The sequence below is a fragment of the Macaca nemestrina genome, chromosome 8, assembly GCF_043159975.1.
Source record: "Macaca nemestrina isolate mMacNem1 chromosome 8, mMacNem.hap1, whole genome shotgun sequence".
Lineage (NCBI taxonomy): Eukaryota > Metazoa > Chordata > Mammalia > Primates > Cercopithecidae > Macaca > Macaca nemestrina.
In genome coordinates, this window is record NC_092132.1 from 49517868 (window position 1) to 49589956 (window position 72089).

Genomic DNA, 72089 nt, shown 5'->3' on the forward strand with positions numbered 1-72089 from the left:
AAGTGCTAGGATTACAGGTGTGAGCCACTGCACCCAGCTGCCTACAATTATTTCTCCTATCTTAAAAAAAGATAACATTTTACAATTTAATTTTATTTTAATTTTTGACTTTTGAGTTCAGTGGTACATGTGCAAGTTTGCTTTGTAGGTAAACTTGTATCAAGGGGGTTTGTTGTACAGATTATTTCATTACTTGGGTATTAAGCCTTGTACCCTTTAGTTATTTTTCATGATCCTCTCCCTCCTCAGGGGCCCCTTCATCTACCAATAGGCCCCAGTGTCTGTTGTTCGTTCCCTCAGTGTCCATGTGTTCTCTTCATTTAGATCCCACTTACAAGTTAGAACAGGTTGTATTTAGTTTTCCATTCCTGTGTTACTTTGCTAAGGATAATGGCCTCCATCTCCATCCATGTTCCTGCAAAGGACATGATATTGTCCTTTTTTAATGGCTGCATAGTATTCCATGGTGTACATGTACCACATTTTCTTTATCTAGTGTAGTTTTGATAGACATTTAGATTGATTCCACGTGCTATGCATGCATATGTCTTTATGATAGAACAATTTATGTTCCTTTTGGGTATACATCTAGTAACAGGATTGTGGGGTTGAATATTATTTCTGTTTTTAGGTATTTGAGGAATTGCAACACTGCTTTCCACAATGGCTGAACTAACTTACTCCCACCAACAGTGTAAAATCATTCACTTTTCTCCACAACCTCACCAGCATCTGTTATTTTTTGACTTTTTAAAATAGCCATTCTGATTGGTGTGAGATGGTATCTCATTATGGTTTTGATTTGCATTTCTCTAATGATCAATGATGAGCTTCTTTTTATATGCTTGTTGGCCAAACGTGTATCTTCTTTTGAAAAGTGTTCATGGCCTTTATCTACTTTTAATAGGGTTGTTTTTTTCTTGTAAATTTGTTTAATTTTGTTTAAATTCCCTATAGATATTAGACCTTTGCCAGATGCATAACTTACAAAAATTTTCTCCATTCTGTAGGTTTACTGTCTGTTTCTCTGTTGATAGTTTCTACTGCTAAGTAGAAGTTCTTTAGTTTAATTGAACCCATTTGTCAATTTTTTCTTTTGTTGCAGTTGTTTTTGGTGTCTTCATCATGAAATCTTTGCCCATTCCTATGTCCAGAATGGTATCACCTAGGTTGTCTTCCAGGGTTTTTATAGTTTTCAGTTTTACTTTTAAGTTTTTAATCTATCTTGAGTTAATTTTTGTGTATGGTGTAAGGAAGGGGTCCATCTTCTGCATATAGCTACTCAGTTATCCTAGCACTATTTATTTGAATAGAGAGTCCTTTCCCCATTGCTTGTTTTGTCAGCTTTGTCAAAGATCAGATGGTTATAGGTGTGCAGCCTTATTTCCAGGCTCTCTATTCTGTTACATTGGTCTTTGTGTCTGTTTTTGTACCAGTACCTTGCTGTTTGGGTTACCATGGCTCTGTAGTATAGTTTGAAGTTGGGCAGCATGATGCCTCCATCTTTGTTCTTTTTGCTGAGGATTAACATGGCTATTCAGGTGCTTTTGGTTCCATATGAATTTTTAAATAGTTTTTTTCTAGTTCTCTGAAGAATGTCATTGGTAGTTTAATAAGAATAGCATTGAATCTGTAAATTGCTTTGGATAGTATGACCATTTTAACATTGATTCTTCCTATCCATGAGCATGGGATGTTTTTCCATTTGTTTGTGTCATCTTTGATTCCTTCTAGAAGTGTTTTGTAGTTCTCCTTGTAGAGATCTTTCACATCCCTGTTTAGCTGTATTCCTAGGTATTTTATTCTTTTTATGGCAATCTCATTTGTGGATGGAATTGCATTGCTGATGTGGCTCTTGGTGTGACTGTTGTTGGTGTATAGGAATGCTGGTAATTGTTGTACATTGATTTTGTATCCTGAGAATTTGCAGAAATTATCAACAGAAGGAGCTTTTGGGCTGAGACTATGGGATTTTCTAAACATAGGACCATGTTGTCTGCAAACAGGGATAGTTTGACTTCCTTCCTTCCTATTTGGAAGCCTTTATTTCTTTCTCTTGCCTGATTGCTTTGGCCAGGACTTCCAGTACTATCGTTGAATAGGAGTGGTGAGACAGGGCATCCTTGTCTTGTGCTGGCTTTCAAGGGGAATACTTCCAGCTTTTACCCATTCAGTATGATGTTGGCTGTGGGTTTTTCATAGATAATTCATTATTTTGATGTATGTTCCTTCAATACCTAGTTTATGGAGAATTTGTGACATGAAGAGGTGTTGAATTTTATCAAAAGTTTTATGCATCTATTGAGATAATGATGGGGTTTTTTTGTTTTGTTTTGTTTTGTTTTGTTTTGGTCTTTAGTTGTTTATGTGATGGGTCACATTTATTGATTTGTGTATGTTGAACCAACCTTGCATCCCAGAGATAAAGCCTACTTGATTGTGGTGGATAAGCTTTTTGATGTGCTGCTGGATTTGGTTTGCCAGTATTTTGCTAAGGATTGTTGCATCAATGTTCATCAAGGATATTGACCTGAACTTTTCTTTTTTTGTTGTGTCTCTGCCAGGTTTTCGTATCAGGATGATGCTAGCCTCATAGAATGAGTTAGGGAGGAGTCCCTCCTCCTCATTTTTTTGAAATATTTTCAGTAGGAATGCTACCAAATTTTCTTTGTACGTCTGGTAGAATTCAGCTGTGAATCCATCTGATCATAGGCTTTTTTTGGTTGGTAGGCTATTCATTACTGATCAATTTTGTAGCTTGTTATTGGTCTGTAGAGGAATTCAATTTCTTCCTGGTTCAGTCATAGAAGGGTATATTTGTCCATAAATTTACCCATTTCCTCTAGATTTTGTAGTTTATGTGCATAGAGGTGTTCATAGTATTCTCTGATGGTTATTTGTATTTCTGTGGGGTCAGTAGTAATATCCCCTTTGTTGTTTCTAATTATGTTTACTTGAATGTTCTCTCTTTTTTCTTCTTTATTAGTCTAGCTAGTGGCCTATCTATTTTATTAATTTTTTTAAAAAACAACTCCTGGATTCATTGATCTTTTGATGGTTTATTGTGTCTCAGTCTCCTTCAGTTCAGCTGTAATTTTGGTTATTTCTTGTCTTCTGCTAGCTTTGGGGTTGGTTTTCTCTTGGCTGTCTAGTTCTTTCAGTTGTGATGGTAGGTTGTTAAATTGAGACCTTTCTAACTTTTTGATGTGGGAATTTAGTGCGATAAATTTTCCTTTTAACACTGCTTTAGCTGTGTCCCAGAGATTCTGGTATGTAGTATCTCTGTTCTCATTAGTTTCAAAGAGCTTCTTTATTTCTGCTTTGAATTCATTATTTACCTAAAAGTTATTCAGTAGTACATACTCGATTTCCATAAAATTATGGTTTTGAGTGAATTTCATAGTCTTGATTTCTAATTTGATTGCACTGTGGTCTGAAAGAGTGGTTGTTATGATTTCAGTTCTTTTGCATTGGCTGAGGAGTGTTTTATGTCTGATTATGTGATTGATTTTAGAGTATGTGCTATGTGGCAATGAGAAGAATGTATATTCTGTCTTTGGTTGGAGAGTTCTGTAGATGTCTGTCAGATTCATTTGATCCAGTGCTCTGTTTAGGTCCTGAATATATGCATTAATTTTCTGCCTTGCTGATCTAATACTGTCAGTAGGTTATTAAAGTCTCCCACTATTATTGTGTAGGAGTCTAAGTTTCTTTGAAGTTCTTTAAGAACTTGCTTTATGAATCTGGATGCTCTTGTGTTGGGTACATATATATTTAGGATAGTTACATCTTCTTCTTGAGTTGAACCCTTTACCATTATGTAATGCCCTTCTTTGTCTTTTTTTATCTTTGCTTGTGTAAAGCCTGTTTTGTCTGAAATTAGGATTGTAACCCCTGCTTTTGTCTGTTTTCCATTTGCTTGGTAGATTGTTCTCCATCCCTTTATATTTTGAACCCATGTGTGTCATTGCGTGTGAGATGGGTCTCTTGAAGATGACATACCAATGGGTCTTGGTTCTTTATTCAGCTTTCCACTCTGCACATTTTAATTGGGGACATTTAGCCTATTTACATTTAAGGTTGCTATTGACATTTGTGGATCTGATCCTGTCACTATGATGTTAGCTGGTTATTATACAGACTTGTTTATGTTGTTGCTTTATAGTGACACTGGTCTGTGTACTTAAGTGTGTTTTCTTAGTGCCCAGTAATAGTCTTTCCTTTCTAAATTTAATGGTTTCTTTGGGAGCTCTTCTAAGGCAGGTCTGGCGGTAAAAAATTACCTCAATATTTGCTTGTCTGAAAAGGATCTTATTTCCCCTTCACTTATGAAGCTTTGGCTGGATATGAAATTCTAGGTTAAAATTTCTTTTCTTCAATCATGTTGAAAATTGGCCCCCAATCTCTTCTGGCTTGTAGAATTTCTGCTGAGAGGTCTGCTGTTAGTCTGATGGGCTTCCCTTTGTAGGTGAGTTAACCTTTCTCTCTAGCAGCCTTTAACATTTTTTTTCTTTCGTTTCAACCTTGAAGAATCTGATGATTATGTGTCTTGGAAATGATCTTCTTGTGAAATTTCTTACTGGGGTTCTCTGCATTTCCTGAATTTGAATGTTTGCCTTTCTAGCTAGGTTGGGTAAATTCTCATGGATGTTATCCTGATATGTTTTCCAAGTTGTTTACATTATCCCCATCTCTAAGGCGCACCAATGAGCAGTAGATTTGGTATCTTTACATTATCCCATATTTCTCAGAAGTTTCATTCATTCCTTTTCATTCTTTTTTTCTCTAGTTTTGTCTGACTGTCTTATTTCAGAAGGCCTAATTTCAGTCCTCAAGCTGTGGATAGTCTTTCTTCTGCTTGGTCTATTCTGCTATTAATACTTGTACTTACATTATAAAATTCTCGTAGTGTGCTTTTCAACTCTATCAGGTTGGTTATATTCTTTTCCATACTTGCTATTTTGTCTATCAGCTCGTGTCTCATTTTATTGTGATTCTTATCTTCCTTGGAATGGGTTTCAATGTACCCTGCGTCTCAATGATATTTATTCCTGTCCATATTCTGAATTCTATTTCTGTCATTTCAGCCATCTCAGCCTGGTTCAGAACCCTTGCTGGCCATGGCAGTGGTATGGCCATTTGGAGGAAAGAAGGCAGTCTGGATTTTTGAGTTGTCAGAATTCTTGTGCTGGTTCTTTCTCATCTTATGGGCTTGTGCTCCTTCAATTTTGAAGTTGCTGACCTTTGGATTTTTTTCTTTTATCCTACTCGATAAAAGAAATTATAGTATGAAGAATACTGATAGTCCTTGGTGGGTTCAATTATAGTATAAGGTGCTTTTGGCCAACTGGCTTCATTTCTGGACTATTTTAGGGGACTGACACTCAGCTCCCAACTCCTAGACTGTGTACTGTAATTCTGGGGGACTTGTCTTGGGCTGCAACTTTGTTCTCTGGCTCCTCAAGGTTTAGAATCCATTGTGCCAGGGGTACTGAAGTGCTCCTGGACCACTGGTCACTACACTCCAATGGGTGGTGTCAGCTACAATGTTTCATAGTATGGTGACAATGGGATCCATCCTTCTTTGCACATGGCAGCAGCGGTGGCAGTGGCAGTGCAGCAGGGTGCACACTTATTGGTTGCAGCAGGGTGTAGCAGGTGCTGGGGTGCCTGCCTCTGTGCAGGTGTTCACCACAGTGGTGGAGGCAGCATGGCTCAGGGAAGGAGGGGGCCCCTGCTGGCAACTGTGGTCACACTGGTGATGGGGTTGGCATGGGGGCAGGAAACTCGCAAGTACAGGTCTGTATGTGTAGTCTGTGCACCACAGTCAGGGGTGGTTACTCAGGGAAGGGGAGGGTCTACTGTTCTCTGTGCCTAGTTTGACTCCTGTGGCAGTATTGGCACAAGGGCAGGGGGCTGGCAGGCTCTGTGTGTGCCAAAGCTCTAACTGCAATGGCAGTTGGCAATGGTTAGAAGGGATGAACTGTACTCCTGCCTCAGCGCAGAGTGCACACACATGTGCCGGTGGGGCAAGGAAAGCACTAAACTTAGGAGCAACCAACCAGCTTCGTTAATGTTCTTTGGTTCTCCACATATGGTCAAAGGTATTATATACAGAGTCACTAAACTCCTTGCCTCTCATGAGCAATGAATCAGGAGTGTCAAATGCATTTATTTTGCATAAATCTCTAAACATTTCATACCAAGGACTATCAGTATTCTTCATACTATTAGTAGAGTCCTTAGCATTTTTGTGTCTGTATCAAGCAGCCAACTCCAGAATCCCAAAAACCAACTAAAGAACCCTATCCTTAATATTCTGTTTCTCTAGAACCACCACCCCTCGTACCAAAATCTGTATTAGTCAGGGTTCTCTAGAGGGACAGAACTAATAGGATATATATACACACACATACACACATATAATATATATATATATAAATATATATACACAAATATAAATATATATAATATATAACATATGTATATGTATATATGTAATATATATGACATATATATGTGATATATATATAATATGAGTTTATTAAGTGTTAACTCACATGATCACAAAGTCCCACAATAGGTCATCAGCAAGCTGAGGAGCAAAGAGAGCCAGTGGCAGTCCCCAAAATGAAGAACGTGGAGTCTGATATTCAAGGGCAGGAAGCATCTGGCACAGGAGAAAGATGTAGGTTGGGAGGCTAGGCCAATCTAGTCTTGTCACATTTTTCTGCCTGCTTTATATTCTAGCCATGCTGGCAGCTGATTAGATGGTGCCCACCCAAATTAGGGGTGGGTCTGCCTTTCCTAGCCCACTGACTTAAATGTTAACCTCCTTTGGCAGTGTCCTCACAGACACACTCAGGATCAATACTTTGCATCCTTCAATCCAGTCAAGTTGACACTCAGTATTAAGCATCACATCACAAGAGCAGGTTTTGCTTTCCTTGCCCCACTGGAAAATTTATTTCACAAAGCATTGGTCAAGGGGATATCTTCTGGACCCTCCCAGATGAAATGAAAGAAAATGATGAACTCAGGGATTCTAACTTCTGACTTCAGAAGCAGATACTGAGTCTCATAGCTTCTAAGATTGTCCTGGATCAGGGCCTTATCTCTTGTAGAAAAAGAGCTGAAATTGTGGAAAAACAAACAGAAACTCTTATCATGCAAGTGGCTGACCTGCAACAACACAAAATATGCACAGCCTTGCCAGGTGTCTACTGTTAAAGTGAGGGAATTGATTGGAAAAGAATGGGACCTTGCAACTTGGAATGGGGATGCGTGGGAGGACCCTGATGAAGCTGGGGACACTGAGCTTGTAAACTCTGATGAATCTTTCTTGCCAGAAGAAACAACTTCACCATCCCCAGTAGTGGCAACATCCCCTCCCCAACCCATGCTGCCATCAGCCTTTCCACCTTTGTCTGAGGAGATAAGCCCTGCCTTGCCTGAGGCAACAGTGATGGCCTCCCCTGAGGCAGTTGCCAGGCAAGATAATGTTGATTCTCCTCAGGAGCCACCCCCAACACCCCTGTTTGCTTCTAGACCTATAACTAAAATCCTGGTAGGCCCCTAGAGGTGAGGTTAAGAGTGTGACCCATGAGGAGATGTACTATACTTAAAAAGAACTGCTTGAGTTTTCTAATTTATATAAACAGAAATCTGGAGAATAGGCATGGGAATCGATATTAAGGGTGTGGGATAATGGTGGAAGGAACATAAAGTTGAATCAGGCTGAATTTATTGTTTTGGGCCCACTAGGTAGGGATTCTGCATTTAATACTGCAGAGTTAAAAAAAGGTTCTAATAGTTTATTTGCTTGGTTAGCTGATATATGGATTAAAAGATGGCCCACTGTGAGTGAGCCAGAAATGCCTGATCTCCCTTGGGAAGGGAGGGAGGAATCCAAAGATTTAGGGAGATTTGGATGGCGGAGTGGATTAGTCACTTTAGACCTACTCATCCCATCTGGGAGGGTCCAGAAGATATCCCCTTGACCAATCCTTTGTGAAATAAATTTGCGAGGGCAGCACCTGCATTTCTGAAGAGTCCTGTAATTGCTCTTCTCTGTATGTCAGATCTAACAGTGGGAACCACAGTCACTCAACTACAAAATTCAAATACAATGGGAATAATGAGATCCCAACGTGGCAGGGGCCAAGTGGTGGCACTCAACAGTCAAAGGCCAGGTGGGCATAGCTACTGCAATGGACAGCAGAGGCAAAGATGCAATCAGAAAAGTTTGACTTGTGTAGAGCTCTGGCATTGGCTAATTAATCATGGTGTTCCTAGAAGTGAAACTAATGGGAAGCCTAGTACATTCCTACTTAATTTATATAAGCAGAAAACTTCTAAGTCAAATGAGCAAAAGACTAATTTGAATTATAAAAACAGAGAACACAGCCCCTCAATCAATTTCCAGAATTGAGCCAGTTTAGAGACCCAAAACCCTTTCAATGAAGGGGAGGCTGGGTCCCCTTGAGGAAGGACCCAACTACACTACCAACAATTTATGTTGTTAATCATTTTCCCATCCCTCCCCAAGGAGACCTCTGGCCTTTAACCAGGGTAACTGTGCATTGGGGAAAGGGAAATGATCAAACATTTTGGGGAGTACTGGACACTGGCTCTGAGCTAATGTTGATTCCAGGGGACCCAAAACATCACTGTGGTCCTCCAGTTGAAGTAGGAGCTTATGGAGGTCAGGTAATTAACAGAGTCTTAGCTCAAGTCTGACTTAAAGTGGGTCCAGTGGGTCCCTGGACTCATCCTGTGGCCATTTCCCCAGTGCCAGAACTGGCATAGACATAGTTAGCAGGTGGCAGAAAACCCACATTGGATCCCTGACTGGTAGGGTAAGGGTTATTAGGATGAGAAAGGCCATGTGGAAGCCATTAAAGCTGCCTCTACCTAGAAAAATAGTAAATCAAAAACAATATGGCATTCCTGGAGGGATATGGAGATTAGTGCCACCATCGAGGACTTGAAAGACTCATGGGTGGTGATTCCCACCACGTCCCCATTCAACTCTCCCATTTGGCCTGTGCAAAAGACAGATGGATCTTGGAGAATGACAGTGGATTGTCATAAGCTTAACCAAGTGGTGACTCCAATTGCAGCTGCTATACCAGATGTGGTTTCATTGCGTGAGCAAATTAACACGTCTCCTGGTACCTGGTATGCAGCCATTGACTTGGCAAATGCCTTTTTCTCCATTCCTGTCCATAAGGTCCACCAGAAGCAATTTGCCTTCAGCTGGCAAGGCCAGCAATATACCTTTACTGTCCTACCTCGGGGGTATATCAACTCTTCAGCTTTGTGTCATAATCTTATTCGGAGAGACTTTGATAACTTTTCGCTTCCACAAGATATCACACTGGTCATTTATACTGATGACATTATGCTGATTGAATCCAGTGGGCAAAAAGTAGCAAGCACACTGGACTTAATTTGTGAGACATTTGCATGCCAGAGGATGGGAAATAAATCTGACTAAAATTCCGGGACCTGCTACCTTAGTAAAATTTCTAGGGTCCAGTGGTGTGGGGGCTGTTGAGATATTCATTCTAAGGTGAAGGATAAGTTGCTGCATTTGGCCCCTCCTAAAAGCAAGAAAGAGGCACAATGCCTAGTGGGCTTATTTGGATTTTGGAGGCAACATACTCCTCATTTTGGTGTGTTACTCCAGCCCATTTGTTGAGTGTTCCCCACACAGCTGTCTCCATCTCAGGTGATGGCAAATCCATATTGCCACTTGCTTGGGCCTAAAAATCTTGAAACCTTAACTCTTCTATTCCTCTCTTATTTCATATCCAACCCATCAGGAAATCATGCTGTGGGTACTTCAAAGTATACCCATAATCCAACTGTTTCTCATCATCTCCATTGCTACCACTCTGGTCTACAGCAACCCTCCTTTCCTACCTAGACTATTGCAGTAGTCTTCTAACAAGTCTTTCTGGCTCTCACCTTTCCCCTTTATAGTCTTTCTCCAACACATCAGCTAGAGCAATCCCTTTAAAATGTAAGTCGGGTAATGTCACTCCTCTACTCAAAACATCGTTTTACTCAGATAAAAGGCAAAGTTCTTTCAATGAACAAAAAGCTCATCCTGATCTGCTGACTCTGGACCTATTTGATTTCCTCTTCCTCCTCCTTTCTCTTCACTCACTGCCCTCCAGGCACTCTGGCCTTTCCCCTTTCCTCAAATGCTCTAGGCATGTTCCTGCCTTAGGTCCTTTGTTCAAGTATCCTGTAGCTCAGGAACTCTTCTCCAGATATTCCTTGGCTTGCTTTAAGTCTTTGTTTAAATGTCACCTTTTCCATAAGGCCTTCTCTGACAACAAATGTTTATACTGCTACCTGTACGCACCCTCCACATCCCTTTCACTATTTTCTTTTTTTTTTTTTTTTTGTATTTCCTTTTGATTCATTCATTTATATTATTCATTGCTTTTTTCTCCTCTCCCTAGTAGAATAAAATCATCACACAGGCAGGGTGTTGTTTATTTTGTTCCCTAATATATCTCCAGCGTGTAGAATAGTGCCTGCATAGAGTATATGCTTAATAAATTTTCCTTCCTTGTTTTCTCTTTCTTTTTTTCTTTCTCTTTCTAAGTAAACACTTTAAAAACTTTAAAACAAACACCTCAATTAAAAGTGGGCAATGAATAGACACCTCACCAAAGAAGATACATAGATAGAAAATAAGCATACAAAAGATACTCAAAATCATTTATCATCAGGGAAATGCAAACTAAAAGAACAATTAGAAAGTGTTACATACCTATTAGAATGGCAAAAATCCCCAAACTGACAATATTGATTTCTGGCAAAATGTAAAGCAATGGAAATGTTCCTCTTTTGCCTGTGGGGATACAAAACTTTTGCAGTTTCTTACAAAGCTAAACATGATCTGAACCATCAGTTGTGTTCCTAGGTATTTATTCAACTGATTTAAAAACTTATCTTCACATAAAAGCATGAATAAAATGTTTATAGCAGATTTTTTTTTTTTTGAGACAGGGTCTTGCTCTGTTGCCCAGGCTGGAGTGCAGTGGCACCATCTTGGCTCACTGCAAGCTCCGCCTCCCGAATTCATGCCATTCTCCTGCCTCAGCCTCCCCAGTAGCTGGGACTACAAGCGCCCGCCACCATGCCCAGCTGATTTTTTGTAACTTTTAGTAGAGATGGGGTTTCACCGTGTTAGCCAGGATGGTCTCCATCTCCTGACCTCGTGATCTCCCTGCCTCGGCCTCCCAAAGTGCTGGGATTATAGGCGTAAGCCACTGCGCCCGGCCAATAGCAGCTTTATTTATAATTATTAAAAACTGGGAGAAAACAAGATAATCCTTCAATAAGTGACCGGATAAACAAATTATGGTACATACATATAAAGGAATTTTATTCCAACGAAAAGTGATAAAAAGAAATGGGCTACTGAACCATGCAAAGCCATGGATGAATTTTAAGTGCACATTGCTAAATAAAAGAAGCCAGTCTGAAAAGAGTACATACATACTGTATAGTTCCAATTATATGGGATTCTGGAAAGGGCAAAATAAAGGAGATGGTAAAGAGATCAGTGTTGGCCACAAGTTCAGGGGTAATAGAGATGACTGAGTAGATGAAGCATGGGATTTTTTAGGATGGTAGAACTCTTTTGTATGATAATGCAATAATGGATACTTGATAATATCTGTTTGTCAAAACCCATAAAACTTTAGCACAAAGAGTGAACCTTAATGTATGCAAATTTAAAAAAATATTTAGGAGGCCAGGGAATCTCAGGATGGAACTCAGAATGTAACAAAATAATCTAACTGTATTTCAGCGTATGAAACAATTTCACTGCAGGAGAAGGCAGAAGAAGGAATGGCCTAAGTAACTTTGGAGATGAGTGTAGCTTGTAAGACTAAGGCAGAAGGAACTACATATAAGCACTGAAGTCTAGTTAATGAAGTTGTTTCCCATGGGAGTAAAGGTTAATAATTCTGTACCTGGTTTCCAGCATCAGGAATCCATTTACTTAATTGTTTGATTCCAGTATGCATGTAACTATACAATTAAGTAAACGGCTGGTAGATGGTGGGAACCTAATTTCTCACTGTGGAAGTAGGAAGTTACAGATAAGCAAGGGAGGAAGAGGCTATGATGGCCCATGTAGTAATGAATTAGAGTTGGAGGCATTTGCGTAAACTCACAGTTAGTTTAGTATAGATACAGAAAATTGCATATAGAAATATTTATAGAGATGTATTATATTAAAGATTTACTTTAGATACAGGTGTTTTCTTGCTCTATTGGCTGGAAGGTACTAGAAGCAACAACACCACAGCAACAAGGAGCATATCTAGCACCCAGGTCTTGATTTCTAGTGCTATCCTCCAATAAAACGACCCAGAGCTCCTTAGAGAAATAATGGGTACTAATATTGGGAAAAGAAATAAAGACGAAATATAGATGAGCCTGGAGCATCTTATAGTGCCAGAAAGAAAGTGTTCAAACATGTACACACGCACACACACACACACACCAATAATGGCAATACGTTGACACACCAATAATGGCAATACGTTGAAGGGTCAAAGGGACACTCGAGCTGACTGAAAGACCTCCCAAATGACCCAACTGAAAAGATTTGAGCAAAAAATAAAGTAGTATTGGAAAGTGTAAAATATATATCCATATCCCATAAATAAATGGGGGAGGATGGATACATCTCCTATGCAGAAGAATTTCAAATAATTTATGTAGATATTCTGCCCTTAAAGAGGTGGAGCACAACTCCCCATTGTGTGGAAACCAGGGAAAAGGGACTTTACATTGGAGAAACCTGACAAACACTCCCTTAGCCAGGTGGTCAAGTTTAACATCAGCAATAATAAGTTCTGTGGACAGTATGTACTCTTTAAAAAAACAAACAAACAAACTTTGAGATGAGGTCTCACTGTGTAGCCCAGGCTGGAGTGCAGCTGTGTGATCACGGTTCACTGCAACCTTGACCTCCCAGGCTCAAGTAATCCTCCCATCTCAGCCTCCTGAATAGCTGAGACTACAGGTATTCACCACCATGCCTGGCTGTATAATATAATTATATATATAATGTATAATTATTTTTTTTTCAAAGACAAGGTCTTGCTATGTTGCTCAGGCTGGTCTCGATCTCCTGGGCTCAAGCGATCCTCCCTCCTCAACCTCCCAAATTGCTGGGATTGCAGGTATGAGCCACTGCACCCAGACTGATATTATGTACTCTTGATGTGACATGGTGACGGTAACGCTTTACTTTTGTGGTAGTTCTAAAAACTCATAACGCCTGTCTACTTATGAGAAGAAACATCAGAAAAATAACAAATAAGGGATCTTCTACAAAATACCTGACCAGGACTCCTAAAAACTGTCAAGGTCGTGAAAAACAAGGAAAGTCTCAGAAACGATCACATCCAAGAGGAGCCTAAGACACAAGATGGCTAATGTAATGCAATATCCTGCATGCTATCCTGAAACAGAAAGAAAACTAAAATTCAGAAAATATGAATGAACTATGGGTTTTAGTTAATAATAATGTATTGATATCAGTTCATTAATTTTAAGAAGTGCACCATAGTAATACATGTAATGTAAGATGTTACTAATAGGGGAAGTAGGTGTGGGGTATATGGAACTCTCTGCATTATCTTCCGAGTTTTCCTGTAGATTTAAAACTATTTTAAAGTTACAAGTGTATTTTTTTAAAAGCTCTTAAAGAATCTCAAATTTACAGAAAACTTGCTAGTACAACGAACTCTTTATTTCCCATACCATTTTGAATGATGCCCCCAGATACCCCACCACCCTCAGAAACTCAAGTGTGTGCTTTCTACGAACAAGAACATTCTCCTACATCCTCACAATACAACAATCAATATCAGGAAATTAACATTGATGTATCACTACCATCTAATCCACAGACTCCAATTATCTCAATAATGTCCTTTTATCACATAGGAACCTATCCATAATCACACATTGCATTTAATTGTCAAGTTTAAAAAAATCTCACTTATTTTGGAATATTTTCTCAATATTCCTGATTTTCATGATCTTCATTTCTTTTTTGAAAATTACAAACCTGTTATGTAGAATGCCCCTCACCTCGAGTTTGTATAATATTTTAAATATTGCTTATTTGTTTATTTATTTATTTTGAGACGGAGTTTCACTCTTGTTGTCTAGGCTGCAGTGCAATGGTGCGATCTCGGCTCACTGCAACCTCTGCCTCCCAGGGTCAAGCTATTCTCCTGCCTCAGCCTCCCAAGTAGCTGGGATTACAGGCGTCTGCCACCACGTCCAGCTAATTTTTGTATTTTTAGTAGAGACGGGGTTTCACCATGATGGCCAGGCTGGTCTCAAACTCCTGATCTCAGGTGATCTGCCCGCCTTGGCCTCCCAAAGTGCTGAGATTACAGGCATGAGCCACAACTCTGACCTATTTGTTTTTATTTTTTGTGGAGATGGGGTCTTGCTATGTGGTCCAGGCTAGTCACAAACTCTTGGCCTTAAGTGATCCTCCCTCCTCAACCTCCCAAAGTGCTGGGATTACAGGAGTGTGCCACTGCACTGGCCTATATAATGTTTTCTTGAGGTTGAATTCAAGTTGTGCATCTTTGTCAGTAATATCACAGAAGTGATGGTCTTATTCTTATTGCATGATATCAGGTGCGGATGTGTCCCATTAATGATGAAGTTGACTTTAATCACTCAGTTTAGGTAGTGTCTACCAGTTTCCTCCACAGTAAAGTTACTCTTGGTCCTTTTGAAGCTAAAAATCATTTTGCGGGCTATACTTTGAAACAATGTATACATCCTCTTTCTCATCCATTTTTCAACTTCTTCATTTATTTCTTTATATCAGTTTTGACTCTTGGTTTCCTCTTGTATTCAACAGGTTATATAATCTGTGACTATCTTTTTTTTTTTTTGATGTTTGCATTGGTTTAGATCTAAGCTGTTCTGTGGACTTTTGGTGTCTCATCATCATTCTTACTTTTCAGACACAAAAAAATGTTTGAGACTCCTCTAGCTTTTCCTTATCCCAGCCCTGGAACCAGCAGTTGCTCTGGAGAGGGGCTCTTTTCAGTGGCGAATGGTGTCCAGAAACAGGTTTGATGTCAGGATGTGCTCATTGTCCTTGCTCCCATTGAGAATACACACATACGCGTGTGCATACACACACACACACACACCAAAGACCAGAAATTCTCACTGAGCCATTCTAATCCAAAATGCACAAGATTCAGTCTACTTTTCTACTTCTCCATGTTTGTAACTTCTCCATTCACAGTGACAACACCAGCATCTATTATTCTTAATATATTTGCTGATCAGTCCTCCTTCTCATGTAACCAATCTCTCATCCCACTGCCTGCCCAGCACGATGCCTGCTTTCCCCTCTCAGACTCTGACACCCCACTCCAGGCTGTGTCTCCCTGACTGATGCTCCCCTCACCCCTGTGGGCTCCCACACAGTGCGCCAGGCCACTGTGGAAGGTGGAGATGCCTTCCTCACTGCTGCAGGGCTGGCACCTGTGCAGAATGTCTTCCTTTGCTGATGTTCTCCTCACCCCACATGAGCTCTAACATACCCCACTGGAGGTGCTTCCCACCTCCACCCTCTGTGTGGTCACCTTCTCCCTGGTCAGACTCTGACAGCTGCTGAGGGGCTTGGTACTTCCTCCGCCCTGGTGAAGATGCCCTCAAAATGGATTTAGTACTGAATTGTTCTGAAAAGGAAGAGAAGAGAAAGAAGAAGGAGAAAAGGAAACAATAAGTATTTCTGAATAAATAAATGCCAAAAAATCCCATGCTGCTGAACTATTGCTCCCTATAGGATGCCTAACCATGTTGCACAGGGAGTGTTACATTGTTCACAACAGGAGGGATCAATTTCTAACTGAAATCGAAGCTGGAAGTCACACCCATCTTCAAAAAGGTTTTAGCATACACTTCTATAGATTTAGCGCACACTCCATATATTGGTGGCTAACCCATGTGTTTGAGTCTAAATCTCTCCAGCTTCTGAGCTTTCTCTCTATGCCAGTGGTAGGGCAATGGGAGGAGATTAAACATGAAAACTACCAAGACCCCACTGTTGGGATGGGGAAAGTTTAAAGATACTGCACAGGAAGCATCACTTGTGTTACCCGGGAGGGATCCATTTTCAGCTCATATTTTAAGCAGGAAATGCCTTTTCCTGCCAAAAGAATTTCTAAATTTCTCTTCTGTTGCCCTAGTATATGTGGCACCAATGAGATGAGAGAGAAAACAGGGTCATTCATGGTCATTAAGGGGCTGGGTCACTGCACAGCCTTTCTGGTTCGTAAGTTAAGTGTACGGCAAGCAGTGTGCTGGACTCAAAAAAGGCCACAAAAACTTCTATGGAGATCTACCAGTGAGTGTGGAGAGGCTCATCTGAGCAATGAGTAATCAAGATTTATCTGGGCATGGTGGCTCATGCCTGTCATCCCAGCACTTTGGGAGGCCAAGGTAGGTGGATCACCTGAGGTCAGGAGTTTAAGACTAGCCTGGCCAACATGGTGAAACCCCATCTCTACTTAAAAAATACAAAAATCAGCCGGCCGTGGTGGTGGGCACCTGTAATCCCAGCTACTCAGGAGGCTGAGGCAGGAGAATTGCTTGAACCCAGGAGGCGGAGGTTGCAGTGGGCCGAGATGGTGCCATTGCACTCTAGCCTGGGCAACAAGAGCAAAACTCCATCTCAAAAAAAAGAAAAAAAAAAAAAGAAAATCAAAATTAGAAACAAAAATTAGTAATTTTATTAAGTAATCAAAAATGTAGTAAAAATGTAGCCAATCCTGGTCAGATGGAATAATCCAGACCACACTAGAGCTATTTCTTTAGCCACACTAAATGAGGGCTATCACCCATTTGTGGCTCAGTGTGCTGGATTGTGTCTTGGGAACTCAGCACTATTTTTTCTCTTTCCATGCTCTCTCTTCCAGTAGTCTGAAGCCTGGGAACTACGTTTTCAAAATTTCTGCCAGCAAATTCTACATTAGGTTTCTTTGATGGGAGGCACTTCATTAAAATGTAGGTTTTTAAAGTTATTCAGGTATGGTGAGGCCAGCAGACCAGGATACAATTGCCATTGAAAAGCTAGTTCTGTTTACAGATCCCAAGAGAGGGGATATGTCGTACCATTGGGGGACAGCACATGGGAGAAGCGCCAGAGTTGCTCAGGAGGCGGGGTGGGTGGTGAGGGTGAAATGTGAACAAGAACCTTTATCGTGGTTTCCACTGGAAAGAACAGGTGGGGTAGGGTATACAGGTTTAGGATTGGCTAGTTTGAATAATTTCAGTGGGCTCTGAGATGTCAAGGTTGTCCTTAGTTGTCTGGTATCTGGCACCGGAGTGATTAGGGCAGATGGATAGTGACCCAGAGTAGGAGACTGCCATAAAGGAGGTGTTTGGGGTATGGAGTCCAGATGGTCTAGCTTGTTTTTAAAAGGTATGCTCAGAGGATATTTGTTTGCTATCTCTAGGAATTAGCTAACCCTGGGAGAGGCAGTGCCTCTTGGGTCAACAAGGTCCCAAGATGTTAAAGCATCAGAAAATAAAGACATGGGTAATGTAGGCACTCACATGAGATTTGGAAGGCTGAGCAGAAGCAGAAGTTGTATTATTGTTTTTCCAGCACCAGTAGGCAGGCATGAGATTTTGCATCAACCCCAGAGACATTTCCTGCTAAACACCCAGCTCAGAGCTATGAGTAATGCCAGCAGTTTCTTGTTGTTCCTGTAATTTCTTGACTTCCTTAAAGCTAGCAGTGGTCTTCTCTGATCTCCCTTGTGCCAATTCTATCCATAGTTTTGTAAGTACCCAGTTCCCTGAATTAAAATCTTCTTGCTTGAAACATCTAGAATTATTTCTGATTTTCTGACCAAACCCTTACTGATACACTCAGGAAATTGTGGGGATTACTGTGTACCTTTTATAGTTCATTGTGCGTAAGTATGCTTGTGCTAATTTGGCTTCTCCCAGGGCAAAATTTTTGTACAACTTTTTTTTGCAGTTCGACTTTAACAGCTCTTGTGAGCTGCATGCTACAGTCTTATCTCTTGTATTCCCCAAGCAGTGTGTCTTCCTTCCTGTCGCTGTGTGGTAACTCTGTGTCATAATAATTTGTACACATACTTGTCTCTTCTGAAAGACCCAAGAGTTCCTTTAAGATAGAGACCTTGTATTTATCACTGTTATAGTGTCAGGATTTTGCATAGTTCTTGGCACACCGCAAAGGAATGGACATATACTTCCCAGGAAGTGGGCATGCCCAGCCTTGGCTATAAGCAAGATGTGCACAAAAATAATCATAAAATGGCCACTGTTTATTGGTTGTACTATATGCTAGGTGCTTTTTAATTGTTATCCCATTTCATCCTCATAAAAACCTTGTAAGGTAACAGTGTTTGAAGTTGAGGCTTAGAGAGATTTGGTCTTGCTTAAAGTCACACCGCTAAGAAATGCTATATAGCCAAGAAGTAAACCCAGCTCTATCTGCAAAGCCTCATTCTATCCACTATGCTGTTAGCTCTCCCTGAGAACAAGGAGGGTACCTAGTTCTAGGAAATAGGCAGTAAAATATAAAGGTCAGAGAAATTTGAATGCCAGGATAAGGCTGAAAGTCTGTAATACATATTCATCCAAAAGCAGAATGAGGGAGTAGTGACTAGCAGAGCCACTGACCTACAGTATGAGGAAGCAAACTTGGAGACCAGGAACTGAGGGGTAGTGAGTGTGGGAAGGATGGAGAAGAAACAATTGAGGGGAATCAGACTAGCTAGAGCAAGGCTTGATAGCTGAAACAGTTTGCTGCTACAGCTCTGATTGCCTTTTTTAAACCTCTTACCCGATAAGTGATCCTGGAGCTGCATGGGTATTGAAGGCCAGGCAAGCAGAGTGTAGGCAGCGAGTGGCTCTGCTCACAGGCAGGTAACATTCCTGAAAGAGATGCAGTCCCGTCCTCCCCCCACCTCCTCTCAGCATTAAAGAAATGAAACAAAACACTGAGGTTTACTTAAAACCAGTTGAAATACCAGCACTTTGAAGAGGGGTTTGGGGCAGAGCAAACTCAACGTTAACTGCTCTTGGAATGAGAACAAGAAAGAAAATGAAGAACTTGGTTTTCAAAGATTTAGCCAAGAAGATTTAGAAAGTTGCACAGAGGAACAAATTCCCAGTTGAGTGGGGTTGTGTTTTCTCCACTTATCTGAGATCAGAGCCAACTGTCCTAGTGGTTCTGAAGGGCTCTGAATGTTTCTTTCCACTTTGGTGGAGCTGTTTTGGCCTATTTAGAACTGGATGCATCTCTGTGCATCACATTATATGGTTAGTGGTTGCCCACCTGCTTGCCTAAGAACTCTTTGAAGGAAAATGGATTATTCATCTTTACATTTTCACTACTTAGCACAGTTCCTAACTTGGGTTAGTTGAAGGAATAAATCATTAAAAAAATAAATAAATGCAAATAAACAAATAGATACATGCAAATGAATTAATTTACCCTGAGATATATCTTATTTTCTGTTGTGTCTAAAAAGACATAAACAAAATATTTGTCTTTAATTTATATAATATAATGGTAAGTTTGTACAGGCTTTGGAAAATATTCTTGGCAAGCAAGGTTTGTGGACTGATAACTTCAAAAACTTGATCTGCAAGACTATTTCCTGTTTGGTGGTCTAGCTATTAAGATCTTGAGATTGTCACAGGCAGGTGAGCTGATAGAACTAACGTGAAGTTTTCCCATCCAGTATTAAAGTGCACATGAAATCCAATCTTAGAAAGATGACGAGCACTGAGCCTTGGAAAAAAGAAAAATTGTGCTTGCAGTGACCTTATTATTTTCCTTTATAACTACGCGTATTATTTCTTCCCTTTACTTTTTCTGCCAATTTCTCACAGAGCAGTATGCACACATTATCAAGTTGTACAATAATGTGTATTGGTTTTCCAGGGCAGGGTATCAAAGGCCCTCATGAGGAAAGAAAAGGTTTTTGTAGAATGACACTAGATACTCTAAATGTTCTCATGTTCTTTGCCTTCTTAAACTGGACCTCTATTTTGATCTGATTTTACATTTGAATATTTTGAATATAAGACATCTAGGACAGAAGAACAGTGTCCTCATTCTGCTAACATTTTGACATATTTTAAGAAGAAGAAGAAGCAAAACAAGATAGCCTTAAGGGACAAAATTAAATCTTCCAGGAAAATCAGTAATGGGTTTCTTATTTTTAATTCTATTACAAATATAAAATTGGATATGTCAGTAAATGATCCTGCCTTTATTCTGCTCATCCTCTGCAGTATTCCAGATCAAAACTCTGACAATGGCCCATCTTACTGTATTTAAAGTTATCCAAGTAATTTGCAGTTGAATCATCTCCACCTGTCCTTTGGGAACTTAGAAGAAAACAAACATTAGACTTAATTTTCTTAGGACTTATTTTTAAGGTGACTAGGCTAAAATGTTAAATTTAAAGCATTTGTGATTATTCACATTGACCAGTAAATTCCTTCCCTGAAGTTCAGTCTCACAAACTGTTTTTGAAGAATGTATACTAAGGCTTCAATTTCCAACAGCAGCCAAGAATGAGATTGTTTTATTGATATTATTAATCTCTTGCTCTATGGGGCTAGCAATACTCTCCTTGTTACCTCCCTTCCACTACCCTCCCAGAATAGTCTAATCAGAAGAGAATAGTCCCAGAAATGTGGTCCTAATAGATTGCTGGCATTCTGTAGGACACTTGTTCTCAAAGGAAACATTCCAGATGTGAATTGAGAACACTAAAAAGAATGTGAATGTCTCCTTAATTAATAAATGTTGTTGGATGCTAAAATCAAAGAGTTTGAAATTGAGGCCAGCATGTTTCTGTTTTCCAGTTAAATCTTTTCCCACTCACCTGTATTTGTTTTAGATATGCTTCAGCTTCCAGAGAAATTTAAGGACATGAGCCCTCAAAATGAGATGACTTCAGAATACCAAGTCTTAGCACCTTTTTAAGCAAGCAGGCTAACGAATGCCAACTTTTAAAAGTATTCTATGCATCTGCCAATACTTTTACCAGTCCACATTTTTCAAAAGTCTATCTGCCTAGCTATGTCAGTGCTCTAACACACCCTCCTCCCCACCAGCCAAAGTGGTCCAACAAATAAATGAAATGAAACCTTTCATATATACAGAAAAACTGTTTATTTTGAATGATTCTCAACTTTTTTTCTATCTCTTATTCATAAGGAGCGTTTGCTAAAATAGGAATGCACAAGAAAACATCTTTAGAGTTTTCTATCACAAATATAATACTAACTAAAGAGACTCCTTAAACTGGGAAAGTGGCATAAGTATCATCTCTGGTCTTTGCTCTCCAAGATCTTAGAGTCTGGCACCTACAAACAGTGAAGATGTACTACAGGCTGCATGTGGTAAGAGGCAGTGAATGGAGGGGAAAATGTGAGCTACTGGTGCTGTTGTGGAGATCCTGGTGTCAGTGGGGCAGGACTCAATAGGGAGAGAGGTTCACAGAGAAAATGAAATCTAAGTTGGGCCTCCAATGACAGTGTAGGTGGCTCCCGTTGCTGCCACAACAAAAATATCTTCAACCGAGTGGCTTAAAACTGGGAAGCTAGAAATCCAATATCCACATGTTGGTAGGGCCATGCTCTCTCTGAAGGTTCTAGGGAAGAATCCATCCTTGCTTCTCTCTAGCTTCTTGTGGTTGGTGGCAATCCCTGATAGTCCCATTTACGGCAACAAAACTCTAATCTCAGCTCCCATTGTAACATGATAGTCTTCCCTCTGTGTGTGTCTATCTGTGTCTGTCCTCCTACAAGGACACAAGTTGTTGGATTAGGAACGATCCCAAGCCAGTATGGCCTCATTTTAACTTGATTACATTTAAAAAGACCCTATTTCCAAATAAATTCACGTGCATGAGTACCAGGGGTTGGTACTTGAACATATCTTTTTGGGGGACAAAATTTAACCTGAGACAGGCAGTATCTTAGATCAGGTTTACTAGAAACAAGAGCCCAAAACAGGGAATCTTGAGAAGATAAATACTGGACAAAATGTTCTCAGGAGACAGAGAGTGAGGTGAGCAGGCTAAGAGAGGGTCAAGAAGCCAGCCAAGGAAGTGAGTTCAACTGGAGTCCAGTTTCAGCCTGGTCTCATGAGGAGCTCTGGATCACAAACAGCACTACAGAGTCGCCCCACCTTGAGTAAAAGGGGCCAGGCTATATCCCTATGTCCATTCACTCCCTGTCACTGGCTGTGGTTCCCCAGCCCCTGAGGAAGGCGGATGCATTACTTCATGGTAAGGCAATTTTCTGGAGAAAGAGGTCCCATGAACAGGCAGCAGCCAACACACACAGTAGCTGGGGATGGGGACATCAGCCTGGTGAATAGGATTTGGTGGGACTCCAACTGCATTCACCGCATTTACTGTATTTCACCCCGGTCCTGTTCAGATCTGCTTGCCTTTCACACTAAGTTCCCTTCATTGTGGCACAATTTCTTTCAGCTTTTGCTGGTCACATTTTACAGAAAAGCTTAGGATTCATGGTTAGTGGCTGCTACAGTTGATCCTGAGGCTGTAGCTGACTCTCATGAGTCCCTTCTACATTTTCCTTATCTCTAGGCTAAACTTCTGCTAGTCTGAGTGGTTTGCATGGGGTGGGGTAGGTGTGAGTATCTCTCTATCATTCCCTTATTAGGCCTCATTTGCTCTACTTGACAATTTCTAGTGAAAGCCTGAGTGACCCAGCTGACCATGAGTGCCCAACATATTTCTTCCCACCTCCATTAGGTCACTGCAGTCCTACCTCCTCATGATGAGCAGGTTTAATTATTCAAGCTGGTGTCATCATTCCTTTCTGCTCCTGCTGGTCTACTGGCAGAAGTAGCCCAAAGGGCTCAGGCATCAGCCTTGGCTCTAAGTTCAGTGGAACTCTTACTATGTTGCCCGATTGAATCTTTCTCTCCAGGACTTGGGACTTCTAGACCCGCACAGCGTAAAGTTGTGGTTATGGGAAGCACAAATTCCTCATGTAGGTCCCTGGGAGTGATGGTCAGTGGGGCCACCCCTACTTCCATGTCTTGGTTCTCAGGCCTATGTATTCTTCCTTCTGAGGACAGGGCACCATATGATGGTAATTGGTTTAAGATATATAGCACATCCTAGAGAAGGACACCCCATCATTGAAGGGTCCTCTCTAAGCAGAAGCCTTAGCTGCCCTTCAAGAGGCCATTCCAATGCTGATAGCTTCTAGATGGTGCCATATGTGGTGGGGTCAGTAGGACCCACTGTCGTATACCCACTGTCATCCCTCCTTTGTTTTAAGTAGGTGCCTTACTCTGAGGCAGTATTATGCGGGATCTCATGCCAAATATATCAGAGCCCTCAAGGAATGGTGCTGGCTAAGGCAGTGTGGCGGGAAAGGCAACCCCACATCTAGAACACATGTCCCTCTCTGTTGAGATAAAACATTTCTTCCCCTTTGAAGATGCAAGGATTCTGATACAATCAACTTGTCACCAAGTGACCGTTGAATCTCCTCAGGTGATGTTACCATATCAAGGGGCAGCATTAGTTTCTGTTCTTGGCATGTTGGACAGTCAGCAGTGGCAGTAATTGGATAATCCAGCCTTGGTGAGAGGAATATCTTCCAAGACCAGCATGCTGGAGAACCATCTTGGGAAGGTTGCTCCAGGCAAGGACCACTGAAAACTTTGAACAGCAGTTAAAAAGAACTGATGAAATTGATATTTCAGAAAGACTTATCTAGATAATTATTATATATGTTTTAGTTACTTACCCAAATAATCAGTTTCCTTTCTTTATTACTAAGCAAATTCCAGTTTGTTCAGAGCCACCCTGTTGCCTTTCTCCAGGGCTTGGATTATAATAGTGCAACTCAGCCATGACAATCCTGACTTACATTCCTAGCCTCCCCTAAGATCTGGCCAAAGAGAAATAATAAGAAATCTAGTGGGGAAGCTCCTGGAAATGTTTTTGTTTTAATAGAGGTTTATGGATGCAGCTGGTCACACCCCTATTCATACTGCCAACCTGAGCATGGATGTGATGACTGTAAGGGTTGTAGCTGCTTTTCTATTACATAGGAAAGTTCAAGAAATCAAAACATAGATGTCAGTTCTATCATTCATTGTCTGTTAAGTCAAAGCTGGCAATTGCCTGACTCCAAACTTCTTCTATAAGAAAAATAAACCTGTATCCATTCAAGTCACTATGAGCAATTTGAAGCCAAATTTATTCTTAAATATGTTTGGTTTAAAGGAAGAGTTAAATGAGGTCAATAAAGGCACAATTTAAAGGGCTATTGGGATCAAGATTATGGTGCTGAAAAGCTATTGATGGATGCAAGAGAAAATCCAAAGGAAATATTCAGAGAATTGGTTCATGTTGACATACAGTTATAACTGATAATGAACTTACTTTTTATCACCACTGTGCCATAATAAAAGTGACAGTAATTCTTCAATATCACATAATGGTTTTCCCATATTCAAATTTCTACAATTGTTTAAAGGTTTTTTTTCTCTAATTAGTTTTGCTGAATCAGGATTCAAAGTCCACACATAATATACAATTCTTATTCTAGAACAATTTCTTTCTCACCTTTTTTTCTACTTAATTTTTTGGAGAAGCCAGGCTACTTGTTGTGTTGACATTCCAATATCCTGGGATTGGCTCCTTACTTCCTGGTTGTTTAATTTGATTCCTCTATTTCCTGTATTTCCTCTAAATCAATAGTTAGATGTAAAGGCCTTATTGGATTCAGTTTTAACTTTTTAGGCAATAATATTGCACAGGTAGTGCTGCATATTTCTTACTGCAGGCCATTATGATGTATATTATTTTTAGCAATGCTGACTCAGCCTGATCCTTCCATTATCAAGTTCCACCTAATGGTTTTAACATCCAATGGGAATCTGCCTAGAGCCATTATTTCATTAGTAGTGGTACAAGTGCAGTTCTCTAATTCCATTATTCTTTATTGGCTGGAATTTCTTTTAAAGAACGTTACCTTGACATTCTATTTGGCAACTCTAAGATACAGCTCGTACAGGAAAGGCAAAATAAATGCTTAATTCTTTTCCTTTATAAGGTTTCAGAGCAAATAGTTGATACTCTAGCAATCGGAATAATGACCAATTATGTATTTTTTGTTCTCTGTGTAAAGTAGCATTGCAAGCTCATGGAATTTTGTATTAACCCAAGCTGTGCATTAATCAGGGATGTTATCTCCATGACATGAAATGAGCATAGGCTGAATCCACAGGACTTGCAGTCAGAGAGAAAAAGGTTTTCATTTATTGAATAAATTTTATATTCCATGAGCTTGTAATGTAAAATTCATTGCAGTCATCATTCATTGTTAATTATTTTGTTAGTGAAAATTCCTTCACATTGTCCTTTTGACAGGACCAGCTAGTCTTTGATAGTTTTCTTGCTTTCTGGCACAAAACAATGCCACAAACTAGGAGTTATTTATTTCTTTAAGGATATCTTTGTTGTTCCTCTTTGTTGGAAATGCTATTACAGGCCATTTAATTGACTGCTAAGGATGCTCATTGCTACTGGGTCATCACTGCTTTAGAGTCTTTTCAGGGGACAGCACTAAAAATATGCATTTTTTAAAGATACAAAATTGTGCAGTCATTTTAATATTTCCAACTCAAACTTAATAGCTCCTATACTCTTAATCTAAACATACAGCACATCTTTAGAACAGGATTGGAACACCTACCATGTATTGGGAAGAGTCAGATGACCTACTGGAAAAAATAGTGACCTGTCATAAAGCCTGACTTTCTGCCCTGATGTAGCAAACTTCCAGGTAAGACATTCAGTTATGCTCTGTGGACCTGGATTTCTCCCTATGCAAAATAAGAGTGTCAAACATGATGATCCTTATATTCCCTCTCAGCTCTAACATTTTCTGTATCTATGAACACAAACTCCATAAATAGAATATGCATTTTTATCTGCTTAACAAGCATTTGTTGAAGGAGTGAATGAATGGACAACATGCTTAGAAACAACACTCTTACTAAATATTTATTTTTGGTGTTTCTTGACTAACAAACATTTGTTAAATGATTTTGTTGAATTATTATTGAATGCACTGCATTATTTTAGGTACTCTGAGTGAGTGAAACAAAAATAAAGTTAGATCCCTGTCTCATGAAAATTTGGGCCTATGTTAGGAAATAAGACATGTCCATGGGCAGTCCATCATAAAAGCCCGCTGAACCCAGGCTGTGCTTCATTGGGGATGTTATCTCCATGTTGTGAGAGGAGCATAGGCTGAGCGCACAGAATTTGCAGAGTGAAAAAGGTTTCCAATTTGTAATAGCTATTGGTTTTGGGATGCTCAGTAGGTGCTACATATCATGCTTAATACTTTAAAGTAATATCTGATTTAACTTCATTTGCTAGTGTGAGACTTCAGTGTACTAGATTAGAGGTGGCTATAAGTTCTTCAATGCTCCTCCCAATAAGAGGTAATGTCTACATCCATCCTCTTGAATATGGGCTGGACGTTGACTGCTTTGACCAATAGAAGTGACTCTTTTCCAGTTCATGCCTAGACTTTAATTCAGCTAGCAGCTTCCACTTGGTCTCTTGAAGCTCTGAGTTGCCCTGTAAAAAGTTTAACTAGCTTGACAGGGAGATCACATAGGAAGGGCCTGCGGTTCCATGGAGATGGATAGGGGCCCAGCTGATCTCAGCCTGCGGACATCTCTACAAAGGTGCCAGGTATGTAAATATAGTCACATTGGACCCTCCAGCCCAGCCACAAGCTGTGACCCTAGTCAATGCCAGGTGGAGCAGAAAAACTGAGTAGCTGAGTCCAGCCCAAACTCCTGACACAGAAAACCATCAACTAGAGTAAAATCATTGTTATTTAAAGCAACTAAAATTTTGAGTATGCAGCAGCAAGTAACCTGAACACTTGCGTAAATAATCTCTCTGAAGCTCAGTTTCCTCATCTGTGTGATGAAGATACCATCAACATCATTTTTACTTAAAATTTATTGGAAATTTACTATGTGCCAGGCATTCTTCTAAATACTTCCCATTTGCTATAAAATTCGTATGTTGAAATGCTAACCCCCAAAGTAATAGTACTAGGAGGTGGGGCCTTTGGAAGGTGATTAGACATGAGGTAGAGCCCTCATGAATGGAATTAGTGCCATTAGAAAAGAGGTCTGAGGGAGCTTGTCAGCCTCTTCCACCGTGTGATCATGCAGCCAGAGAAGGCACTGTCTATGAGGAACAATCCTTCATTAGATACTGAGTCTGCTGGCACCTTGACAGTGTTTTTCTAATCTTCTCAAACTGTAAGAAATAAATTTCTGTTGTTTATAAGACACCCAGTTATATTTGTTATAGCAGCCAAATGGATTAAGATATTTAATCCTCATATAATTCCTATGAAATAAGTACTATGGATATTTCCAATTTCCAGACAACATAATTGAGTCACTGAAAATTTGAATGACTGAAACAAAGTCACACAGGCTAGAAAGTGCTAAGCTAAGACTCAGGCAGTCTGGTTGTGAGATAAGAGGTTGATAAAACATGTAATATAGTGCTAGCTACCCAGCAGGGGCTCAGTTCATGGTGGTGGTCGTTGGTGATGATGGGGGCGTTAGTAGAGTAGTTGCAACTATTGTTATCATTGTCATCACACAGGAAAACCTTTTCAGGGAATCTGAGTACTGAACAAAGATCTTGATGGAAGAAAATATTGTGTATGGGATGATAGGAAAAATATCTTTGACTAGAAAGTAGGAGCAAAATGTAGTAGAGGACCATACAAGCATGGTGGGAGATGCTGCTGGGTGAGGGTGAGGGTGGGGATTAGAGTGGGGCTAAATGGAAGCTTAGGCGAGTAATTCAAAGCCGTGGCTCAGAGAAATTCACAGGGCCAGGCTGTGGGTGATTTATTGTGGCATCCAATCAGGCTGCATGTTCATGAAATGCATGACTTGCTGCTCCTCCGCATTACCCTGTTTCCTCTCCCCAATTAAGGGAAATACCCTTTTCATTTATGAAGTGGTGCGTGGGCATCCACGTGGTCCCACAGTGGAGGAGACCTGATGGGGGTCATATCAACATCACCAAGGTCAAGTGGTCAAAAGTCATTTACAGCCCATTAGGCACCGTTTATGTCAGCCAGGCATATCCTGTGCAGCCTTCTTAAATGAAGTAAATATGCAGAATCCTTGGCTTTCAGCAGGGCTGCATGGCCATGGACATCTGTAAGGTAGCCACGAAGTGCAAAAAGCAAGAGCCAAAGGGCTGGATGACCATGCTGCAGATGAGTGCTCAGGGGGCACCTACCTTATCCTGACATAAGGGTCATTGTTTTTTTCAGAAAATCATCAAACGTTAATTCTGGAAAAGACTTTAGTCTAATTCACTTGTTTTGGAGATGTATAAACAGGTGTCTATCAAACCAAAGAGACTTATCCAAGGTCACACAGCCCTTTAGTGTCAGAGGCTAGGTAGTAGAACTACTATATTTTGTTACTCTTTTACTAGTTTTCCCTTAGAATATGTGGAGATCCAAGATTACTTGATAAATGCCTTTGCATAACAATATCAAGTTGAGGTAAATCATCTTATATAGCCACACAAAACAAACTCCTAATTACAAAAAATGTCATCCCCCCAAATAGTAGAGAATACATTTATTTTGTTAATAGAGGCATAATATAATTATGTCAGATTAAAGCAATAAGATAACTTAAAATGTTTGAATACATAGAAAAGGTAAAACTGTTCAATAAAATAACATACAATCAAAAGAAATATCATAAATTGGAAAGCTCTTCAATGACATAGTAAGATTTAATAGGTAACTGGAAAGAAACAGACAAATTGGCCAAATGTGATATAATTATTAAACACATGGTAAAATGTTAAACCTCACTGACAATCAAAGACATAGCAATTAAAACAAGGTACAATTATATATACCTATTAAATAAGCAAAAGTTTAGTTTTTGGATGATAGCAGCCATGCTAACAATTGTAGTGACATAGTTTTCTGGTGGCACTCATATATTGATATAGTTGTTCTGGGAAATGACATGTCAATATTTATTAAGAACTGCATAATATTTTTATAACTTTGGCTTGGTAATACCACTTGAGACTGTATCTAAAGTAATATCTCAACTAATCAATGACACCCAGATCTAATGCTCAATTTCTGATCCTTCAGAAATATTCATCCCCTTTCCTCTAAACTGTGCAGCATGTCACTTTTAACCTCTGCATCACTGGCAACTAGCTCAGGGTTGGGCACATAGCAGGCTCATCATAAGGTTTGTTGAATGAATGAACTACTCTCATGTTTTTATCTTGCAAACAAGCTAGGAAACTTGGAGTTATATTTGACTGTCCCTTTCCTTCGTCTTGATATAAAACCTGTCACAAAATTTTGTTCTTTCAAAATGTCTCCTGGTCTCTCCTTTCTTCTCAGACTCTTCTTCTGTCCAGGTCCCTAAGGCTTTGTACTTCGTTAACTGGAGAAGACTCCTGGTTCATCTTTTGATTCTTACATTTCTCTCTTTCCCAAATCATCCCAGGAGAGTGTAACCTCCAGTTTATCAGTATCAATTAGATATCATTGGTGCAAGCAACAGAAAGCAATTCTGGCCAGCTTAAACAATAAAAAGAGATTTATTAGATTTCTGGGGAGCTCATAGAATGAGAGGAAGAGCTGATCAATCAAGTATCCGAAAGCTCAGAAACTGGGCTATTCTCTGGATTTCAGCAATGTGAATTTGCATACTGTGTCTTTTGGGTACTGCCGTTAGATGATTAGCTCCAAGTGCTTTTTAGTGCAGTAATAATTTTCCTAATGTTGAACATGTTATGCTTTCCTACTGTATTGTAAGTCCAACAGGAAGCATCCTATAAGCTAGTTTTCAGCACAATAGTATTGAGCATATGATACATATTTGAATGATTCAGACCAGTGGGAGGACAGAAAAATGAACCTGGCTTATGGCAGTGTGTGGGGTAGATCACTGGAGAAAAGTGGCTCAGATGGAAAGCCTTATCTGGGATACCTCGTTACCTGTTAAAGCAGATACATCTGTTCCTTCTGGAGTAATATATTCATCTGGTAGCCCTAGAGATCCTTGCCAAGTTAAAGAGGAAAAAGATAATGGAGAAAGCAAATATCATGCCATCTACCAAACCAAGAGCATGCAGGCAACCCTGCCCTGATTCTAGAACTGAGCTCTTATTAATGCCATGATGAGATGCCTGATGATTTTTGTGATTTGTCATGCCATAGTCCAAGCAGTTGCACTTATACCTAGAGAATTCTGAGTATCCCGTTGATAGACTCCATTTTTTTCTCTTTTATTTTTAGTTGACACGTAATAATCATACATATTTATGTAATACAGAGTGATACTTTGTTACCTACATATCTGCAAATTTTCAGCCAACCACATTCTATGGGTTTCAAAGGAAATGTACAAAGAATACTGGACAAACAAATGAACATTTTCTATGGTAGCTCATATTAACCTGGTGACTCATGTAGTTCAGTCTCAAAACATAGTGTCCAGAAATAAATTTAAGGCCAAGAGTAAATGAAAAAGGGATTCTGGTCTTTGTGCTGCAATGAACATTAAAGGGTATCCACAGGAACACTTGCTGGAGCCCCTTTCCTCTCCCATCCATTTTTCTTATACCTGCAGCTGCTCCTGGCCTCTCCTCCAGCCACTTTTCTCCTTGCCTTCATTCCTGCTTCTCCCCTGGGCTGTACCTCGTTAAGTAGGTCAACTTAGCCTTGCTCCCAAAGAGAAAGAAGCCTCCTTCTTTAAGAGTAGACAGGAAGCTTTGGACATTCAACTGACAAGTAAAAAATTTTCTCAACCTTTTTACGATTGGGGGTTGAGTCTCAGAACTCTGCTATCTCAATATTTATCTCATCACATATTACTAATTGGAATTTTTTGTGAAATACCTATCTGATCCCCTTTCTTCATTAGCTAGTTTAGACCACATTTGAGCTGGGAGGATTTATTTTGCTTAGGTGACCATAGCAGCTACATGGACAGAAAGAAAAAGAAAAAAGTGAAGCAATTTTTCAAAAGGGTTTCTCTAAGAAAGCTAAGAGGACAAGGGGGATCTTGAAAGGAGGAGCCTCTGATGGGTTCTCCAGGAAGAGCAAGAACTCTGAACCTTGTTACTCCTTCTACCAAATGCCCCACCGCTGACACCTTAGTCCGATTTGTTAACCCATACAACACAACAGAACTCTTCCTCTTCAGGGCTTGGGGGTTTGAACTCCCTCTAGAGGCTGAAGTGTGCCAGTAAGAGTAAATCATTACCATATACATATATATTTATTGCATTTCAAACAGGTTGAAAGGTAGCCAAGTGTGAGGAACTTTGAGAATAATGAGAGACAGTAACTTGGTCCAACTAAAAAAAAAAAACCACAAAAGGCTTCCTAGAAAAGGCCACAGAAAGAATGAGTGAGTGAGTGAATGTGTATAGGAGTGTCACATTGCTCTAGTTTATACTTGATTGCTCAAATTTTTCATTCTACATCCTTGAAAAATGCATGTAAATTACAGGCTGCATTCTATTTGGGGTGGGTGGGGGTGAGGCATTTCTTGGTTCTCTTTCTGGAATTTCTCTAGGTTTCTCCTTGCCATTCTACTTCCCAGCTGGCTGGCTTCAGGACAGGAATTCTTGGCTCTTTCTGAGTTATGGTGGATGATAGCAGTCCCTTGGGGTAAGTATAGCTTCGATTTATGTCTGTGATCTTCCAAAGGGTTTGAAGCCCCCAAATGCTCTAAAACCAGGGCCAGATATTTTGAAATAGAATAACAAGACAGGGACAAACAAACAGATCTATCCCCTGCTTGCACTTCCTCTGCATTGGCTTTAAATGGGGTGATGGTGTTTAGAAAAGAGGAGCCACCCAACTAGAAACACAGAGTGGTTATTTTCTTCCCTGCTACAGGAAATAATGGATCTGCTTTGAATGCTGCGTGCTGACGGTGGGTGATAGCCAAGGAGTTAAACCACTTCCCAAGTTGTTTTTAACTAAACTCTTGCCCCAGGGTTTAGAAATCTCCCTTCTAATTGATGTCTTTGGTCAGTGGCTGCTTATAATTAAGAAGATTGCACTTAAAAGGTATAGAGGCTGGTCTTGTTATTGGCATTAGAGGATTTTGCTTTGTAATTACAAGCCAGGGTCTAGAACCAGTGCACAGGCTGTTGAGTTTCAGATCTCATACAGAGAAAATGGCAGGCATTTTAGTGCAAACTCTACCTATTGATCAAGAAAAACTTTTGATCAATAGGCACAGTTTGATCGATAGGCACAGTGCTGTGCTGTTTCTAACAAGATCACTGGTTTTTCATCTTCAGAGTGTCTATTATCTTATTCTGTTTGTCTTATAATAAAATTATTGGTTGTATTTATTCATTAAGCATTATGAAGAATTGATTATGTGCCAGGTATTATATAGAAAGGTTTATAAACAATGAACTACAAAAAGACTATATTTGAATTTAACGCAATATGATCAGGAAGATTTGGGGAGGACATACATCAGAAGTTAGCAAATCTTTCTGTTAAGGGTGAGAAAAAATATTTTAGGCTTTGTTGGCCAATACAGTCTCTGTTACCATTGCTTGACTGTGTTCTTGTAATGTGAAATCAGCCACAGACAACACATAAATGGATGTTGTCCAAGAAAAATATATTTTATTTATGGTATTAAAATTTGAATTTCATGTAATTTTCACGTCACAAAAAAGTCTTTCTTTGATCATTTTTCAACCATCAGCAAGAAAAGAACCATTCTTAACCCACAAGGCTTTACAAAAACAGGCAATGCAATATATTTGGCCCATAGGCCATAGTTTGCTAACCCCTGAGGCGGACTAATCTCTGGGACCATCCCGTTGTTATTTGAGAGGTATCTGACATAATGAAGGAAAGGACAGCTAGTACATTCTTTTGTTTCAGACATGGCCATAATGCAGCACTGTCATGGAGGCATTAGAATTGGTAAAATGTTGAAAGGTATTTGGAGGATATTCTTCACACTCCACTCCTCCCCATAGTAACTGTTCCAATGTGTAGAAACCTTCATATGAGGAAATTCTTCCCAAGGTCTAAACTGAATCCATTGTGCTAGAGGTAAAGCATTATCACCAAAATGAGGCCAAACACTAATGCATCTGAATTGTTCCTCCATAAAACCTGATAGTATGGGAAGAGCTTGGCTGTAGAAGTGAATTATAAATAGGAAGGCAGTTTCTGCGGTGTGGGTTCAGGTGAGCACAGGCTTCAGACATCAACACATCAACCTTATTGCTGTCACCTGGAAAGAACCTTTGTCAAATTTAGGGTCTATCCTATACTAAATTCTGAAGGTGGAATGAGTAACTTTCAGAGGCAGTAAGTTCCCCGTACTGACATTATGTAAGGAGGGGCTAGAGATCACTTACTGATAATGGGGATCTGCAATTTGAAGTTATACATTTGAAGAACATCAAGTATGTTGGCTTTGTGCTGGATGTCATCTTGTCTCAGTTGGAGAAACAGCATGAAAAAAGAGAGATTAAAATGTAACATTTCATCATGCACCATGTTTTACATTTCCAATCACATAGGCACAGCTTCACAACTCAGCAGACATAATTACCAAGACCCACAGTTCCCTTAGTCCCTGGGATGAGTAAATGATCACCAACTAGGTGAGCATTTTACATCCAGTTTGGATTTTTCTCAGCCTCATGAGCAAAGCACCAGGCATTTGAGTAACCGAGGATGAAAAAGTGGAGGCGTTTCATTTTATTTTATAACCCAGATGAACGTCCTCTCCCCTGCTGATTTCTGATCTTAGAAACTAAATACCTGCTAAGGGGGACAAATTCCAAAAACAGGAAAATTAAGCTGAGTTTTAGTTAAGTGTGTCCCAGTGGTGAGCATTTAAATTAGAGCTCAAGAAAAAAAAAAGTCTTATAAACCAAGTGGTGAAGCCTCTCCGCCCTGGGCTCTTAGGGTCCAGCCCTAAAAGAAAGGGCAGGTCCCCAAGGCGGCTCTCTCTTGCACTGGCTGGATGAACTGCTGTGTCAGCAGCTCCATGCGTCATTAGCCGACCTGGAAAAACTCCAGCTGCTTTCCTCTTACACTCTCTCTGTACCTCTCACTTTAAAAAAGCTTTCATCAACATCATCCCAAACATCTTTTGTTTTCCCAGCTGGAGTAGCCTTTCTTTCTGTTTGTATCCCATCTTTAGCCAACTAAGTTCTTTTGCCCTTAAGAACGGCAACCATGAATCAAAGGGAATCATCACCTGTAAACTCTAAAGTGAGTCTGAGCGCTTTGGGATTCCCCCTCCCATCTGTCTTCTTGGAGCTGCCATATTTAGTTACATTTTCCTATTCACTGTTGGTGGTCATTATCTCCCTCCTTTTTCCATCCTCCGTATTAGAAACAAAAGTATGAAGATCCTCCCAGCAATATTTTCTTCTGAGATTTAGCTCCAATACAACATAATCCTCTCTTTGCTTGGTGGGTTTCCCAATTCCTCTGTCAGGCAGGGGTGAGCTACATGTCTGGTCTTTGGCTGGAGTTATGTACTACATAAAATGATCTCTTGTTCCAGGGTTTCCCCCAGATTCCTCTGCAAATGGTTTTACAATAAATCCAGGAAAGAAAATCAGACTTGTGTGTGTGTGTGTGTGTGTGTGTGTGTGTGTGTGTGTGTTCTTTAAAGAACTGACACCTATTCCTTGCCTATAAAGCCTCACACATAATTTTTGGCTTTTACTGTCTTCAGTACTTTAATCATCATACAAAACTAGATCGAACATTTAAAAGTCATGTTTTCATCCTGCTGTCTCCAGAGAAGAGTCTCTGCTTTGATTTTAAACATTGTAAAAGCACAAAATTATGCTATTTCACTCAGGAATTCTGGTACCTCAGGAATACTTCCTTATAATTGTTTCTTATGCCCATTTCTTACTATTTTAGATTATGGCAGAAATAGTGAATAGTCATTATTTTCTGGGTGACACAACTTGAAATGATGAAAATATTTTCTAGGTGAGCTGCTTCCAAGCTGGGGGTTGCTGAACTTTCACCACAGCTCAGTCAATTCAGCAGCCTTTAATACCATGCTCCGTGTATTGTCTGTCACTTGCTTCATCTTTCTGAATTTGGAAAATCCAATGCCCAGACCACAAGATGAAAAAATCCAGGGAATTGAGCACAGTTCAAGTACATACAAAAGTATTAATTTACAATTTGTTGCTTACCAAAAGATTTTAATTGTTCCATGTAAGTAGATCTGGTCTCTTGGATGAGGTTGAAAATCCTCCCTGGTCCATGGAAAGCTTTCTGGATTTTTATTCTTAAAGTGTCAACTGGTTACTTTCAAAAGCTGACTTCATCATGTCAAGCTAAAAGTCCTGACTGACTGCATGAGAGAGACCTCTGTTACCCTCCTAGATAATTCCTGAGTGACAGAAAGGGGAATGGAAAAGGAAAAAAGCAAAGGAAATGGGTACCCTTGGAAGGTGGGACTTTTGTGCCAGTCAATAAACTTAAGAAAAAACTGTTAACATGGCAACGACCATACCTTGAACTTCAAGTACCTGAGCCTAGTAAACACGTAGCTTTCACACAAACTAGAAAACTAAAGCCCCAAGAGATGGTGTTATTACACAAAACCATATACCTAGGAACTGGTAAGACTCAACTCTCTTGCACTATTTGCTAAAATATTGACATATTTCTATATGGTTAGTAAATAGCTATTTCCTTGATCGCCAAGTAACCCCTGCTGCCCTAATTCTTCCAGCGTTCACCCAGCAGGCCTTATTCATTATCCTGCAACTGAAGGTCAGCCCTAGACACAGCAGGAAGCCTCCCGCACCCCGCTCTAGCTCAATGGCTGATATTTATACCAATTTGTCAGGACCTGTAGACATCTCAGTTAAACATTGAAACATGGTTCCCATTCTTAATTGTGAAACTTGGCTCCATCTGCTGGGCTGGCATGTGACCACAGCCTCCAGTGACCTCTACCTGGGGAGTCTGAGAATCTCAGAATCTGGGAATCCTTGATCTTTTTATTGTGTTTGTTTTTGTTTGTTTGTTTTTAAGGGCCCAGCCATTTTTGGAAGCACAAACTCTGGTCTTTGTTGGAATCAGTACCTGTTATGGGCTGAGTTGTGTCTCCTCCAAACCTGTATGTTGATATCCCAACCCCCAGTGCCCCAGAATGTGACTGTATTTGGAGATAGGGTCTTTAAAGAGGCAATTAATTTCTTCTCAGACTGCCAGCTAACATCAGGTGTAAAGAGGTAATTAAGCTAAATGGCGGGTGGATTAGGGCGGGCCCTACCCCAGTATGACTAGTGTCCTTATAAAAAGAGGAGATGAAGACACAGGCATATGCAGAGGGAAAACAATGTGGAGACAAATGCTGAAGATGGACACCTGCAATCCAAGGTGAGAGGCCTCAGAAGAAACCAACCTTGCCAACACCTTGAGCTTGGACCTCTGTCCTGCAGAACTGTGAGAAAATAAATTTTTGTTGTTTAAACCACCAAGTCGGTGGCATTTTGTGATGGCAGCTCTAAAATGCTAACACAGTACCTCTTTCTGACCTTGTCATCAATCCATGCTATTCATAGATACACTTTCTTTGTAGTACTTAAGTTCCTTTGCTAGAGAACTCATGTGCTTAGGCTGCCTATACCTCGTTGGACAGGATAGTTCCAGTTTATGCCTGCTGTCCTGGTATAATGTTTATAGTGCTTCCTTTATCTCTCAAACATATCTCAGCCTGGACAATAAATTGCACGACCATCCTAACTTTGTTTAACCCTTGGTTCCTTTGTTTGTAATTTTATCACATATTCTCAATCTCTTCCTTGTTAAGTACTTGTCACTTCTTTCTTCAAAGCCTAATATTTGCTATGTCCCCGGGGTGCCCATAAAGTAGCCTCGTTCATGATTCGGCCCACCAGGCAATGGCATTATTCAGTGAATGGACACTATGGGCAGGATATTGAGTAGGTTTTTGTGGAGCATTGTATGGAATGAAGACTTCACTCCTTCCTCCGAAGAGCAGTGACCTGGCAAGCAACACACATAAATCAGAGTCATCTTGTGTCATCTTATTTCTGTCCTACACAAACCATTATTTTATCCTCAAGTAATTTTTTGGAAAATGTCCTTAAACGCTGTTTAATCTTCCCATCCAGATTCACTGCAGCGAATTTATGGCAGGCTTCAGAATACAATTAATGCACACTTCTATCCCATCCCATTTTGTCGCTGGTTATGGCAATATAAAGCTTTTGGCAAGCTGACAGGGGAAGGAGAGAGGAGAGGCTCTGTTCTTAAGAAACATGTTAGCGATAAGTGAATTGGCAGTGTTTCAAATGGCACTGGGTAGCTAGTTTATGGCCCTACAACGGTGGCCTTACCCAAACACTTCCACAGAATCACTGTAGGAAATACCTTCTGTTCCTTACCTCCCATGTTAAATTTAAAAAATTATTATATTAGCAGCTCAAGAAAATATGAATTTATCACATCAAAACCAGCATCACATGTAAAGTTTGAAAGTTGTGATTGCATCAAGGACTAGAAGACAAGATGCCACAAAATTCTTCCTTCCCTTTCTCTATATTTGTTGTCTTTCTGCAGTTGAATAGCTGTGTGAGGTACAGGGTGGTAGGCAGGGCTCAGAAGGCTCTATTCTAAATCAAGTTCAAGATTCTCACCACGGCAGTCCTCTGGAGGAAAGCCAGGTAGTGATCTTATCCAAAGATCCATTTGGCTGATGAGGTCACAGCCCAGCACTGAGTCTCCTCAGCTCCATTTCTAAATGGCTTGTAAAAGAACTTGGATACGTGACCTCACCTTCTTGGCCTTATGTCTTATGGTCAGTGCAGTGGGCACAGTGGCACCTGATGGCCCATTTAATAGGTATGTAGGCCGGGTCCCACTGAGGTTGGGTGTGCACACATACATGGGCCAGGAGCCCTGGACAATCCTGCAGACTTGCAATGATTACCCTCCTGGCCAGTTTCTCACTCGCATAGAAAATTGTCCCATCTATCCACATATGGATTTGGAAAACTGTACCGGAGAAATAAGAATTTGTTTTTCCAGCCCCCAAAGATAATTTATGTAATTATGACACAGGAAATGAACAGAGCACAGGATGGTTTCCAGTCTTTATGTCCTATTTGTTTTAATGAGACATTCTGGAAGCTTGCTTTTCTGTATCATCTCTATTAAAGAATTGAAGAATTCTATGTCTCCGTGCTGCAAATGCATTTGAAAGGGAATGCTGTGATTGGATGTTATTGCTGTAAATCATCTTGGGTGTAAAAGTGGGAGGTGGACCATTAGAATGTGGAAAGGAATGGCCAAATCGTGTGTGTGAACAAAGCTCTTTTGGTATACCCAATCTAAGTCTTGATGACATGCATGATAGAACCAAGAGAGCATTTCTCAAATCTTTGCCCACAGCTTGGAAACACTTCAGAGCACCACTGGAGGCCTGAGAAGCCAATATGGTCAAATACTGTTATTACTCAACATTACTATAAGTTTGAAAAAAAAAGAGATGAAAGAGTTATTTGGCTAAAAAATCCTTTAGACTTATATATGTTCTTAGAGCCTTGTATCTTTTACTTACAGATTTATAAACAACAAAATTACTTTAAAAAAGCTACCTATAACTTGGAAGACTTGGTAGGAAAGAAAAAATCTTCACTAATTGTTTTCCCGACACATATCCTGAAACCACTTTTTGATTGTCAGTGCAGATATCCAGAAACCCCACTTTCACAAAGCATATATGTTAGTCATTTTCTAGTCCCATTTGTCTTTGAAGAAGGAGGATCCATTTTTTAAGGTGATCCATTTTATTTTTTCAACCAATGAAAGGCTTATATGCTGTAAGAATCCTCAATCCACAACTTCAGGAGCTTAAAGTTAAGCTAAGGATGGACATGCCATGACCTCCCCCACTGCCATCAGGATGCATCCATTCCCCACTCTTCATATCCTTGAGGGGAGCATGAGGTTCTGCCTGCTCTGCTTCTGCCTGGGTCTCTTGGGGTACCGGGGGTTTCTGTGTCACTGGGCAGGTGTGGGAAGACATTCTTGTCTTCATTCCAGCTAAACTTGTTCTGTCTTCCTTGCCTTGTTTCAGAAATGAACTGACAGTGTAATTGACAACAATAATAATTCCAATATATTTATTCAAAAATTGTATTCTCTCCCTTTTCTCTGGGTCAGCTTCCCCCTTAGTTCTCAGTGACTACCCTGGAATTGGACTGATGTAGTCCCACTCTCCATCTTGGGTTTAGGACGCTCTCCATGGGGACATTCTTGATGCTAGATACCACGGTAGAAATGAGAAAGGCTTTGGAAGACTGGAATTAAGCTTTTGGCCAAAACAAGGAGACATGAACTCCCTGTGGCTCTTAAGGATGAAGGGATGGTGCCCCAAGGAGAGTATGGTGATGGTTCAAGGAGATTGTTAGGAAGGAGATTCAGGGTACTGGCACTCAAAGCCTTCCAGGCTGCTCTCCGGGAAATGCCACCGTTTCCCAGTAAAAGCTGATTAAAAAAAAAAAAAAAAAAAAGCTGGAAAGAGGATGCAAAGAGTTTATGTCTTAAATGCTAAAAGAGTAGCAGCTTCCAACTGTAGGAGTCAGGATAACATCTTTGGAATTCTGGATTCTTAGAGTGGATATACAATCTAATCCCTGCTACTACAATCCTGTAGCATTACTGTTCCATGACTTCTTTTTCAAAACTGCAGATCTCAAGAGTTTCCTAGAAACAGGGAAGTGAAGTGGAAGCTTACCTGAAGTTGGAGGCTACCCAAATCTGAACAGAAGTATAATTATTAGTATCTCTGCATATTAGGGTTCTCCAGAGAAACATGACCAACATGATGTATATTTGTGTTTGTGTATACACACACACATATTGTGTGTATATACATGTGTATATACACACATATATACACTATATATATATGAAAACAAATGTGTTATAAGCAATTGGTACATATGATTATGGAGACTTGCACATGCAAATCTTTAGCATGGACAGGCAGCCTGGAGACCCAAGAGAACTCATGGTGTAGATGGAGTCTGAAAGCAGTCTGCTAGAGAATTCTCTCTTGCTTCAGAGAGGCTTCTCTTTTTGTTCTATTTAAGCCTCCAACGGATTGGATAGAACCCACCCAAATTATGGAAGGCAACCTACTTGCTTAAAGTTCACCACTTTAAGTGTTAATCTCATCTGAAAACACCCTTTCAATTGACAGATAAAACTGGCCATCACACCTTCCATAGTTCCAGACAAGAGGAGCATCCCAGAGGGAAGTAAGTGTCAGCCAGAGATGGCTGCGGTGTCTAGCTGACTTTGACAGGTATCCAGGGTGGAGTGGGCGAGTGAGGCATGGAGACAGAACAATATGTGAAAGCACACACATGCTCAAGGCCACTGTAGTATTGTGGACATCCTTAGCTTCAACCTTGCAGGCAGACCTGGAAACTAGTCATTGAGGAGCCCAAACACCACAGCTTCTTCCCGATTAAGAAAATGAGGCTGCATTCGGCTACTGCTTTGTTTTGGGCTCCTGAGGAGTTTGTGAGGATATTAGACATAGATCTCAGTTTAACACTGTCTGGCTGAATTCTTGATTTCAGTCACCTCAGGTCACCTTTGCAGTAGCCCAGAGGAAATATTCAATTTAAGCAAATATATCAGACATGGGGTTTCCTTTATCAATCCATGCTGACCGGCCTTTAATGAATTACAGAGAAATCCATTCCATATTGCCTGCATAAAGATGGAAAGCTGATGCATAAATCTTGACTTTAAGAAGAAGTAAATTCAAACCAGAGTTAGGAGCTCGTGCCTTTTGAGGCCATAGCAGGAATATTAATGACTCACAGTTATGTAATTATTTGAGCCTATTTATATCTCAGGAACACCAAATGCCATTTCTCTTCCTCTCGAGGTATCCATTCAGACTCTGCGAGTTTGGAGTATTAGTGAAACCCACTGCCTGCCTTGGCCGTCATGTTCAGAGTTCGCTGCATTTCTTTGTTGGACAGAAGTCTTTGGCTTCTTTTCTCTTTTGTTTATTTGTGTTCATCTGATGGAAGAATAACTCATTCATCCCTGAGCCGGTCTGAATGAAAAAAGAAATTCAGAACTTGTTTTCAGTCTGTTCCTTTTAAAACTGTCCCCTTCATCCCAATTTCGCTCTCAAGAGATATGACCATTGTAGAAATTAAATTATAATTAGGGTCAAGGACTTTGAAATAATGACCCCCAGACTGACCTCTCTGTCTGTACTCTTAAGTGTCTCCTGTCAGTGCACCCAGTGTTGGGTTCTGGGCCATTTTAAACCTGTTTCCAGAATTGCCACCTGACACTTAACCGTCACACAATGCCTCGCCTTAGCAAATGCATCTGTTCTATGGTACAGCACTAAATGCTCTTCTGAAATTCAGATAAATTATGTCTGCTGATTTGGTCATGTGGCCCAAGAATTCAGTTTCGGCGAATGTATCAGACTTGGCCTTCCCTTTATCAATCCGTGCTCACCGACCTTTAATAAATTAGAGAGAAACCCATTCCGTATTGGTAGGTGCACAATCTGAGTGGAAGAGTAATCAGCACCGGATCTCCAAACACACCCCTGCCTAATTTCCTGCCCTTAATATGCTCCAGTCTCTGACAGGGCACAGGGAGGCTCATTGGAATTGCTTTAGACTCTTGAAGAGCCAAATGGAATACGAGGCTGAAGGAAATGTGAGGTTCTTTATGCCTCCGAAGTGCAGGGAAGGGGAGCATAGTGTAGTCATCTGGGTGGGCTTTGCAAGGCTTGGCTTCTAGGAAAAGTTGGTATGTGGCTTTCAGGCCGGTTGCTTCCCATCTCCCGGCCTCAGTTTCCTTGGCTGTTGCTGGGACAGCGATCTCTCAGGCTCCTTTCAGGTCTAATGACTTTCAGCTCCAGGGAAACAAAGCAGGGAACAATTACTTGTACTCCAAGGTCAAATGAGACTGGCATTAAGGCTTGCCTGATGCTCATCTGGGATCCTGACGACGCTGAATTGGGTCAAACTCACTGATCAGAAGCATTCAGAAGCAAGGAACATTAGAGTTCTCTTTTATCCCAGAGATCTTGTTAGAAGAAATAATATTTGAAAAAGGTGCCAGAGGCGTTTTCTGTGATTATTATTCTTGTAATAATCCATTTGAATTTCAATGTACTTAAGATACGGATACGTACTGAGTTAAAGGGAAAATCCTAGGCCAACGAGTACCTGAATTTGGTGAAATCGTCAACAGGAAAACAGTCTTACGGGTGATTTAACTCTAAAATGGTACAATAGCAAATTCCACTCCACATACAAACTCTGCGTTTCACAATCCCATTTAAATTCCCATTCAGATCTGAGAAAGGATCTGAAAACTGCTACAATAAAGGAATCTGTTTAACTTTGGGTAACCTGGCATTTTGTGAACTTACTTGATATTGGGACCCATTTTGTTTGATTTGTTTTCTGCAATGGCTATTAAAATAATTCAGAATTAAGAATCCACAGAACATACTTTGGAAAATGCCAGTCTAACCTTTTCAGGGATCCTCCTGTCTGTTTGCATGTCATGGTCTTTAAGGTAGTTTTCATTCTTTCTTTGGAGAAGTGTTCATCTGCAGTTATCTTCAGGTTGCGCTCATCCCCAAGTCTTTTGAAAATATGTTTTTCCATTTGGCTGCACATCCCTATCTTAGTTAGATCTACAAACACTTGCCAAATGTGAAAGTCTTTACTTAAGCTACTTTTGAGTTGCTCCTGGAAGCTTTCAATATTTAAAAGTATCAATTTAGCACAAAAATGAATGAATAGGTGAATCAAGGGCTCTTTAATTTTAAAAAGTGTTTTCCATTACACTAGGTTTTTTGGAGAAGAGAGTGGCAGAAACATCGATGTTTGGACTGATGGCATGTAGAGGAACCCTGGACACATTGTGTTTTGAACTAGCTGAGTGGCAGAAACGCCAACTGTGCCCTGGGGATGCCACGCTTGTGGGTGCCGCATCCAGGCAGAAACACAACTCAGGCTGGTACACTGAGAAGGTGAGAGTGACTCCTTAAAGCTGCCCCTGGCATTCGCAATAATTGCTACCAGACCACATTTTTTTTTCTCTGCTTTTCACTCTCTCTTTCAATTCCTAGTGTGCTAACAGCACACTTTATTTCTGAGTTATTAAAAATTACATCTTTCTTATATTGATTCTTGACAGTTGCCAGCTGACCTCTAATTGTTTCCAGGTCTGAGGTTTCAAATTTACTGATTTCCTTTTTGATATTTTAATCTTTCTCCTGTATCCTACTCATTCCCTCGCCTCCCCTGCTGGTTTGCCTTGTCTTCAGAATTTCTCAAAGCAGCTGTGAGGACCCTAGCTCAATTTCTTGTTAATTATTTCTTTACATGGCAAAGGAAAATGGCCAACCACATAGATGGGCATTGCTGTTCCTACATTTCTCTGACTTGCTTTGAACAACCACTGTTTATAGCAGAGCAACAGGCCTGGGAACTCCCTCTAGGACATAACTGTGCTCAGCCTCCTCCTCTGAACACGACTCTGCCACCCTCCCCAGAATGTTTGTGAGCCTGGCCTCTCCTCTCATTCTTAGGTGATGTTTGGGCAATATTAAGAACTTGGCATTGAACCCCAAACAGGTCACAAGATAAAACGCTAAATTATGGAAATGGAGACTGCAGTGAATTCATTTTGCATGACTCAGGAAGGATGGAACTGGGACTGATGTGAGCTAAATGAACCCGACTCAGTAAAATGGTGAGATTTGAGAGGACAGCAAGCTTTAAGAGATCAGAGAATGTCCGTTTGCTTAGTACTGTGTCCTCAGTGCCTGGCACAGCATATGGCTAATACTAGGCACTGAACGATTATTTGGCAAGTTTGTTGTTGTTGTTGTTTTGTTTTGTTTGAGACGGAATTTCACTCTTGTCACCCAGGTTGGAGTGCAATGGCGCATTCTCGGCTCACTACAACCTCTGCCTCCCAGGTTCAACTGAGTCTCCTGCCTCAGCCTCCCGAGTAGCTGGGATTATAGGCATGTACCACCATACCCAGCCAATTTTGTATTTTTAGTAGAGACGGGGTTTCACTGTGTTGGTCAGACTGGTCTGGAACTCCTGATCTCAGGTGATCCACCCACCTCGGCCTCCCAAAGTGCTGGGATTATAGGCGTGAGCCACCATGCCTGGCCATTTGGCAAGTTAAGTATGAATTTTCTTCTCCCTCTTCATGGTTCTAACCAATTATTAGAGTTTGGGACAAATTCATAATCGGCATTCACAATAATTGCTAACAGACCACATTTTTTTTCTCTGCTTTTCATTCCCTTCTTCAATTCCTAGCATGCAAAAAGCACACTTTATTTCTGAGTTATTAAAAATGACATCTTTCTTATATTGATTCTTTCCTGTTAAGATTTCACAGGAAACTCTCTTGTTTCTGCTGAACGGCTTTCCCACTCTTAACACCATTTAGGAGTTTGGCTCAAGAATATATCCTAGAAATGATCTCACGGTACCTCCCTGGAAAGCACAGTCTGAATATATAGATCCATAGAATGTTCGAGAATGGAAGGAACCTTAGGGTCACTCTGGTTCAACACTTCAGTTGTGCAGTGCCACATTGAGGCCCTTGGAAGTGAAATTATTTCCTCAAGGGAGTCCTGGTCTGTGTGGAGTGCTCAGTGGGCACTTTATTCCTAGAAGAAACATTTGCTGAGAATTTTTTGTGAATTCCCTGGCACCTCAGGCCTACTGCACATACAGGAAGGGTCACCTTTCCCAGTTCTGGGGAAAAAAAATCTTTCAACCACAGAGATGCAGATATTGGTAGGTGGAAGTTATCTGGAGGAGAGTGAAATATGTAAGAAACATGAGGGGTGGAGGCTGACAACACCTGCTACACTTAGTTTGGTGTGGGGACGATAAGCAAGCCTTCTTCAGAACATGGCAAGGAAGATGACAGGGTACTGGAGGGGAACATGTAGCTCTGTTTCTATGACTCATAGTGGAACTTACAGGGAATGCATTGCCTTTTTGAAATGCTGAGATTTAGGGTTTGAGAGCACTGGGAAGCTGTCACAGGGGCCCTGGTAATACTGGTGCTGATGAGGCCCCCTCTCTTGGGCAATTCACAGATATTGACGTCAGTATCAGCATCTGCAAGGGGGTGCCAGGGCAGAAGGACATGAAGGCAGTCTTTGGGAGATCTTGTCAGATACTCCTAGGGAGTCCCAGATATAACTGGGGAAGTTTTTGAAGTGGATCTTACATTACACCAATAGGAGCACAACTAGTGAAGTTAGAGTTGTCATGATTTTTGTAACTTCATCAGTACATAAAGGCTAGTAAGACCCAGGAAAACTCCAAATTTAAGAGCACATGGAGTAGAAAGTGAGGAAATGAACATAATCTCCGATGGGGCTCCATATTCTCTATATCTTCTCTTTTCACTGTTATCCAGGATCAACACTGGGACCAGGACTTGGAGAAGTGGGCCATAATAGATTGACTCATTGGTTTCCAACACTTCACACATCCCTATGTTAGAATTGTACATCTGTACCCTTGGCCATATGACTTTCCTTCTTCCCTCTAGGGAAGAAGTATGCTTCCCTGCCCTTTACTATTAGTTTGGCCATGTGACTTGCTGTGGCCAATGGAATGTTAGAGGAAGTGAAATGGGTAGGGGTCCTGAATGTGTGGTTGGTTTTCCCTCTTGAGCTTCTTCCATTTCCCATGAGGACAGGCACCAGGTAGCTGCTGGTCCCAGTACAATGGAGGCCATACGGAGCACACCTGAATCCAAGCTAAAGCCCAAAGCCAACCTAATAAACCTATACCCTAAAGCACAGCCTCTCGGCTGAGCCCAGAATAAATAAGCCAAACCATAGCTGACCTATAACCCACAAGGTCCTGAGATTTTTGAGGTTGTTTTAGATACACCATAAGCTGGCTACTACAGTGGAAACGTGTGGAAAAAGTCCTGCAAATGCATGGAAAAGGGAGAATTCCAGACCATATGGATTTTCAGGGTAACCAAACTTTACCACCCAATATCTTTGACCACATGATTAACAGAGGCTTTGTGAGGAATCAAAACTTGGATAGAAGCTTCAATGAACCAGCAATATGGGTAGAGGTGGGCCAGAAATGTGAAAGAAAGGCGATGGAGCTTTGCAACACTTAAAGCAATCAAAATAAACAGTTGTGAAACCAGGAAAAGGCAATCCCCAGCACCGGGGTCTGCTGCCGGCCTGCCGCAGCTTTGGTACATTTAATCTATCGCATTAACACAGCTTTTAGAGTTACAGTCCCTCCAAAGGATTTGGGCTCCACTTCAATTGCAGTTGCCAGAGCCTAAAACTGTCAATTAGAAAACCAGTTACCCAAGTAAACCCCTCCACTGGCTGTCAGGTGAAAGCTATTACTCCAACCTTCATTTTGGCCCTTTCTTTACATGCAGATCCAAACTCTTCAAAACTACTTCCTGGTCCAAATCACATTCCCAGAGAGTGTTACAGAAAGGAATGCACTTTGAAAGTTTGCAACTATGCAAAAGTTAGTCCTCACGGCTTTGTCTCCGAGTAGGTGTGATGCTGTGGTTTGATTTGGCATAGAATGAGCTGAGCTAACCTTTTCCATGACGGTTTTCTTGATTTTTTGGGTCACTCTCAGTTCTAGCTTATTGTTGATTGAATAAGGTAGATTGAAATGAACTGCCTTGTTCCCTGGTCACATTACCTTCACGCTTCTTATGGAAGAGTCATAAAAACAAGAGTCGTTTCTAAACATGATCTATTCTGATCTGAGATGCATAGGACAGGAGTAGCTTCTTGCACCCACATTTCTGAAAGCTACCACCCCCAGAGGGAAGGGAAGTTAACATTTCCGGAGTGCCTCTGCTTATATTGTCTCATTTAATCCCTGACCCCTCCTTAGAGGAGGGCCCAGCAGTCCCACTTTACAAAGAAAAAAAAGAAGGCTAGAGAGGTGGCATGATAGAGCTGGAATTCCGGCCCAAGTCTCTTATTTAAAAGCCAATTTCCCTCCTCTTTATACAGAGGTGTTTGGAGAGAGAAATTTTATAGGAAAAGACTCTGAGTTCTCTTCCCAGGCATCTTGAGGTAGGTTAAGTCTCTTGCTGTGTAGACCTATGTTTGGGTATGGGAAACCCTGCATATTTTTCATTATCTGAAAACAGTCAAAGTATTGAACTTCAGAGATGCCATGTGTTGTCTAATAGCTGCTGGTCTCCTTACCTCTGCTCTTTCTTCCCTAATGTTCATTCTCCATAAAGTAGCACAGCAACCAGCAGGGTGCTTTTTGTGTGTCTGTTTATTTTTATTAAAGACTATTTTTTAGAGACGTTCTAGATTCACAGCAAAATTGAGAAGAAGGTACAGAGATTTCCCATCTGCTCCCTTCTTCCACACATGCATAGTATTCCCTGTTATCAACATTCTCCATCAAAGTGGTGCATTTGTTACAACTGATGAGCCTACACTGGGACATCATAATCACTCAAACTCCATCGTTTACATTATGGTGTACTCTTGGTGTTGTACATTCCATGGGTTTGAACAAACGTATAATAAAACGTATCTACCATTATAGTATCATACAAAATATTTTCACTGCCTTAAAAATCCTCTGTGCTCTGCCTATTTATTTCTCCCTCCTCCCTAACCCTGGCAACCACCAATCTTTTTACTATCTCTGTGGTTTTGACTTTTCAGAATGACATATACTTGGAATCATACAGTATGTATCACTGTAATATTTGCTTCTTTCACTTAGTAATATGCTTCATAATAAGTTTTCTCCATACATTTTTATGTCTTTATAGCTCAATTCTTTTTATCATGGAATAATATTTTGTTTTCTGGATGTACCACAGTTTATCCATTCATCTACTGAAGAACATCTTGGTTGCTTCCAAGTTTTGGCAATCATAAATAAAGACATTATAAACATTTATGTGCAAGTTTTTGTGTGGCCACAAATTTGAACTCCTTTGGGTCAATATCAAGAAATATGATATCTGAATCACAAGATAAGATAATGTTTATTGTAAGAAATGGCAAAACTGTTTTCCAAAGTGGCTGTACCATTTTACATTTCTACCAGCATTGAATGAGAGTTCCTGTTATCCCACATTCTCACCAGGATTTGGTATTATCAGTGTTCTGGATTCTGTCCATTCTAATAGGTATGAAGTGATATTGCATTCTTTTAAATTTGCATTTTTCTGATGATATATGATGTAGAACATATTTTCATGTTTATGTGCCACTTGTATATCTCCTTTAGTGAGATGTTTGTTGAGATATTGATATATTTTTAATCAGGTTGTTAGCTATCTCACTGTTGAGTTTTAAGAGTTCTTTGTACATTTTAAGTAACAGTCCATTATCAGTTGTGTCTTTTGTAAATATTTTATCCCAGTCTTTGGCTTGGCTTCTCTCTCTCTCTTGACGTTTCCTTTCTCAGAAGTTTTTAAGTGTATCAATTCTTTATTTCATGGATTGTGTCTTTGGTTTTGTATATAAAAAGCCATCACCATACCCAAGGTTATCTAGGTTTTCTTCTATGTTATCTTCTAGAAGTTTTACAGGTTTGCATTTTACTTACAGGGAAAAGACCCATGAGTTTCTTTCTGTGAAAAGTATAAAATCTATGTCTAGATTTATTGTTTTGCAAATGGATGCCCAGTTGTTTCAGTATCATTTATGAAAAGGCTATCTTTGTTTCATTATATTGCTTTTGCTCATTTGTCAAAGACGAGTTGACTGTATTAAGCAAGTCTATTTCTAGGCTCTCTATTTTGTTCCATTGACTCATTTGTCTATTCTCTTGCCAATACCATGCTGACTTGATTAGCATAGCTTCGAGGGTAAGTCTTGATGTCAGGTTGTGTCACTTCTCCAACTTTGTTCTTCTCCTTCAATATCATGTTGGCTGTTCTGGGTCCTTTGCCTTTCCATGTAAACTTTAGAATCAGTTTGTTGATATCCACAAAGTAATAGGTTTTTGATTAAGGATTTTGATTAAGAATTCATTAAATCTCTGTATCATGTCTGGAAGAACTGACATTTTGACAATATTGAGTTTTCTTGTCCATGAACATGGGCTATCTTTCTATTTGTTTAATTCTTCTTTAATTTTGTTCATCAGGGTTTTGTAATTTTCCTTATATCAATCCTGTATATATTTTATTATCTAAGTATTTCATTTTTGGGGATGCTAAAGTAAACAATAATGTGTTTTAAACTTCAAATTATACTTGTTTATTGCTGGTATAAAGGAAAGTTACAAACTTTTATATTTTAACATTTTATCATGCACTCTTACTATACTCACTTATTAGTTCCAGGAGGTTTTTTTTTTTTTAAATTCTTTCAGATTTTCTATATAGATAATTATGTTTTTTGTATTGACAAGTGTATCATCTTGGAGCAGACAGTTTTATTTCTTCCTTCCAAATTTGTGTACTTTTTATTTCACCTTCTTATCTTATTGCATTGCTAGGACTTCCAGTATGGTGTTAGAAAGAAATGGTGGGAGGGAACATCCTTGTCTTGTTCCTGATCTTTTTAGGAAAGCTTCGAATTTCTCACTATTAAGTATATGATATTCGCTGTAGTTTTTTGTAGATATTCTTTATCAAGTTGAATAAGCTCCCTCTATTCTTAGTTTTCTGAAAATTTTTGTCATGAATGAGTGTTGGGTTTTGTCAAATGTTTTTTCTGCATCTATTGATGTAATCATATATTTTTTCTTTTTTAGCCTGTTGATTTGATGGATTACCTTAATTGAGTTTTAAATGTTGAACCAATCTTGCATATCTGAAATAGACCATACTTGGTCATTGTGTTTTATTCTTTTTATACATTGTTGAGTTTCATTTGTTAATATTTTGTTAAGATTTTTGCAGCTATATTCCTGAGAGGCATTGGTCTGTAGTTTTCTTATAATGCTTTTGTCTGGTTTTGCTATTAGGGTAATGTTGGTCTCATACAATGAATTAGGAAGTATTCCCTCTGCTTCTGTCTCCTGAAAGAGATTGTAGAGAATTTTTATAGTTCCTTTCTTAAATGCTTGGTAGAATTTTCCAGTGAACCCATCTGGGCCTGGTGCTTTCTATTTTGGATGGTTATTAATTATTGATTTGATTTTTTAACTAGATATAGGCTTATTTAGTTTGCTATTAGCAAGATGTTTTTGATTTGTATGTAAGATCCCCTTTCCAAATTTTTTCTGTCTCACTTAGGGTGAAATCTGAAGTCCAGACCTTGGTTCACCGGATCATACATGGTCCAGCTCCCACCATGCCCTAAATTCATCTTTCACTGCTCACCCATCATTCACTAGACATTTGTTACCATCTAGAGACCTTCTGTTCCTACAACATGCCAAGCTCATGTCTGACTCAAGGCCTTTACCATTGTTTTTTCTCATGTCCAATACATTCTTACCCCAGATCTTTGTGTGCGGGGGCTTTTTCACCTTCTCCTCAGAGAGAACTTCCTTCCACCATCCTGGTCAAAGTAGACCTTCCTGCTTGCTCCATCTTAGTCACTCTCAGTTTCACAGTACAATTTTATCTCTCTCATAGCCCATATAACTCTCTGAATTTATTATATTTATTCATTTACTTGTGTACTTTTATATTATCTATCTCCTTACACCAAAGTGTAGGCTATTGATGGCAGGACTTTTGTCAAATGTATTCATTGCTGTATCTTCAGTGCATATGACAGTTCTTGGAGCAATGAAAGGTATTCATAAAAATGTATTGAGTGGAAAGAAATGTTTGTGCTTTGCACCTAGCTTATTCTGTTATTGTTTATTTTAGATTTTTAAAGCTTATTCTACTACTTTCTGAGTTAGACACATGATAATCATATTTTTCCGGCTACTAAGGATAATATAGATAAATGTAGAACAACTCTGTGACCTCCCTTACCACAGAGTAGCTTGTAGTCTTCTGCAAGCTTGACCTCTGCTGCCATGCCCATCGTTGTATCCCTATGCCCACCATGGTACCTGACACATATATGGTAAGAGAATGAGGAAGACATGCAAAGACTGTAGAGTTCTTAGTGGACCCTATATGTCAGCCAGGAATGGAATTTTAGGAGAAGGAATAAAAGGACTATAAATGGAAATGAATGCAAGCATTTTCTCCCTTTTATCTTTCTTCTCTCAGTGCTCTCTTCTCTCTTTCATTTTAAGATGTTGTGATGATGGTGTAACAGGGAGATGCTTTCAGCTTAGAAGTCCAGGCAAAGCCAGTGAAGAACCCAAGAATAGGATATCTGGAGCAAACCTCTTTGTTCTGCCTCTGACCTCGGGCAAGTGCTAAAGAAGCAAGAGAGGCTCTTGAGAATTCCACTTTGTGAGAAACCAGAGAGAGCTTTGGAATGAAGCTCCCATTTGGTGTGCATTTTCCTGGGGTGTCTTTGAACATACAGTTTCAGAAGCTTGGTGGGTGAGTTGGAAATTACATGGGAATTTAGGGTTTTGAGATATAGACCACAGCTCTTCCCTCTTTCCATTGGCAACAATGGTTCTTGAAAGTCATCACTGTGAACTACCTGAAATATGTGCCTTCATAAAGAATGGAACTATCTGTTGGCTTAAAAAATAGCATAGGAAGATAAATAAAACTTAGAAATATAAATGGGAAGTTGAGTGAATTTGTGACCTTTTAATTTAAGAGAAAAGTTGTTCCAAGGAGAGAATATTAAGTAAGATTTTGGGATCGATTGTTGTAACTTTAAATAAAAGCAGATCAAAACTTGTAAGTAGATGAATTTAAGAACTCAGAAATAAATTCTTTATTTCTTAATTTTTCTACTGTTAAAAAAGCATGTTTTGTGAGGAAGTTCTATATAGATTTCTACTGGAATAACTTTGTCAAAGTCTGGGTGAATAACATAAAGGGGATAGGATGAAGGTCTCCTTATGAACACAACATCCATTTTGTTGTTGTACTTGTATCTTAGGAGTGAGATCAAGTAGATCTAAATTAACAATATTTTCATGTAATATAACAGATATGACAGAGTGAAAAACTAGAATAAATTGTCAGCAAGTAAAACAGAGTGGGTTTATTTAGAAGATGTATTAACAGAAGATAAACTATTCATATGAAAAACCAGAGGTACTTGAGCAACATCAGCCACTAAAAAAAAAACAAAAAAAAACCAAAAAAACACACAAAAAAACAGTGTTAGCAGAATATGTCAATTTTTCCTAGATATTAAAATAGATTCTTTCCAATATTGTGATGGTTTTCTCTCTAACAATCCAATACTACACGTGTATATTCAAACTGAAACATACTATAGTCATTGACTCTTTCTGGGTTGCATTGTTATACATTTGGGAGTGAATCTCTCAAGTGTTCATGATGGCCCAACTGAAACAGTGGACTGAGAAGTGAGATGAAGGATGATTTTCTATGACTGTGGATCGAGGTGAAAAATGGACCATAGTCATCTTCTGCTAAAGGCAAGATGAACTCCTGGAGGTACATTTCACCAGTGGAAGATCTGATCTCTACTACAAGTTTGTTGGTAATGCATTATCTTGACTATTTATACTATAATGTTGTTTATTAGCCAAACATGATATTGGTATCAATATCTAGAACTATATCCTAGTCTTAAACTCCAATTTATTAATTATTTTCAGTGTAGGCCAGACAAAACAACATTGAAAAAGAAGGAAAAAGTTGGAGGATTCACATTCTTGATTTCAAAACTTACCAAAAAGATATATTAATCAAGGGAGTGTAGTACTGGCATAATAATAGACATATAGATGAATGTAATAAAATTAAGTGTCCAGAAAAAAAAATCTCATACATCATCTATTGTCAATTGATTTTTTTTTATGAGGGTGGCAATTTCAATAAAAGGAGATAATAGTCCGTTAAAAAGATGGTTCTGGGTAACTGGATTTCCACATGTAAAAGAATGAACTTGAACCCCTACCCCACATCATATACAACATCTTTACTCAAAATGGATCAACAGCATAAATATAAGGACTAAACCTATAAACCTCTTAGAAGAAAACATCGAGGTAAACCTTGATGACTTAGATTTGGCAATAGATTCTTATATATGACACCAAAAGCATGAGCAACAAAAGAAAAAATAGGGAAACTGAACTTCATCGAAATTAAAAACCTTTGTGCATCAAAGGAATATTATCAAGAAAGTGAAAAGGCAGCCTACAGAATGGGAGAAAATATGTTCATATCATATATACCATAAGGTTCTAGTATTCAGAATATATGAAGAACTCTTACAACTCAAAAACAATAAGACAACTCAGTTTTTAAAAATAGGTGAAGGAGGCACTTTGGGAGGCCAAGACGGGTGGATCACGAGGTCAGGAGATCGAGACCATCCTGGCTAACACGGTGAAACCCCCTCTCTACTAAAAAATACAAAAAAACTAGCCAGGCGAGGTGGCGGGCGCCTGTAGTCCCAGCTACTCAGGAGGCTGAGGCAGGAGAATGGCGTAAACCCGGGAGGCGGAGCTTGCAGTGAGCTGAGATCGCGCCACTGCACTCCAGCCTGGGCGACAGAGCGAGACTCCAAAAAAAAAAAAAAAAAAAAACAAAAACAAAAAACAGGTGAAGGAGTTAAATAGACATTTCTTGAAATAAAATATACAAATTGCCAACAAGAATTAGACATTAGGGAAATACTATTCAAAACCACAATGAGATACCACCTCAGACTCAGTAAGATACCAATAGTAGTAATAATAATATTAAAACAGAAAATAACAAGTAGGGGTGAGGGTGTTGAGAAATTAAACCCGTCATATATTGCTGCTGGAAAATGTTAAATGGTTCAGCCATTATGAAAAACATTCTGGTGGTACCTCGAAAAGTTAAACATAGAATTACATATAGTCCCACAATTTCACTCCTAGATATATATCCACAAATAACTGAAAACAGGTATTCAAACAAATTGTTGTACATGAATGTTTATAACAGCACTATTCACAAGAGACAAAAGGTAGAAACAACCCAAATATCCATCAAGGGATGAAATCAGAAATGAAATGAGGTATATACACACAATGGAATATTATTCATCTATAAAAAAAAGAAGTACTGATATATGTTAAAATATGGATGAACCTCAAAAGCGTTATGCTGTGGAAGAAGTCAGACACAAAGGGTCAAATATTGTATGGTTCCATTTACAGTCACACCTTGTTTTATTACACTTCTCTTTATTGTGCTCTCAGATGCTGCATTTTTTACGAACTGAAAGTTTGTGGCAACCCTGAGTCAAGTCTATTGGTGCCATATTTCTAACAATATATGCTCACTTTGTGTCTCTGTGTCACAATTTGGTCAATGAAAATGGTTAACAGAGAATGGTTAACATTTTTCTAGCCAATTGGCCCATTAGCTTTTGCAAAAGGAATTAGATTAATTATAATAATTATTTAGAGTGTGTTAAAGTGAACACATTCTTTTGAATTTGGCTAGGTACTTTTTTATAATTTATATCTTGTCAACCAATCAGGAACATTACATTTACAATTCTAAACATTACTATGAATCAAAAATATAAAAACACCTAATCAGACGCTTGAGTGTTCTACTTCTCCCTTCTTTCCAGCCACAAAACTCTGTCCTTCCACTTGCTGTTTTGAGCCTGATTTCTAATAAAGTACTTTACCCATAGTCCAAGATCTGAGCTAATAATCTCTGCGATGTTACCAAAACCTTTTTAGAATTCCAAGTATATAATGCCAGTCTTTCCAAGGTCACTATGGAAACTATATCCTAGAAAAATCCAGTGACTTATTTCAGGATGACCTATTCCTTATAAAACTAAATTGGCCATTTCTAATAAACTTAAGCTTTAAAAATTGTTCCCTTACTAAGTAGTTGGTAATTGTATTCATAAATATTCCTACCACGACCAATAATACAATTAATATGAAACCAAGTCAGAATATCAAGATGGCTTTGGTATAGTGGGAAAACCACTGGATTTGAAACTAGGGTGTAAAATAGACTCTACCATTTACTCTCAGACTTTGTTCAAGTCACATTACCTTTCCGAGCCTCATTTTCTTCAGATTTACTATAACATGGGGTAATAGCATCTACCTCAACAAGGCCCTTGTTAAGATTTGATGACATTAAAAATAATCAGCCCAAGGAAGCTACATAACACGTATTCTTTATTGTAATTATGTCTTCTACCAATTTTCTGCTGCTACCAGTTATTCATGTTGAATCAGTTAGTTAAAGAAACAGTTAAAGAAAATCAACAGATAACTTATTAAAACTCAATTTAACTATAACTTTTAAACTCTTCTTCCCACAAACATTTATCAGAGCTGGTAAATTGCTACAATACAAAGGTAAATTTGAATTTGTCTTTCTTCTCTCTGAACAAGTTTCCTCTTTAGAACTGATTGACAGCGGGTATTTACAGACATAGAGACAAGGGATGTAGAGCGAATTCACAAACTGTATTCTCAGTACCAGATATTTACAAATTGAGTGGATTCAACTTTCCTATTTTCATTTATTCACTACAAATCCAGAAAAATCAAATGAGCATTTGCAGCAATCTATTGTGGGATAATTATAGCACAAATCGGTCCGGGAATCAGAGGGAACACCCTCTGGGGAAAGCAGTTCAGCTCACTGCATCATCCATCAAACCTCCTCTCAGCAAATACTCGTATCTCAAAACCCCTTTCAGATTATTGATGAAGTATTTCAAGATTCTAGTTAACTTGCATCACCATGAATTATGGATGGTTAGGACTCTGAATCACTAGGCTTATTCCTCTTCAATCATATAAGACATCTCAACTACTTTGGCATGAAAATGAGATTCATTTTTCCCCAAAAATGGCCACCAATCAATATGTTAGTCTTATTAACTTTTCTATAATTTCAGCTGATAAAGCAGCTTCATTCTGGCATTAAAACTTGGTTCCACCCATTGTAAATATTATAGCACTCCCCTGGCCTGAGGGCAGTTCAGACATTTGGCTCCAGCAGTTTGGAGGTGGTGAAACAGAGCAGTGGCTATTTTCTTATGCTTACCCTACTTCTTTAGGGTGATTATCCTGATGGTAGGCTGGCAAGTAGTGAGAAAAAAAAAAATCAACTCCTTGCATTCCTCATTGGGTGAGATGCTGGACCAGACTCAGCCCCAAGCAATGCCCAGGCATTGGTGGTCATTTAGGTGATTCACTGACTCATCTGGAGGCTCCCTGCCATTACAGAGTACACAGGGCTCCCTAACAAAACAGCAGCCCCACGTCCCCTGCGGTCTCAACTCTGTTGCCTGCAGGCAGTAATGTGATGAAAAGTATTTAACAGCTTGCTCTCCAGAAGAAAAAAAGAACCACAATTTGTAGTGAATGTCAATTTCTGTAAATACTCCTGCTATCCACCAGAAGTAATTGAAAGTGGAGTTAGAAAGAGACACACACCTTAGTAAGTCTGGGGAAAAATAATGCGTTAGTAATTTTATAATAAACCCGTGTACTTAAGTGCAGTTCTCATTTGGAAAGATTGTAAGTAGTGTATACAACACAAAAGATGTAGATGAGATTGTGTCACTTAGCCACTGAAAATTCTTCAAATGGCTTCCCTTCTTTGCCATAAAAAATTTCATAGCAGATGAGTGATTTTGGGATCTAAACTTCTCCCATCATCTTTACCCCCTTTCCAGTCTTATCTTCCATTGCTCTTCCACCCTCAGCCTCTGGTAAAATTGTACTGATACATTCACAATATCCTAAATGCTCCATATATTTTCATGACTCTCTGGTCTTTCATTGGCAACTCCCAATGTTTGTAATGCCTTTTTTGACTGGTGAGTGACTGAACTTCAAAACTAATACTTTAGATTTTGTTGTGATATCTTGTTCATAACTACTCACCCATATATCCCACTTCACTAATTTTTGAGCTTCTGTCACATCACAAACTGATTTTCCTGCTGTCAAGGAGTTTTTGTTTCTAGCAGAACAATTAAGCCCAAAATAAATACAAAGCCCCAGCTTTTACTGGTACACACTGAGATGAGATAAAAATAACATAATGTATATGTTGGTATAAAATAACTGATTTTTCTTTTCTTTGGAAATATTTTTCTCTATTCTGAGACCATGCCTTTAATGTTTTCATTGCTAAAGGTATTTTCTTGCTGCTAATTCCAGAAAGCATGTAGATTATGGCAGTTCTACAATCAGAAAATTACAGGTATATTCTAAAAATCATACCTTTAAAAGCCTCTGAGAGCTGGGGAAGTAAGAACTAGAAGAACTGAAATGCAAGAATAGAAGACATTTCCTAGATAGTCTGGGAATTGTGGAATGAGTGCATGATTGATTTTTGCCAAGGGAGTAAACCTCTGCTGGGGGGAAAAAAACTAGCAACGATTTTAGTGCTCTTACAAGACTGGGATAAAAAATTGAAAATCGTTCTCTTTCAAATATTTGTAAAAAACAGATGTTTGTTTCTGTAGTGAATGTGTACAGACATTTTCTTGTCATTAGTCTCCAAACAAAAGAGTATAATAACAATTTACATAGCATTTACATTGCATGAGGTATTATAAGTAATCTAGAGATTATTTAAATAATACAGGTTGATACATATTGGTTATATACAAATACTATACCATTTTACTTAAGAGACTTGAGTGAGCATCCATGGATTTTGATGTCTCTGGAGGCAAGGCAAGGTGTCCTGGAGCCAATTCCTCATGGATAATGAGGAACAAGTGTGTGTGTGTGTGTCTGGGTGTCTGTGTGCGTATAAAATGATACCTTGTTCATAACTATTCATCCATACTTACAGAGAGAGAGAGAGCGGGAACAATATCAAAGGATTGGCTCATGTGACTCTGGGGACTAGAAAGTCTGACATTTCAAAGGTAAGCCAGTAGGCTGGAAACTCAGGCAAGGGTCAACGCTGCAGTCTTGAGGCAGATTTTTTTCCTCTGGAAAACCTGTTTTTGCTTTTATGGCTTTTCAACTGATTGAATGAGGCCTACCCACATTACTGAGAGCATTCTCCTTTATTTAAAGTCATCTGATTATAGACCTTAATCACAGCTACAAAATACCTTCACAACAACACCTAGATTAGTGTTTGATTAAATAACCGAGTGCTATAGACTAATGAAGTTGTCACATAAAAATAACCATCATATGTGGGGGCTTAGGTCAAAAGCTTCAAAAAGGCAGGGTGCAATCCCTCTCCATTGCTCAGTGCTTAGGAAAAAAAAAGTTTCTGGGGAAATTGACCAGTCGAAAGCACATGTCCAGTCTCCCCATCAATACATCTGCTGTGTTTTGAAGTCCTGAGGCAGGAGGCTGGAGAGTTGGTCTGGGAACCTCTGAAACACAAGGCTCTATATTCCACGGTATTCCAAGGATGAGACAATTTATACCTGTTGGGCCTTTAATCAAGAGCCTGTAGGGCCATATGAGGAATCAGAAGTCGAATGAATTTACAGCTGCAACAAGCACCATCCCAGCTCAATTCTCAATTAGATGGAATTAATCAGCCCCTCATCCTTCTTATCTAACACAGGAAAGAAAGCGCCATCTTTGGTAGAAGATAATACCATCTGGAGCCTCTATAGTTTTTTTTTTTTTTTTTTTTTTGTAACACAAAGTTTGGCATACTTTAAAATACATTGTGAACAAATAAGAAAACATGAATATCAGGAGAAAAGACAAACAATAGAAACAAATCCACAGATGTTCTAGTTATTGGAATGAGCAGATAAAGACTAAAGATTAATACATTAAAGAAAACAGAAGATGGACACATTAAATGAAAAGACAGAATTTAACAGAAAATTTGAATTTATAAAATAATGCTTTTAGAAAGTTTATAATAATTCCTAAAAATAAATTGTTCAATCCATCTCAAAGGCATATCCCTAAATCTGATTGCATCCATAAGTCTTCAAAATATTTCAAGAAAAATTTGGAAAAATATAAAAAATAGATAGGTACCTAATCACGGTAGAAGATTTTAACCTAGTCAATAGCTGATACAACAACCAGTCAAAAAATTCAGAACAAAATATAAAATCTGAATAACACAATTAACAAACTTGGCTCACTTAATAAATATGGAACATTGCACCAAAAATGTCATTCTTTTCATGCACATAAAATATTTACCTAAAATTGACCAGATACTAGGCCATTAAGCAAGTCTAAACAGGGTTTAAAAGACTGACATATAGAATATGCTCTTTGACTACAGTGGAATCAAGAAAAAGAAAATCAGTAACAAAAAGATGATTAGACATTTTAGGGGAAAATGTTGGATAGGAGGCAGGACTAAATTGTAGCTCCCACTTGGACAGACAGAGCAGTGTGTGGAGACTCACATCATGAACTTTTGCTCCAAGAACTACTGCAGGAACATGCCAGGAAAACAGAGAGAACCCACAGACCCTCTGAAGGAAGTGGATGGCTCCTGCAGGACCCAGGAGACAGCCCAAATACTGTGAGTGCCCAAAGCATAAAAGTGGGAAAGGGGATCATTCACCCTCAAGCACACACCCTCATGGGGGAACCTGAAGGTCCAGATCATGGGAAAAGCATTTGACCTTACCTGGACCTAAGATAATTTAGAGAGCCAGGAGAAATATAGGAGTAGAGGAAGCAGTGGGAAGAGCCCTGTCAGCTCTTTCAGTCCCCAACGAAGTCATTTCTGACTTTGTCTCACAGGGAAAGTGCCACCTCTTGTCAGGAGGCCAACCAGCACAAAATTAGTGCAATAAACAATAATAATACAACTAAGGACCATCACAGAGGCCAATTCACTCCCCTGCCACCTCCACTAGAGCAGGTGTTGCTATCTATGGCTTAGAGACCAGAAGACACCCCCAGTACCAGCCTCTAATCCAGTAGCCCTGCTGGGTGGCTAGTCCAGAAGAGAAATAACAATCACTACAGTTGGGCTCTCAGGAAGCCACATCCCTAGGAAAAAATGGAGAGTACTACATCAAGGGAGCACCCCATGGGACAAAAGAATCTGAACAGCAGTCTTTGAGCCCCAGATCTTCCCCATGACATAGCCTACCCAAATGAGAAAGAACCAGAAAACCAATTCTGGTAACATAACAAAACAAGGTTCTTTAATACCCTGAAAAAAAATCACACTAGCTCACCAGCAATGGATCCAAACCAAGAAGAAATCCTTGATTTTTCAGAAACAGAATTCAGAAGTTTGACTATTACGCTAATCAAGGAGGAAACAAAGATGAAGTCCAATTTAATGAAATTAAAAAAGAAAGATAAAGGTATGAGGTGTGAGTGGAGAAATCTTCAGGGGAATAGATAGCATAAATAAAAACAATCACAACTTCATGAAAGCAAGGGCACACAGAAATGCAAAATGCACTGGAAAATCTCAGCAACAGAATCGAACAAGCAGAAGAAAGAACTTCAGAGATCGAAGACAAGGTTTTTGAAATAATCCATCCAACAAAGACAAAGAAAAAAAGAATTTTAGAAAATGAACAAAGCCTCCAAGAAGTTTGGGATTATGTTAAATGACCAAAAATAATTGGCATTCTTGAGGAAGAAGAGAAAAGTCTGGAAAACATATTTGGGGGAATAATCAAGTAAAACTTCCCTGGTCCTGCTAGAGATCAGACATCCAAATACAAGAAGCTCAAAGAAGACCTGGGAAATTCATCACAAAAAGATAATCACCTAGGCACATAGTTATTAGGTTATCTAAAGTCAAGACAAAGAAAAAGAATATTAAGAGCTATGAGGCTAAAGCACAAGGTAATCTATTAAAAAAAAACAAACAAACCAAAAAAAAAAAAAAAAAAAAAAAAAACCTATCAGATTAACAGGAGATTTCTCAGCAGCAGCCTGACAAGCTAGAAGGGATTGGGGCCCTATCTTCAGCCTCCTTAAACAAAACAATAATCAGACAAGAATTTTGTATCCACCAAAACTAAGTTTCTTAAATGAAGGAAAGATTGTCTTTTTCAGACAAAACAAATACTGAGAGAATATGTCACTGCTAAGCCAGAACTACAAGAACTGCTAAAAGTGGCTCTAAATCTGGAAACAAATCCTCAAAATACATCAAAACAGAACCTTCTTAAAGCATAAATCTAACATGACCTGTAAAACAACAACATAATAAATAAATATTAAAATAAAAAACAAGGTATTCAGGCAACAGATAGCATGATGAATAGAATAGTACCTCACATCTCAATGCTAACCTTGAATGTAAATGGCCTAAATGCTCCACTTAAAAGTGTCTGCTGCCTTTAAGAGATTTACCTACATAAGGACTACATAAACTTAAGGTAAAGGGGTAGAAAAAAGACAATCCATGCAAACGGACACCAAAAGTAAGCAGGAGTAGCTATTCTTAGACAAAAAAACTTTAAAGCAACGGCAGTTAAAAAAGATAAAGAGGGACATTACATAATGATAAAAGGCCTTGTCCAACAGGAAAGTATCACAATCGTAAGTATATGTGCACCTAACACTGGAGCTCCCAAATTTATAAAACAATTCCTACTAGACCTAAGAAATAAGATAGACAGCAACACAATAATAGTGGGGGATTCAAGTACTCCACTGATGACACTAGACAGGTCATCAAGACAGAAAGTCAGCAAAGAAACAATGGATTTAAACTATACCCTAGAGCAAATAGACTTAACAGGTATTTACAGAACATTCCACCCAACAAATGCAGAATATACATTCTCTTCATCAGTACGGGTAACATTCTGCAAGATCCACCCATATGATAGGCCACAAAACAAGTCTCAATAAATTTAAGAAAATTGAAATTATATCAAGTACTCTCTGTGACCACAGTGGAATAAAATTGGAAATCAACTCCAAAAATAACCTTCAAAACCATGCAAATACATGGAAATTAAATAATCTGCTCCTGAATGATCATTGGGTCAACAACAAAATCAAGATGGAAATTAAAAAATTCTTTGAACTGCATGATAATAGTGACACAACATATCAAAACATCTGGGATACCGCAAAGACAGTGCTAAAAGCAAAGTTCATAATGTTAAATGCCTACATCCCAAAGTCTGAAAGAACACAAATAGACAATCTAAGGTCACACCTCAAGGAACTAGAGAAACAAGAACAAACCAAACCCAAACCCAGCAGAAGAAAAGAAATAACCAACATCATAGCAGAACTAAATGAAATGGAAACAACGACAACAACAACAACAACAAAACCAACAAAAGATAAATAAAACAGAAAACTGGTTCTTTGAAAAGAAAAATAAAATCAATAGACCATTAGCAAGATTAACCAAGAAAAGAAGACAGAAGATCCAAATAAGCTCAATTAGAAACAAAACAGGAGATATTACAACTGACACCACAAAAACACAAAAGATCACTCAAGGCTATTATGAGCACCTTTATGCACATAAACTAGAAAACGTAGAGGAGATGGGTAAATTCCTGTAAATATACAACCCTCCTAGCTTAAGACAGGAAGAATCAGAAACGCTGAACAGACCAATAACAAGCAGTGAGATCGAAATGGTAATTTAAAAAATTGGCAACAAACAAAAGTCCAGGAGCAGCCAGATTCACAGATGAATTCTATCATTCAAAGAAGAATTGGTACAAATTCTATTGACACTATTCCACAAGGTAGAGAAAGAAGGAATCCTCCCTAAATCATTCTATGAAGCCAGCATCTCCCTAATACCCAAACCAGGAAAAGACATAACAAAAAAAGAAAACTACAGACCAATATCCCTGATGAATATAGATGCAAAAATCTTTAACAAAATACTAGCTAACCAAATCCAACAGCATATCAAAAAGATAATCCACCATGATCAAGTATGTTTCATAATAGGGATATAGGGATGGTTTAACATATGCAAATCAATAAAGGTGATACACCACATAAACAGAATTAAAAACAGAAATCACATGATCATCCCAATAGATGCAGAAGAAGCATTTGACAAAATTCAGCATCCCTGTATGATTAAAACCCTCAGCAAAATTTGCATACAGGGACATACTTTAATGTAATAAAAGCCATCTATGAAAAACCCACAGCCAACATAATACTGAATGGGGAAAAACTGAAAGCATTCCCTCTGAGAACTGGAATAAGACAAGGATGCCCACTCTCACCCCTTCTTTTCAACATAGTATTGGAAGTCCTAGCCACAGCAATCAGACAAGAGAAAGAAATAAAGGATATCCAAATCAGTAAAGAAGAAGTCAAACTGTCACTCTTTGCTGATTATATGACTGTATACCTAGAAAACCATAAAGACTCCTCCAAAAAGCTCCTAGAACTGATAAATGAATTCAGCAAAGTTTCAGGACAGAAAATTAATGTACACAAATTAGTAGTTCTGCTATACACCAACACCGAGCAGTTCTTTGATTTCAGAACCAAATCAAAAACTCAACCCCTTTTACAATAGCTGCAAAAAGAAAAAAAAAAAAAAACCAAAAACAAAAAAAACCTTAGGAGTACACCTGCCCAAGGAGGTGAAAGACCTCTACAAGGAAAACTACAAAACACTGCTGAAAGAAATCATAGACAACATAAACAAATGGAAACACATCCCATGCTCATCATGGATGGGTAGAATCAATATTGTGAAAATGACGATATTGCCAAAAGCAATCTACAAATTCAGTGCAATTCTCATCAAAATCATTCTTCACAGAACTAGAAAAGACAATCCTAAAATTCATCTGGAACCAAAAAAGAGCCTTCATAGCCAAAGCAAGACTAAGCAAAAAGAGGAAATCTGGAGGCATCACATTATCTGACTTTAAACTAGACTATAAGGCCATGGTCACCAAAACAGCCTATACTGGTATAAAAATAGGCATACAGATCAATGGAACAGAACTAAGAACCCAGAAATAAAGACAAATACTTACAGCCAACTGTTCTTTGACAATGCAAACAAAAACATAAAGTGGGGAAAGGACACCCTAGTAAACAAATTATGCTAGGATAATTGGCAAGCCACATGTAGAAGAATAAAACCAGATTCTCATCTCTCACCTTACACAAAAATCAGCTCAAGATTGATCAAGGACTTAAATCTAAGACCGAAAACCATAAAAATTCTAGAAGAAAACATTGGAAAAACCCTCTAGACATTGGTTTAGGCAAAGACTTCGTGACTGAGAACCCAAAACCAAATGCAACAAAAACAATAATAACTAGGTGGGACTTAATTAAACTAAAAAGTTTCTGCACAGCAAAAGAAACAATCAGCAAAGCAAACAGACAACTCACAGAGTGAGAGAAAATCTTCACAATCTATACATCTGACAAAGGACTAATATCCAGAATCTACAGGGAACTCAAACAAATTAGCAAGAAAAAAAACAAAGAATCCCACCAAAAAAATGGGCTAAGGACATGAAGAGACAATTCTCAAAAGGAGATATACAAATGGCCAATAAACATATAAAAAAATGCTCAACATCACTAATTATCAGGGAAATGCAAATCAAAACCACAATGCCATACCACCTTACTCCTGCAAGAATGGTGGCCATAATCAAAAAATAAAAAAATAGTAGATGTTGGCAGGGATGTGGTGAGCATTACACTGCTGGTGGGAACGTAAACTGGTACAAACACTATGGAAATCAGTGTGGAGATTCCTTAAAGAACTAAAAATAGTTCTTTAACTATTTGATCCAGCAATCTCACCACTGGTTATCTACCCAGAGGAAAAGAAGTCATTATATGAAAAATATACTTGCACATGTATATTTATAGCAGCACAATCACAACTGCAAAAATACGGAACCAGCCCAAATGCCTATCAATCAATGAGTGGATAAAGAAATTGTGGGTTATGTATATATACCATGGAATACTATTCAGCCATAAAAAGGAATGAAATAATGGCATTTGTAGCAACCTGGGTGGAATTGGAGTTCATTATTCTAAGTGAAGTAACTCAGGAATGGAAAACCAAACATCATATATTCTTATTCATAACTGAAAGCTAAGCTATGATGATGCAAAGGCATAAGAATGATACAGTGAACTTTGGGGACTTGGAGGAAAGGGTGGACAGGAGTGAGGGACAAAAGACTACAAATTGGGCACAGTGTATACAGCTCTGGTGATGGGTGTGCCAAAATCTCACAAATCATCTCTAAAGAACCTACTAATGTAATCAAACACCACCTGCTCCCCAAAAACCTATGGAAATAACAAACATAAAATCAAATAAAAAGATGATTAGAAAAATGTTAACTACCTGGAAATTATAGATTTATAAATAATTCAGGTATTGTAGAATAAATCAAATTGAAATTAAATATTTTGAACTACATTATGAAAGATATGACATATTAAACCTTGTAGCATGCAGCTAATATGCTACTTAATGCGTAATTTATAACTCTAAATGAAGATAAATTAGCAAATTCAGGAAATCAGTGATTTAAACTTCCATCTCAAGAAATGAGTAAAAAGCCCATTAAATCAAACTTAAGGATATTAAGTGAAATAAATAATAAAGGTAAGAGCACATGTCAATAAGATTTAAAAAACTCACAAACATACAATAGAAAAAATCATGAAAGCCAAAAAGTTAGGTCCTTGAGAAAATTTATAAAATTGATAAATCCCTAACAAAATTGATTGGGAACTAAAAGTAAATTATCAATATCAGGATTTAAAAGGGGAACATTACTACAGATCTTATAGATCAAATTAAAATACGAAAGTGTTACTAAATACTTCACATGGACATACTTGGTAATTTAGATAAAAGTATTACTTATATTGGGAGTTATACCTGATGTAAATGACGAGTTGATGGGTGCAGCACAGCAACATGGCACAAGTATACATATGTAACAAACCTGCACGTTATGCACATGTACCCTACAACTTAAAGTATAATAATAATAAATAAATTAAAAAAAAAAGAGAGAACCACAAAAATCCTCTCAACTGGAAAATATACTCAGAAAAGTACAAAACAGACAAGTGGTAGCTAGATTTACTGTGACACACGGCATGTAAGCAGTAATGTGGCAGTAATGTTTTCTCAGAGTGTAAAGCAAACTGCATTTGGCTGCACTGCAGACCTCAAGACACAGAACTACCTGCAAATGACAACCATCACGATGCTGCTATAACAAAATCAGCTCTTATATGACCTCTACATTCTCTTAGCAAATACCTAAGAAACACAAGGGGACAGAATACACATGGGCCCTTCTGTTGGACCATACCAGCTATAGCATACTCAAAAACTTGGCAGAGCTAACAACCCCAGCTATGTGGAGGTCCAAAAAGTTGCTGAATTCCCTGGCAATATTTTAAATGAGTCAAGCTATGACTTAAGTTGTAAAAAACTATCATTTAGAATTTAAATGCTGTTTTAAAATCATTTGAGAATTACCTAAAACAAATGTGTAAGAATTTGAAAAAATGTGAATAATTTATAAAGGGCTTCATATAGTTGGGTTTCTAACATTTAAATAAAAAACGATTGGAAAAATAAAAAAAATAAAAAAGTATTACTTATCCCAACTGACAAAAGAAACTTTGATTGGTACGAGATCTATTTAAATAATAAAATTTACTATTAAAATGACAGATCAACTCTCCTATAAACATAAATGCATATTTTTTTAACAAAATTTTGGAAAGCAGAAACAAGTGTTATATAAAAAGGAAAATACACTATGACCAATATATTTTATTCCAGGTATGAAAGGTTGATTCAACATTAGAAAAATGGATCAATGTGATTCACTATATTAACAGAAAAAAACAGCAGATTATCTCAATAAAATAAAGCATCTGACAAAATTCAACATATATTCATGATGAAAACCTATAACAAACTAGAAATAGAAGGGAACTTTCTAAATTTGGAAGAATGGGAAGTTAGCTGATCAAAATTATGTTGCTTTCTAGAAAAGAAGTAAAAAGCCAGACAGTTTCTTTTGCTAAAACGGTCTGGGTAGATTTCCATTCTAAGAAAATTACAAGAATGTATAGTTTTAAATAGCTATAAGGAGAATACTGAATGTTCCCAACACAAAGAAGTGATAAATGTTTGGAATGATGGATATGTTCACTGTCCTTATCTGATCGCTATGCATAATATGCATTGAAACATCATTATGTACCCCATGAATATGTGCAATTATTATAATTCAATTTAAAAAATAAAATTAAAGAAACAAGGGTGCAACAGCGTCCATTGTAAATGTGCTACTTCTCCACCTGACTCATTTATGAAGGTGGGGAAGCTCCTGAACAGATAGTGAAGTGCAATGAAATTTGGAGAAGAACTCTGGTACCTAGGTCTAGAGAGCAGATGTGCAACTTCTTTGGAGAATGTGTTTCATATAAAGCTTCAAGAGCTGTTCCTGGTAGCATTTGGCTGTTGCCCTTGGTGTGGAGGTTCATGGAGTAATGTTTCTTGATCAGAGAACCTTGCAGGTTATTGTTCACTTCTACTCCTGCCTCTACCCAATGTATAATTTGAGTCCTAAGAGGCTTGGCCTTTTTACCTTGCCTTCCACCCCAACAGGGACAGCAGAGTGAGAAACAGATCTATAATGGTTCCACAGATCTTTCCTTTGGAGAGTTGCTGGGAAGCTGCACATACTAGGAAAGTTTCCTGAAATAGAATTGCATTATCTGAGGCCTGGAAAATGTGTTGGAAAAGCTCACTTAGCTATGGGGAACCCGATGAAAGACCTGTCTGGTTTCTGAGCATTGTCTGGGGAGCTCAAATTCTCTAAATGGGCCCCCAAGGTGTCCATCATTTAGCCCTTGCCAAGGCTGGGTCAACATGCTGGCAAAGAACTGTCTGAACATTGAAAAATCCTCCAACCTATTATCTCATGAGAGAAAGCTAGTTATTTGAAATAGAAGTTGGATTTTAAAATTTGTATCAGCATGTTTTTAAATTAATGTTTTGTTAATATAAACATACAGAAAATTACATGCATTATAAGTGAACAGATCAATGAATTTTCAAAAAGTGAATATAACCTTATAGCCACATCAGATCAAGAACTAGACATTACCAACACCCTAGGAGTCTTTCTACTATTTCCTTCCTGCAGAGGGTAACTACTATTCTGGATTGTAATTCAGATAAGTTAACTTTGCCTGTTTTATATTTTATGCAAATAAAGTCATACCGTATGCAGTACTGATCTCAAGGAAGAAGTTTTTAGCATTTTAATATTAAATACAATAACGTAATTTTTTGGTGGATTTTTAAAAAGAAGTTCTCTAGGGCTTATTCCAGTACATGGTCCTCTCTCTTCTCTCTTCTCTCTGAAAGCATGTAGGAGTCATGTTCAGCTCACAAACTGGGGCTGGCTTTACACACACACACACACACACACACACACACACGCGCGCGCGCGTGCACACACAATGTGATATATACATCTATGGCTTGGAGCCCTGCATTTTGTATAGATGTAATATTTTTGTGGTGCCTACTTTCTTAAGAGGGTCCACAAAGTCTGTTCAATATAAGTGGATCCAAAAGATTGCATCTGTAGTGTGATGAAAGCCCTTGTCTTTTCACAGCAGCATTTAGCAGCAGACATAGCCTTTTCAGTTCTGCCCTGATAGAGAATGATCTTCTCCCTAACCTACTCTAAATGACTTACTGTGATGATCAGCCTCCTTTCTAGTTGTTTAATGTCCTTGCTTATTCCATTCATTCCCTTTTTTATTATTCTTCAGTCAAATTGGCTTTCCCGCCTCAAATATGTCAAACTAGTTTCTTTCTCAACCCTTGGTCCTTGCTCTTCCCTCTGCCTACAATACTCTCATCTAGGTCTTCAGTTGACCAGTTCCTTCTTCTCATTCGGTGTCAGCTTAAGTGCCATCCCCTCAGAAGACCTTCCCTGATTACCAATCATTTATAACAAGTCATTCTCTAGTTTTAAAATTTATCTTATCTATTTATTCTCTTGTTTATGGAATATTTACCACCACTATAATGCAAGCACCATGAATGGAGGGCTCTTGTCTATTTTATCCATTTTTAGGTCTCCAGCACCTAGCACAGTGCCTGACACATAGTGGGCAGATGTGTCAGTTTGAGTCTTCTGAGAAGCAGATGCCCAGATGGGATGAGACATACAAGAAACTTACTAGGAGAAACACCTGTGAAGGATAAAGGGGATGGTGCCAGGAGAGCTTCAGAGTATGCCAGGAGAGCTTCAGACTGTGTCACAGGTCTTAAATCTGTGAAAGAAGACAGAAAAGGAAGGAGGTTTAATTAAGAAGAACCTCAGACCACAGTATAGTTCTAAGAAAATCTTGGTCAGGCTGAAAAGGACAGCCCACTCAAAGGTTGCGCATTAGAAAAGCTTCATGTTGGACAGGAATGGCCTGGTTCCAGGCCCCCTACCATGCTCAGATAGTAGCTGAGAGTTAGCCTGAGAAGGCTGGGTGCATAGTGGATCCAAAGGGGCAGCTTCTGGGGCTGTAGTCACAAGGCTCCCCATGTAGATTAACTTGAAGAGGTACCTGAATGGTGAACCCAAGGCCTCCACAGCAGTTCCTCGACATTTGTTAAAAGAAAAAATTAGTGGATAAATCCATGATAAATCTCTGAACTCCATGGTAGAGGAACCCACATGGCCTAACTAGACAAATTCTTTATTGAACTCTTCAACTGGTCTCATGAATGGACCTGCAAGCTGGCTGTTCCTGGCCGTCACTTCTATGGAGGAGCCAGGTACTGGTGGTATTGTAAGTTATATCATTTGGATATTTGTTCTCTCTGAATCTCATGTTGAAACATAATCCCCAGTGTTGAAGGTGAGATTTGGTAGGTATTTTGATCATGGGGGCAGATCAATCATGCATGTCTTAATGCTATGCCCTTGGTGATGAGTGAGTTCTTGTTCTGAGGTGATGCAAGATGTGTTTGTTTAAAAGTATGTGGCACCTCCCCCACTCTCTCTTGCTCCTGCTCTTGCCATGTGATGCGTTGGCTACCCCTTCACTTTCCACTGTGATTGTAAGTTTCCTGAGGCCCTCACCAGAAGCAGATGCTGGCACTATGCTTCCGGTACAGTCTGAAGAACCATGAGCCAATTAAACCTCTTTTGTTTTTAAATTACTCAGTTTCAGGTATTCCTTTATAGCCACACAAACAGACTAACACAGTAGGTCAGGACCACTTCTGTGCTTGATACCTCACAGTGAAGACCTTAATTGACCCATATATTAGCTTTATTACTATTATTGTTTATTATTATATCATTGTTTTCTCTAACCAGAGGATAACCCAGGAAGACTTACAAATGCTTTATCCTTTTCCTGTTTTTCCCTACACTTCTTAGCACAGTGTAGTTCTATAGTAAAGATCCCAACTTCAAAGGTCTACCAAAGCCAGGCATTTTATGGAGACAAGTGAAGCAGGCCTGGTGGAGAATGCTAGGGATAAGAACTAGAGTTGGCTTGCCCCATCTAGATGGGGCAACTGCTCTCTAGCTGCAAGTAGATGATTGCCAGGTGGGAATGCAGACTCCATGTGACCAATGCCAGAAATCTGGATTTTTTACATGAAATATCCCGATTTTTCAACGTTGGGAACTAATTAAGTATGTTTTAAACACTCTGCAAGCCAACTTTAGTGTGGCCAAACACAACATGCCTGTGGGATGATTTGGCCATCAGTTTATGGTCTCCATTCTAGACCAGTTGATGGACAACACTCTAGATCTTTAAAACTCAGTTTTGCTAAAAGTTTTGTAGCAGTTATTCTTGGAAGTCCTCTCAGAACAGCTGATGACTAACCATTTATGTCATTCCCCAGTATCCTGGACCCAGAGAGCGTGGAAGAGAATAGACCATAAATGTCTGAGTCAGAAAGCCCATGGGACTCCATGAAATAAAAGGTGACAGGCATCTCTTTACCAGTGTGTGAGTGGGTCTGCCAGTGAGGACAAGGCTGAAGACAAACAGATGGATCTTACTGCCTGCCCAAAGGGAGTACAAAGTGACTTCACTTGTACAGAGGGAGTGAGGACTAAATTCCAAGGCAGAGTTCACTTTCAGCAAATATTAGGCCCTACATCTGGAAAACCCAGATGCATTATTTGTTTATTTACTTATTTTTGGTAGTAAGCCACATAATTAGAAATCCTAAGAGGTAAAGGTAAGAATAATGGAAAAACTCACTAATGATTCAAAATTATGAAAGACTTAAAACAGTAACAACAATAATAATTTTTAAAAGTCCCTCCCAATAACAAACTTGTTTTGTTTTGTTTTTGAGATAGGGTCTTGTTCTGTGTCCCAGGCTGGAGTGCAGTGGCACCATCATGGCTCACTGCAGCCTCGACCTCCTGGGCTCAAGGAATCCTCCCACCTCAGCCTTCCAAGTAGCCACGAGTTTCACAATGTTACCCAGGCTGGTCCTGAACTCCTGAGCTCAAGCAATATGCCCTCCTCGGCCTCCCAAAGTGCTGGGATTACAGGAGTGAGCAACTGTGCCCAGCCCTCAAATAACTATTATAAACAATTTTATTATTGCATGCATATAGCATATGTGCCAAATTATATATTTGATTCCTTTTGAGCATGTTGATGAGAATGTTGGTGCTTAACATAATGAATAATTTCTAATATTTAATTAGGACCCACATCCTGATTCAGACTCCAGGTTTGTAGCATCAATGGTGACTCACTGCTTGGATTTTCAGAAGCATAAAAATCACAATCCATTTTAACAGACCCAGGGGAATCTAA